The following is a 72089-nucleotide window of genomic DNA, read 5'->3' as shown; positions in this document are numbered from 1 at the left end:
ACTATAAGCTGCCTTGTCTTCACTAAGATTTTGTAGTATGTCAAAATGGTTAAGAACAAATCAATTTTCCTAATAAAGAAGCACCATATATCTGTTTTCCACCTTTTTAGTGGTATACACCAAAGACTTTTTGTACAGGTTTTTGTCCTTTTCATACTACTGAAATAGTATAAATGATCGTAGGGATTTTTTTAAATAGCCTAACCCCTGGTTTTTCAAATTAGTGAGTCTATTAATAAGAGTAGTAATTCCAGCATGTATCTACTATTTACTGAGTTGGGGCACAAGTATATTTAAGTAACATGTATCTTGGTCAAGGGATAAAGAAACCACAAACATTTACCTTGGAGGAATCCTGATGAGCAAAAATGTTTATGTTTTCAGGAAATCAATGTCTTCTCCCCTGCAGTGGAGCCGTCTGGGCTCACATTGCTTGTGCTTTGCTCTTACTTGTGGTTATAAGGTGATTTGGGATCAACACTGTAAAGATCAATTCCTACCACTATCCCAGCAGTGAAACCATGCATTGGTTACTGCTATTTCTGCTTTAAACCATCCACATCATGTTGCTTTGATACGTGGCTACATTGCTGCAATGAAAGGTATTCTGATCAAATATTTTGGGGTTTACTCGTACTCAGCAGCTATTGCTTCCTGGCAGTACAGTGTCAGCAGTATATTTGAAGAGAACAGTGTAACCCACATTGCTACAAGGAACGGGAAATAGAAATTAGTATCTCCTGATTCAGTAGGAAATTGTCTGCCTGCCGGTAATTTTAAACAGCATTCAAAGAGATCCAAATGCAAAATGCATCACTCTGGGACACTTCGTGGTTTTGTGACCTCAATGCCCTTTGTGTCCAAAATTCAGCAAATTATAGTCATCCCTTTGCATTATTTTGAACCATGGAAGGTACAGCATGGCTTTTACTGTGTCATGGCAAGGTGATAAATAAAAATAATTTTCCTCCAAGCCCACCTTTGAAAATGACAGATTCAGGTATGTAAAAGTTCATATGCAGCCAGTACTCTAAGCTTTGTCCTGTGCTGGATTTGGCCAGTCAAAGACACAGTGAGAAACTGTCAGGCCAGGGTAAAGGACACTTAGCTGGAATACTTTTCCTCTGAGCACATGGTGGGACACATCTCCTTTTTGGTACCACAGGAGTTGTGCTGTAGGTAGGAACATGAAATCAGAAATTCAAGTGCTGTGATGATGGGCAGCCTGTATGTGCATGAGATCATTCTATCTGGGGAAAAAAATGAACCTTTTAGACCTGATACTCTCCTGCTTTTGATTATGGAGCTCTCTGTTCCTAAAGGCAGCATCAAGGACTGCAATTAAAGGTGAGTAATAGATCGATGATAGAATCAAGGCAGATCAGATACCCACAGATTGTGGCATGGTCCTGTGAGCTGTTGTGCTGGTTTTGGCTGGGATAGAGGTGGTTTTTTTCATGGTAGCTACTATGGGGCTACAGTCTGGATTTGTGCTGCAAACAGTGCTAGTAATTCAGGGATGTTTTAGTCATTGCTGAGCAGTGGTTACACAAAGCCAAGGCCTTTTCTGCCTCTCACCCCACCCCACCAGCAAGGGGCCGGGGGGGGTGGGGGGTGGGGTGGCACAAGGGGTTGGGAGGGGGCACAGCCGGGACAGCTGCCCCCAGCTGACCAAGGGGATATTCCATACCATAGGATGTCACGCTCAGAATACAAAGCTGCGGGAAGAAGAGGGAAGTGGGGGGAGGGCATTTGGAGTGATGGCTTTGTGTTCCCAACTAACTGTTGCCTGTGATGGAGCCCTGCTTCCCTGGAGATGGTGAACACTTGCCTGCCCATGGGCAGCGGTGAATGAATTCCTGCTTCTGCTTTGCTTGTGTGCATGGCTTTTGCTTTATTTATTGAACTGTCTTTATCTCAGCCCACGGATTCTCTCACTTCTACTCTTCTGATTCTCTCCCTCATCCCACCAGGAGGCAGTGGATGAGCAGCTGCCTGGGGCTTAGTTTCCAGCTGGGGTTAAACCATGACACATGTCCATAATGGTGCCTGTTAAAACTGGCGTTAAGAGCCAATAACTTCAGTCATGGTATTACATTTGGGGGGTTTATTTCAGGAAAAGAAAAGCTGTGAAAAAAACTTACTCTAAGTATTGAAGATCTGACTACATCTTGCTGAATCAGAAAAGAACCTGAAGTAATAACTGCCTTGGACAAGGATAGCATGCATGCGAAGGCATGGGGTTAAGCTCCAATGTTCTCTCCTTGGAGAGGGACCCACTGTCCTTGCATAAGCAGGAGGGAAAATGACCACCTTGTGCCCCATTTGCAGCCTGAGCAAGCAGTTATGTCCAGTCACCAGTGGGAGTATTGTAATGCCACCCCCTTTATGTCTACATGGGCAAAGAAACCCAGGAACCAGGTTTCTTCTGCTACTGGTTTGTTTTTCTGTAAAGTAGAATGTTGGGCCTCAGTTCGAGGATGACATCAATAAGTAGAGACATAAAGTGCTTGGAATGGTCCCATTTTATAATGAGTAATTGGATAGTTATGGTGCTCTTGCTGGATCTTTGATTGCCTAATACTGACTAGACAACAAACAGAAAAGGAGGTTGTAACCCAGTCTCTCCGTGTGTATGTTTTAACCAGTTTCATTTCTGTACAAGGCATCTAGTCCATCTGCCTACCTACCCCTTCACTGCTCAGCCAGCCGGGAGAAAAGGGCTTTTCTGGTGACTTGGCCACCAGAAGCCACCATCAGTGTTGGCACTGCCTGCAGGGGCAGACACAGCAAGTTCACCTTTGTGTGAACCTCTAACGCAGGGGTCCTCAAACTGTTTAACCAGGGGGCCGGCGCGTGGATGGAGTGGCAGGCAGTCATCTGCGGCTGCTTGTTCCCCCCCCAGCCCCCGGGGGTGGGGTGGGGGGCGGCAGGGGGGTCTGTAAATACCGGGGGCCGGATTGAGGACCCTGGGGGCCTGTATCCAGCCTGCGGGCCGTAGTTTGAGGACCCCTGCTCTAACATAACGAAGGCTCTGGCTGTGCACTGGCCAGTGCCAGCACCTGGTGGGGCTGGGACATGCTCCTCTGGGTGACATCACTGTGGAACCATTACCCATTGTGTTTTAAGCAGGGTGAACACAAATGAGGAGAGGAGAAAGGGGGTTGCCTCTCTTGACGTGATCTCAGCTGCCATCCCTGGGAGGAAGGGAGGAGAGGGATGAATATTAAAATGAAGGAAAAAATAATGGGGCAGAGACCAAGGGACTTGTCTGGAGCCACAGCCTTGCCTACATTCTCCCTCTCACTGGCACATGGCAGGACAGGGGCAGGAAAGGCTGGAGGGACCAAGAAGGGAAAGAAATTTTAGTACTCCCATACTGTAGGCTTGATGCATTTTTAATACCCAGCCTGGGGTTTCAAAACCTTTCAGACATCTGGTACCCCAGCATGAAAACCAGACCCCCAAATGAGTTGTCTATAAGTTGTCTGGGCAAATTTAGGCATCTTAGAGTGACAGCAAAAACCCAAGAGCAGGCTAAGCCAGGAGCTACCTTACGTCAGTCAGCATACAGCCACCAGGAGCCAGCCAAAAAAGAAACCCCAAGGAAATTATGTGTCTTAGAGCTCGCCTTTTACTCAGGGCTGCAAGAAATTGTTTTTATGCACTTGATATATACAGCCAGGACCCTCTGGAAGGGAGTTACATGCCACTAAAGAACTAGGCAGGGCTCATGTGTTTCTTTCAAAATGTAGCCAGAACTTGTGCTGTGCCCTTCAGAAGTAGTGACAGCACTTAGGGGAAACAGACTCACTTCTTTCCTTACCTCAAAATCCTTTAATCCTTCTTTTCCTGCTTTCCAGAAGACGGAGATCACCAGGAAGTTACCTAATCCTGATAGGCAGGAGGTAAGAAGGGACCTTTCTCACTGCCTTGGGAAAACAGGGCTGCTGTGCAGAAAATATGAAATACTGACTGAGAAAAGCAGAGCATGACTATACAGTCTAGTGGCCGGGCATACAGCTAGGGAGCACAGTTCTGGTGCCTGTTTCCATGTTCATTCCTGTATTTTATCTATTTCAGCTAAAATGCTGACACTGTCCTGGGAGCAAACACCAGAACTCGGAACTTTTCCTATTGAGCTGAGCCACTTAACCACTGAACGACTGAATCGTGTTTGGCCCCATAAACCTTGAAGTCTTGTCAGTGCAGTGGCATAGTGGTGGACCATACTTCTGCCCGGGTTGGTTTATAGTCTGGTGTCAGGACATTTCCCTCTAAGGGAGGAGGCAGAACTCTGAATCATCTCCTAAAGAAGAAGATCAGTGTAGATACACAAGCTGAGCAACTTTGGAGGAAAAAAATGGGGTTTTTTGGAAAAAAACCTTAACTGCTTATTAACCCCAAGTCTGTCCAGGAGTAGGCAGGTATTTTTAGTGTCATTTTTTGGACTTAAGCTCCAAGATCCCAAATAAAGTGCTTAAGTCCTCTTTTGGAGCTGGCCCAAAGTCATGATTAGATCTGAAAGTAGTATTTATATCAAAAGTCACTGCCTTCTCACCTTAGTTTTGGGTGCAAAGTTCACTGAGTTCATGAACATAGGCCAATGATTGTGACAGTTTCGCAAACACAAGGTAAAATGGTTCAGAGAGCTGGGAATCTGGCAGACCTGGTTTTGGCAATTCATACATCCTCAAAGCAAGAGAAATTATATTTGCCCCCACCAAGCACCAGCCTGAGCAGAGCTCTGTGCAGACAGGTGGGAGGAAAGCAAAGGAGGGAGCACTGAGTCTGACCTGGTAACAGCATGCCCATAAATGCTGTGACACTGAGGAACCCTCTGCTAGCACTGCTTAAAGTGTGGTGTGCACAGGGAGCTGCACTTCAACAAACCTGGGAGCTGCACTTCAACAAACCTGCAAGATGTTTGTGAGCACAGCAAGCAATATCCTGGCACTGCAGCTGATTGCTTACAGGTGGTAAAGGAGACCCTAACACCCATGTCAACAGCACCTCCGCACGGTATTAGTCACTGTGGCACACGGTGCAGACAGGTGACAAAAACACACCTGCAGTATCTGTATCTCTGTGCATTTATGAGGAAGCTGCAAGGCAGAATGATAGAAACTGCGGTTGGAAGGGTTCTTTAGAGATCATCCAGTTGCACCTCCCACCTGAAGCTTGAAACTGCGGGGTTCTCTGCAGTGCCTCAGTCTTGCTGTCTTCTCAGGCCCCTTGCATACTGACAGACTCAAAGATGTGGAATGGAATACCATTTGGGCTGGATGGTGCAAACGCCAAATAAATGCCTAAACGAAAAAAATAAAAGAGAGAGGAACTGAGAGTTCAGGAAGGATCCTCTAGTTTCCAAATGCATGTCGATGTTCTTAGGTAGTCTTCCTGTGACCAAAGCATGTGGAGCTTTTTTTGCTATTAACATCAAGATGAATGGCTTGTTTTAAAGATGGTAAAAATGCCATGAGTGCAGGTGCCTGTATGTGTGGGTAGATTTCTCAGGAGGATGTCAGGGACTGTAGCCACAGCGTTGGTGCTCCCCAGTGCTCTGCACCGTCTGTGGCGTGTGAGGGGGAAGCAGCTGCAGTCCTGCACAGCCCTTTCCCCACGTTCTCCTCTCCATCACCACCATGTTCACCTCCAGACCTCTGTACCTGGAATTGCAAACTGGAGGTTGTTAAACAAAATGCCAACTGAATAGAGCAGAAACTAGTAAATGAGCAATAAAGGAATTTGAACACCAGAGGGCAATTAGAAAAGAAGCTGAAATGGCAATAATTAGATCATATAATTTGAAATGGACACTGAATCTTAGTTAATCCTATTGATTGTTTATGATAAATAGAACAAATGGCTTGTCAAAGTACTGCTAGCTTTTCTGTGGTTTGATAGATAGAGGTTAGTTACTGTTAGAACCACAACATTATGCTTTGTTTCCAACTGATGAAGGAATAAGATTGATTTGAAACATATGGTAAAAAATACTGCAGCTCATTGTTTGCATCTGTTATACTTTTACTTCTTAGTAATTGGTTCACAGTTGCTTTTCTTTTTTTTTCTGTATTTTTTTAATATATTAAGTGAAAACAGAGACTTTTTAGCAGATGCACAAATGAGAGGATAAACATCTCAGAAAGCTTTGAAGCTCTGTTTCGTTTTTTTTTCTCTAGTATTTTTTTGTATCTCTTGGACTACAGACAGGATTTTCTGCTGGTGAACATGGGTGTGAAGCCTTTTTATTGGGTCACCTGGACCTGGTGAGAAAAGGGTCGATATCTGACATCTGTGATAGCATTTTTCAGATAAATAAGGTTTTCAGTGAAACCAAAGTAGAAGCAACTTTTTCTGTGTTTGTCTGTATTTTTAAAAGGGTTGAATTGTATTGTATCAGATGGGTTTTGAAGGAAGTCCCAGAGTGTTTATTTAACTAAAGCCAAGCCATTGTCACATGATTAGTCCTTTTAAAATGCCTTTAAACTGTAAGCAGTGCAATACTTAAAGTTAATTCTTGATGCAATGCAGTGTATTCACATTTTCACATCTTTATTCTCATTAGACCATGAAGAACAGCTAATCATAACCCCATGATCTGTGAGTGTATACCACAGCAAGCCTAAAAGCCAGTGGAAATTACAATGTGTGTGCTTCAGTACAATCAATTTTGTTTGTTATTTTAGTGGCATGATTCCTGTTTACAGCAATCAAGCCATCATGTTACACAGAGTAAATCAATAGGGTGATAATGTAGCTGTTTACTGTACTTACAGACTTGCCTGTGACCATGTCTAGGACACACCATATCCTACAATGCAATGCTCTTCATTTATATTTCCCTTTGGATCAAGGTTGACATAACTCACAGGTACTAGCAAATCCTACCACACTACAAAATGTAACATTTATAAGAGATACATCTGGTACATATTTATAGTGAGCAGAATAAGGACTTGTTTCAATTATGCATGTGGATTAGCTCTTTGAAGAAAAAAAAAAAAAGTAGGTGTTACCTCATGCCCATATAAATCCAGTGGTAAAATGTGCCAAAACCAACCCCCCCTTTACATGCTGTTACTTGTACACGCACATTAACGTGTTTCAGGCACAGCTCCGAACAAGATACACAGACATATGTTGCTATGAATCTTGGAGAACGCACTGTGCTTACATTTTTCAAGCTATGCAACAATTCCTGCAATAGATGTATGTTGTGCCAGAAAGGGACAATATATGGATTTCCTGTGGGCATAGCACAACATATTTTCAATATACAGCAAACATGTATAGGTAGATGAGCAAGTTACTGTTGGCTAAATTAGGAAGTAAACTTGCGGCGTTTCAGCCGTTTGTGGCACAGCATCCCATGCACTTACTATTACCTACTGTATATGCAGTGTATGCAGGGCATCCTGTCAATCTTTTACTGAGATGTAAACAACATCCTCTCTGGTAGAGGACACTGCAGAATCACAGTCCACTGTAACAAGGTAAATGCTTTGCCACAAATTTACTCTGCAGCAGCTAGCTCATTAGAGAAAAATTAACAACAGTAAAATTGGGTCAGCTAATTGCTATGAAGAGTTTGTGCATGTCTATTCCGTTGGATGGAATTGCAGGCTGGAGACCCACATCCATTTTCTGGGAGACACAGGAGGATCAGGGAGAAGCAGGAGCAGGAGGACATCACGCAGAATATCACTTTCTGATTCAGCACTTAATCTAGCTGATAATGGCACTGCTACAGACTCAGATCTTCATGATTTTTGGGTGGATTATGTGCAGCCACTTTCTAGACCATGTTGTGTCTACAGGAGAAAAAAAAAAAAAGAAAAAAGGCACAGTTGAAGCAGCATTATTTTCCTGCAGCATGGGGGCAAAATGGAGATTAATAATGACAAACTTTCTGCTTCACTTGTCTGTAACTAAGTTACATTTGCTTTGTGTATTTCTTGAAATTAATTCATAAGAGGTGGGATCTTGAAGACTCTCCATGTTTTTTGCAGTGTGAGCTATTTTGGAAGTTAGCGACACTAATTCTCTCTTCCTGAATCTCTCCTATTTCAATTATTTCTAGAGCGCAGAACTGCTGCCTCCAGAGTGTGCCCATGGAAAGAAACTGCATCATGTCAGGGTCTGAAAACTTTACATTCCCCAGAGCGTGCTAGGTTCAGCCCTTCTCCCTCTGTCTTCCACAGACTTCCAAATCTTCACTTGAGGGGAGCATTCTTTGGCAATTCCCTAAGTAAACCTTGCTTTGTTTCCTGGGGTTTCTGCCTCCCTTCCTTAGGTTTTGCTCTATATGAATAAATTGTAGTCCTGAGACTCTTGGCAGATGATGGTCCATTCCTACAGATTCCTGTAGGGTCTCTTTCAGGGTCCAGATCATACCAGGTAGCAACATTTTCTTTTGGTTTTGGAACAGCTTTTCCATAGCAACATTTTCTTTTGATTTTGTGATAGCTTTTCCATAATAACTTTGCGTAATAGGTATTTGTAAAATCAGATTTGTGTGTTTAATAAAATGAATACATTTCTTTCCGAAGATTTGTTTTATGGAATTCCATTTATTTGTATTTCAATTAGCTTTGTTAACAATGGCAAAGTTAGTAATGATGTTTGGCAATCAAAACACATTATGAAGTATTTGAACAATACAAGGTTAGTTAAGTTAAAGGAGATGTTGTGCAGAGCATTTCAAATTGAATTTGGATAGTGGCAAGCATCTGTGTGTTTGGAAATCTCTAAGTTTCTGCCTGAAGGGTAAATTGAAGCTTATATAAACAAGAACTTGTGATCTAATGTTTGGGCTTTTACTGACACAGACACAAAGACACATACAGATGCACACACATAAACTTCTATGGGAGGTTACAAAAGATAGGAAAAAAAAGAGAGAGAGAAGAGGTAGAGGAAGAGATGAGACATGTTAGCTGTCTATTTAATGTTTTTCACTCATGTAATGTAGTCTGGCAAGCCTTTTTCCACAGTCCCACCAAGCCAGACCTGTAAAAGCAATTACCTGTCATCATAACGTGAATCAAGCTTGCAACTGCTGTGGTTCTGAAAAAGCGTGACAAAGTTAATTGAAATTTAGGCAGTGAATAGTTTTCACTTCCTGAGATAAGGTGTGTTTTCAGGGGAAGTTTGTTGCTATGTTGGCTTTAGTTAACTATTCTTAAGTCTCTTGTTAAAGGATTTGTGTTATTTCTGTGGGTGGATCATAGTCTCATCCAATTATGACTTCAGTAGAGCCAAACTTTGTGTCATATGCTTTACTAGCCCATACTGGTTTGCACATTCCTCTCACTTCACAAGTAGATTTTTTTAAAAAAATATCTCTCAAGTGATTACAAACAGTACTTTGGAAGTATCAAATTTTACTGAAAGTTCATTTCACTCCAAAAATATAATTTTGGTGGCTTAGTGGTGTATCGGTTTAGTAGCTACAATAAAATCATTTGAAATCTGGCAAAAAAAAGTAATTCTCAGCCCAGAAGCCAAAAGTGAAATATTCCTAGTTTCTTTGACTAGTTATTTTCTGATCTACTGATTGTAGAGCTTTCACCTGGTCTTACACCCTTTTTAAAGTGATCACTCTATTAAAATGGTTTATTGTTAACAATTGACATTCTGAAGGTATCCATGGCGCTGATACTACTGCAAGTAATGTAAGACTATGGCAAAGAAACTGGAACTTTCTGAGTCCCCTGGGTATATTATACACATCATTCTCCTTTTTAGCCCAGTTTTGCATATCATTTCATTGACTTGCAATGGAGCTGTTACAGAGTATAGTATTGTAAGATGCTCAGCATCCTCAACACTTACTGAAAGGCTACAGAAGAAAATTAATTCTTCTCTCCATTGGGGATGGGGGGTGGGCAGGGGTGGGGGAAGGCATTTTGGTGCTTCTTGGTGCCAAATTAGGAGAAATATCAAAATTAGCATTTGATTTTTGGGGAGGTTTTTTTTTTTAGAACTGATTGTTTTGATACATTTGAAAATTCTATTCTTATGTTGGCCCTTAGTTCTTGCTCTTAAGATCTTCTTGTTTTTCACATAGAACAATTTTTTAGTCACTTTGAAGGAAGAAAAAAGTGTTCTGAATAATTGATTCAGTGTTACTAGGAAATATGTTTTGTGAAAGTAGAATTATTGTTTCATTGAGTGTTTCCAGGCAAGATACACTAGCAATATGGATAGAATCTGTAGCTCTGAAGACATTTGCAGAGTTAAGCTCTAAAAAGAAGAGAAAGAGGCCTTAGTCTTTCTGTCAAACTTGCTATAACATAACAGGCAAAAATATCATTACCTTACAGTTGTAGGAAGCTTTCCTCTCAAAAAGACTAAGCCTCTTTATGGCAGCTTCCTGCTGCTCCTACTTCCTCTTCCCTCTGGCCTCCAGCACTCCCCAAGTATCTCTGAGACGAGAGAAACCAAGAGTGAGGATGCAAGAGAGGGGCACACTGGACTCTAATCTAGCAATCTTGAGCAGTTATAAGATTCCCAGGAATACTGCAAGACCTGACTTCACTATATGAGGCTTAAATTTAATCTCACGGAAGTCATTAGGGTCCAAAATGATGCCATGGAAGTCAATCTATATTTTAGGGACAGCAAAAGGGTTTAGACTGTACAGAACAGGCTTTGATGACCTAATAATGTAATCAGAACATGTTTCTGTATTTTAATTATTTTTTTTCAAATGAGCCTGTAGAAGACATACATGGCCCAGATCGACTTGTATTTGTTGGGCATTTGGGGCTAATGCTCTGAACTGAACATCCCCAAATTGATTCTGAGCCTAGGAAACCACTGGAATTGCACCTGAGGAAAAGTAAAGCCGAACATCTAAGCAGGTACCATTGGACAGGGTGAGCATAAGACGAGCATACAGCTAACCCTGCAATGGTAGCATTCTCCTTTCCCACTGCTCTGCCAAATGCACTTATTTGATTATAATAATTCTAATTAAACCCATCATAATGCAATGGAAAATTCCCAGGACAGACTTCACTGCTAGAAATAGGCTAAATGAACCTTACTGGAAGTGTTATTTCCTTGTAAACTAGTTACATTGTCCTCTTCCTTGCTTCTGGTGCAAGCTCTAATTTTGGACATGCACACAGCTTTCCAGCTTCCCCCTATCCTCATTACCCTCTCCGAACTGTTACAGTTTGGAACACTGAAGCAGATGCATTATTTAAGTATTACATTTCTCCTATCTGGCCTGTAGCCATGCCCCCTTAGGCAACGAGCTCACTGGATCTCATAAGCTGTGGCAAGGTTAGGCTAGGTCAGCAAGGACTGGAGAGGATCTCCAAAAAGTTGGGTGCTGTGGGAATCGTGAATGGCAGTTCAATAGGTGGCACCCTTTCCTTTGGAGTTCACCCCGAAACACAGCTGCCAGGCGCCAGACAGATCCACTCATGCAGCCCAAGTTCAAGTTGCCCCCCAGGTCCACAAGTGTCCTGAGCAGAGTGGCGAGTGTCCTTTCTCTTTACCGGGGTCAACATCATGGCTGCTGAGCCCAGTGTGGACACTATTGGTAGTGTGTCCATTATCAAGACATGCCACCATGCAGTCAGTCTCTCTGTGGGAGATACACCATGTTGGCTTGGAAATGACCATGAGCTCCACCGCCTGCTACCCGCCACCTGCCAAACAAAACCTCTGAAGGAGCAGGAGAGGAGAAATCCAGGGAAGCTCTTCCTTAGGGACATTGGGACCTCACAGGAGCTGGGAGGCACGAAGCCAAGATTAAATCTGGCCTAAGTAATGAGATCTGACTGCCCAAAATCTCCCCAAACTGTCAGGCAGATAAAACTTGCATGGCTTCCAGCCCCATCTGAAACTCCTTGGTCATGTTGCTTTGCATACTCTGCAGCCCTGTTTTGTCTTCACTTGCAAAGGCTTAAAGCTTTCTGACTGGTATAGACACTGAGAATGTAAACCAGTGTCCAAAACCCAACCGTTAGCATTTTTTCCCCACAAAAATTAAAGTAAAAGGGCTCCCCAACCCAACGGCTTCCCAGGAGTTTTTGCTCCCGAGACCATTTGCACAACAAGAAAAAAATCACCTTGTGGAGCACTCAGTTCCCTTCCCCAAGATCTGTCAGGTATGGCGTAGCTCCCAAGATGTTTAATTCCCCAGACCACCTGGGAGAGCCCCACAAACCACTGGTGGTCCATAGACCGCAGTCTGAATGCCGCTGTGTTAGGCTACTGGTTAGGGAAAAGGAAATTAAACACAGAAAGCTGTTAAATGACATTGCATGTGAGTCACGGCTCCACATTAAGTAATGCTCTTACAGAGCACTTGTCTTGTCTCCCTGGATGAAAGCTCCACACCTTCTGTCTCTGCTTTCTACCTCTTAGTAATAAATATCGTGTTTTACTATTACAGAAATGAAAGAAATGCTAATGCTTTGTCTGAGAAACAATGAAGTGTTAGAAATAGAAATATAATGAGAGGTGTACGACTGAATACAGCACTTGTATTTCTGCTACCGACATGCAATGAATTCTTTAAATTTCCATTGAAGCCTGTTTAAATGAAATTTGCCAAAGAATACTTCTTTATCACATTCTTTTTCCAAAGTGCACCCTAGTGCAACCAGACTCTGTCTGTTCATTTAATATTGGGCTGTAACAAGCTTGCTTCAACCCTGCCTGCTAACTGGTAGGGTCATGCAGAAAAAGGGTCTAATGGCCACAGGTTTGTGCAGTTTGCTGTCTGACTTTTAAGCCATTTTTTAATGAGCTAATTTTTATGGTTGCAGACACACTTAGGCTTTTAAAAAATGGATTCAGACCTGAGGAAAGGCTGCCATGCAACAGTGGTCCATTACAATTGCAATCTATTATTATTATTTATCTTTCATCATCAGATTACAAATGTTGTCCCCTCAAACCCCAGATCTGAAGATGCACAACACAGAATACAACCCTACAGAAGACAGAAGAAGACGACTTTTTTCCTTGGCATCCTCCCACTTTCAGGCGTTGGACCAGCATGTATGGCTAGTTTGCATGGCTGTTTGTGACAAGGTTGCATCCGTATCTGGATGTCTCGGTTCAGTCCCTGCCTGTCAATGTGCATGGAGTAACCAGAGCTCTGGATCTGGTTGATTCCTTCTGAGAAGCAACAGGGACAAGATCTGGTTCTGCCATGCTTGGGACCTGCGCCCTGAATGGGTGGGGTGATCTTGTGCAACTTGTGGCAAAGGGGAAGGATCAGAACAATAACTGTCTGCTAGCGAGGATATGAAAAAATAGAACTGTCAAAAGTATGGTAGTGATGCACACAGGACTATTGTCAGCCTTTTGAAGAGGTAAAGTGCAAAGCTTATGTTTTCAGCTCAGCACCTCGTCTCTAAGGCTGTTGGTTACCCTTTTTCAATATTGCACTGGAGGTGCAGATAGACAAGGCAGGGCTGCCAAATCCCTTGGTTGCACAAGGCACACGGAGCTTGGCAGACTGGCAAGTAGGCTGGCAAACAGCTGGCTGCGCTACCACAGCAGCGGGACTGTGATCCCTGCCCTTCCCCCCCTCCCCGAGCCCGGATCTTAGTGGCTGCCTGCCAACAGAAAGGCAAGATTTCTAACTTTTGTGCTTCCAGGTATCCTCATGTGAGCTGCCGCTTTTGTGTTATCATTTTGTGAGGACGCGACTTGGTTCACCTTTTATTTTTTAGAAAAGAAAACAGTTTTTTAAGGCATTTACCAGGTAATCAACTGCAATGACAACATTTCAGTAAGACCTGACAGCATAAAGCTGGAAAGAAAGGCAGGAATGATATAAGGACTGTCTAGAAAAGCTCCTGTTATGAATGACTGAATGGCCCAGCTGGTATTTGTTGCCCATCTATCCAGCAAAGGTTACACAGCTCCCAGCTGATTTCAGGTTGGAGACCACCAACACAGTTCATCTGTGGTGTGTGTACAGAGGGCTGAGTCTGGAGAATTTGAGGGAATTTCCAGGAGCTGTTGGCCACTTCTGAATTCTGCTGTCGATGATATGAACTTGGATGGTAGGCCCATGATATCAGCTGTCAATGATAACATATTGCATTAACAGTAATAATAGTAACAGGAATAATTGACAGTAATAATAGAAGGAACAGTATTTTGTTTCTACAGAATTCTTAGAATGACTGTTCAGTGTGACAGAAAATTTCACTATGCCTCCAGGAAAGTGAACAGGGTATATCCTAACCTTCCAGCATTAATGGAAAAACATTTTTGGTAGTAACAAATGCACGTTTTCTTTGGTTACTTTTAGCAGATTTTCATATCAGTGTAATGCAAATGAAATGTCAAACTGCTGTTCACTGCCAGACACTTTACTATTTACACTTGGAGAAAAGATTCAGGAAGTAATTTGTCTTGCATTTCTAATTTTTACTTTGATTAGGTATTTGAGGCTTCTTAGTAATGCTAGAGGCAGTAAACAGGAAATTAGTAAGAAAGCCTGGAAAACCACTTCCAGAGCTTCTGGCATAAAGAGTGGAATTTGTGTCCCTGTCAGGTGGGGCAAAATTAGCACAGAGTCTGGTGGAAGAGTTTTTTCCCTGTGAGCTTGGCTTCTGAATTTGGTTGGCTTCCACACGGAACATCAGCATTAGAGCAGGTGAGTTACCTGAGTGAGATCGTCTGTGAAAGGACAGAGATCTGGCCAGAGCTGCAGAGAATCCACAGAGTATCCTCTCACTGCAACCAGTGCCCAGATTGAACTCAAAGTTGAGGCTGAACGAACAGGGATGCAGACCCAGAGAAGGACCCAAGAACCATGCGCATCTCTCTGTAATCCAGCAGTGTGTGCAGAACAAAAGCAGGAGATGCTCCTGGTTGGAAGTGAAGTCTGGCAATTTTCATGTCCATATGGACGTTCAGGAATGTGGGTAATGGCCAGAACCTGGGGGAAGCCAAATATGCCAAAACACCAGGAGTCAAGCTCCAGAACAAAAGCGTTAGCTAATTGGAGACACGGTAGTGTAAGCAGAAACACTGTTAAATAATTCTGGAGTTTGAGAATGGGTTACAAAGTACATATAGGCATAGCCCCCAGCAAAACTATTTGATGGATATTTAGCACTTTGAAAGTTAGTTCCATCATCTCCCCCATCTTAGTACACGAAACTCTTTGCCCTAGGTATGTTCTGGATTACTGTGGGAGCTAAATGAACCCTTAACCATAATAAATATGGAATGGCACAGTATTCCCTTGTTTGTCTTGTGGAAAACAAGGCATGATAGCACTTAAGACTTCTTTGCTTTTTTGTATGGTTCTGTTCACTCCATGCACCTGGTGCCTTTTGATGATTCATTTTAATGTGTTCAACACATGCTCATACAAAGACTGAGATCACGATAGAGAAGTGCTGCAGTGTGAGTATTCAGGGATCTATGCCCAATCAGTTGTTGACAGTGACAGAGTGACAAATGCTGTCAATATTGTATAATGTGAAAAAAACCTGCTGGAAAATTTGGTCCTGGAAAATTCTGAAAAAACACGGATTTTCCAAAGGTTTGGTGATATAAGCAAAAAGTCACCCAAGCACATATTTCCCTTGAAGAATGTGGATGGTTTCGGTACTTAACGTCAAGCACACGCATATGTTCTGTGATGATCCAAAGCTGTTACCACTGACTGTATACAGCTTTATCTCTGTTCCCCTTCTACTATGATAATTTATGTCAGATTCATGATTTACTGTAGATTTATGACATACACCAGACTGTCATTCTTCATAACTAGATAGCTGAAGTAATCTACGAAATATTTAGCATCATACCTAGAACATGCATTGATGGTACTCAGTAAGTTCTGCTGAAATGTATGTAATTCCTTATAAGGGTGTGCAGTGCCCGGTTCTGAAAAAGGATCCAGGGATGGAAAATTTCTCCCGTTATTCCAAAGTACTAAAGGCTGGCTTTACAGTGCATTTTCAGTCTTGTTTCTTTACCTTTAAAAGCACAGACTACTTTTATTAGATAGGCAGGCAGACAGACAGACAGACAGATAGTTAGTTATGGCTAAAAGTACCACAACAGAAAAACAATGTTTTTCATTTAAATTGTTTTGCTTTTCAGTCAGCTTGTCTTACTCAAAAGCAACAGAAGACCCTTGACTTCATTTATATTTCAAAGCATAGTCACTCTTTGACATCTGTTTTGGTGGAAGTTTAAACTACTTTGCTGACTTTGTTACTTTATATAAATGTTTAAAGACAATTCAATAAAGTGCAATTTCTTTGAGACAGGTACTATCATGTCAGTTTGAGGTAATCATGGCCATGCCTGCTTACATGTTTCTAATGCCATTTGATAGGTGTCACTGACTTTTATGAAAATCTTTGAGGCACTTCCTTATAGACTGTGTTTGGAATTACTGTACATATCTCTTTCCTGGCCTCTGGCTGAATCTTACAATGTAAATAGGTTCATATGGCTGGCACAGAGAGGGATAAGGTGTGTATTACCAGAGCCAATACTTCAAAGGGGTATGCATGGTTTCAACCAAAATTAAGAACAGGAGATCCCTGTGTAGACACTTTTCTTTTTTTCTTTCCCTTTTTTCCCTAGTTCTCTCTTTAAATGAAGTATGTCTGGGGTGAAGTTTTCCAAAGAATTATTTTAAATAATTTTTAAAAAGTTATATGCTTTCCTATTTGGACCTTTTTTTTTTTTCTTTTGAATTTGTTGGTATTGAGACATAACAGCTTAGTAAATTAGGGATGTTAGAACTTCTCAAAATATCTATTTACTGCATTACCAGCATGTTGAGCCAAGAAAAAGACAAATGCCAGTACTTGTTATTAACAAGGAAATAAAATTCTTTAAAAATATGACTACCAATGAAAAATATCAACTGTACAAATACTTTTGAAAACACTGAAAAGCTGTATACAGTAAAACACCAAACCTGTTGTATGTGACTATGCTACTGGAGCAATCAATAGTCATTAATATCTTATTGCCATTTAGAGGTAAGAACTGTAACTGAATTAATGACATGAAGAAGTTCATGTAACATATAATATGACTTTATACACTCTTAATGTTGTTAGAAGAGTGAAAAGAAGTATTCTGTTATTTCATTTCAGGCTGAGAGTGAAAACTATACATCAGCAAATACTTTTTAAAATGCTTTCACTGCAGCTAAGGAGACACAACTGTTTGAAATGAATTGCACTTGATCTTATTAACACTGAGTTTGGTCTGTAAGCACTAGTATAATGGATCTGCCCCAAATGCTATCACAGTTATTTTGTGTTGCAGTCATAAATGGCATCTTCTGCTGTGGCAAGGCAAGAAAAACATTATCTCAGGTTGGAGTGACAGAACTCAAGGCCAGGCTAGAGGAGAACACCATACTGTCTCACAGAAATTACATGAATAACAAAATGTTTAAAACTTTCTTTTGTAGTTCATACTAAATTGCTTGATGCCAGATGTGTATGCATCTGTGTTTTGGACAAAGCAGTCCACTTAAATGCTTTTCCTTTCCCTTTCCTTCCTCCAGTGTGTATTTTGGGTTCTTCTGGGGTTATTGTCACAACATCAACTTACATTTTAAAGGAGGAAAAAAAAAGGAACGATTTTACTTCTGAAGCCCAGTGGTTATGGTGGAAAAGCACAGATATAACCAGTTTAAGAGTGTTCAGATGGAGAACAGCAGCCCTATAACAGCTTTTGTCCTGTATAAAGACAGGGTGTTGACAATCCTAAATGGGACTTTACAACCAAGTTTTGTGTGACCACTCAATTTCAGCTACAACACCACAGCAGACGAAGAATATGCACTACCATCCAGACAGTAACACCCCTTGTCTAAAAGCAATTTGTTGGACACAAATATTGCAACACTATTTTTATCTCACTGATAACATATCCTCTCATTCCTACTACATGTAAACAAAACAAAGAAACAGCAAACTGCTTTTCCTTAACAGAATTATGTGTGAGATGTGAAACCAAGTGAATAATGATTATGAAGTGACAAGAAAAGCAATGTTATGCTTATATTTATAGAAGACGAAAATCATAAAATACCAGCTGCAAATTTTGCATCATGCAGCGTTAAAAAATTATCTGAATATTTTGCCAGCTGAAAGCAAATGCTGCTTTGATCTTCTGTATGCTGCGGAGGAAAAATCATCTGCAGTTACATCCTGTAGGTATGATCTATAGCCTATTGAGTCTATAGAAATCATTATGCTATTTCAGTGAAGAGCTGGATCAGGCGCAATACTAGGTACTTCAGCAGAGCTGTGAAGATGGGATTTGATGGTGTATTTAAGTGAGAAAGTCACAAGGACCTGACATACAGCATAGTAAAGAAACATAAGTCTTCCTAATGGGAGGAAAAAACAATGTAAGAAACATCTGTCAGGACAAATTGGAAAGATGCTATTTCTGGAAACACTGGGCAACATAACAGACCTGAAGAAATAGTGTGGACAACCACTCACACTAAAAGCAGGTGCTGAACTTAAGCCTGAGTATCTTTGAATCATTAGAAATTGTTTTTCACAAGAAAGGTAAGAATCAGATTATTTGAAAAAGTAAAATGTATCCATACTTCCTTTCTATTCCAGACACTAAATCTAAAATTTGGTACATTAGATTCTGTTGCAGAAATTTATATGTAAATTTTACATGCAATATGGACAACGCTGAAATAAAGAAGGCCCAGAATGATTAACATTATTGTGTTTTCTATCTCTTAGAGTTCTAATTACATCATGGATTTCTTTAATTAAATTTTGGCCTTTCAACTGTGTGCATCAGTGTTCCCATTAGCTCTCAGCACTCCTGTGTTCCTTCATTCCTCAGTAACAAAGCAGTTTGCTGCTGTTTTGAGTTAAACTTTGAATTGTATTTTGTGTTCCCCAAGTTGGCTTTTGTTCTTGACAGTGCTGTACATTTTTCTCCTGCACCGTAGGTCCTGTTTTTTCTTCATGTTGTGTGCAGAGACCAATAACTTTCTTCCTTCCAATAGCCTAATTAATTCTTTAGGTAACCTGTGTCAGGATACATGCACAGATACAGGATTGCATCCCAGGTGGCCTAAATCTGAAGGTCCTGAAGAGCTGGAGTAGCTTCTTGGTGGGCTGAGAGTGCTAGACTTTGCACTTGCATAGTGCAGAACTGAATTTTTGGTGAGCTATCTCCTGCCCTTTGATGAAGTCTCTTCCCAAACAAGTACACCTCATGCTCAATTTAACACACCAATACAAGATCAGTAAGACTTGTCTGATGCTTAATAGTTTCTACTACTTAATTTAGTTACTTTAATTTATTTGGTCTTAATTAAAAACATCACTAACCACTTGCATTCAAACCACTGCAAACCCTCGACATGAAGGAGCTGTCCTCATTGGAACCCAACCTGCTCTCCGAGCAGCCAGGACAGAGCTGAAAATGGACCAGCCCCAGCCGCCTGCCCTGTGCACAGGGCTCACCGGTGTCAGTCACTGCCCTGAGCTCTGTGGTTCTGTGAAGCGGTCCCAGCTGCAGTTTGATTTTTGTCATCTTTCCACAGCCTGTGGACCTCCCCCCATTACCACAAGCACTGCAGCCCCCCACTGCAGCCTTCCTTAAAGTCCCCAGTCAGCTGTGTGCATCGCCTCTGATGTCAGTGTGAATGCCCTGAGTTAAAAGATAAATCCTGTCAGGTATCACCCTGGAGGAATTACTCAGTGTTTATCATCCTTACACTTACAAGACCAGTGGACCAGTTTAGCCAGCCTGATGGGGGGGGGGGGGGGGCGGGTGTGTAGGAGAGATGCTTCACAATTTTTTAGTTGAAAATAACAACTTAGGAGTGAAAAAAACAACATAGACCTGAGAGAATATTCCAGCTTGTTCAGTATGCTTCAGTATAATGAAGCAAGCAAACACAATCCAGAAGGCATTTATTCAGCATTCACTTCTGATTGTTGGCTCTCAGGGACATGTGACTGATTTTTCTGTTACATATTTTTGTTTTCCAGCACATAGCATCCAAGAAAAATGAACTGTTAAGTGACTATGTAGCTAAAATACCTGTTTTCACATTCATTAATTAACATGATAGTGCATCTTTTGGCCAGCTTTCTTTATACAACTGTGCAGCACAATATTGCATTAGATTGGACTAGCTTCTTTTTTCCTCATACTTGGAAGAAGTGCGTAATAAGAACTATATATAGGAATATTTTGCTATATGTAACTAGCTAAAAGTAGCAGAATTCCCACCCTAGTCAAAGCAAGCCAGTAACTGCAGCATTAACTTTGGCACAGTAAAGAAGACATGTAAGAGTTTTTTTAAAAAAATCATTCTTTGACAAGCATTTTTAACAGTAATTTTAAGAGTTGTTTCCATCATGCTTCTGTAATAGATAAAATGTCCCTGGACTTTGTTCCTAGAGCCAGACCTTTCAAACTTTTCATTCAGGAATGCAGAGATTTTTCCTGTATTTCAAGTGACTGGGTATCTTATGTCACCATTACAGAGGTGCAGGTTGACATGTGTATTTCAGCCCATGGGGTACTGTTGATGTCAGGAGGAAAAGGCAGGTGTTTTGCACTCTTTTACTGAAACTGCTCTTAGTAAATTGGTCCAGTTACAAATTTCCTTCAATGCCTGTTTTATTAATACCAAGGATTCAGTACTGAGCATAATTTGGTTTGTGTTGCCTGCATACATGAGAGGAATCCCAGGCAACATAATTTGGTCCTCAGGTTTTCTCTGGTAAGTTTCTTGGCTTATACTTCTTCACAAAAATAAATAAACAAACATCAGTTTGCCTTCCAGCCCTTTCTAGGTCTCTGTTTTGCACATAGGTTCATCTCTTTAATTGCTACCTCAGGGTGCAACTTACATTCTTATTGTGGGGGCCAGAAAAATACCTGTTGGTAATAATTCCCACCCCCAGCCTATGTGAACTGCAATGAAATGCAAGAAGTCTGTGCCATACAGATCTGTTCATCTTTGATTTGAGAAGCTATGTCAGTGATTCAGTGCTGAAATGATGTCTTACAGCACTCATACAATTGCATGCTGGAGGCACCATATCTCATCTGGACAAGATGCAACACAGAGATCTGATCTACTTTGAAGTCATTAAAGATCGGTCTTTGAAAGAGAATCAAATGTTGGGCATTAAGCCCAATGTCTCGGTTAACTCGTAACTCTGGTACTTCCAGAGGCACACGCACACATATAAACATACACACTTTAGAGTTCACGTTTAAATGCTTCTTTAAAAACACACAGAAAACCATAAGTGCTAAATATGACGGTTGCTATGATTAATAAAAAAAATCTGATATTCTCCCAGATAAAAGGTTTATACAGAAATGTAAAATTTTCACTTTTTTCTTTCGTAGTACTTAGGGTCCAACGGTGACCATTAGATCATCTAGATTCATTCCCTGTATGTCACAGACCATTGAACTTCCTTCAGTTACCCTTGTATTAAGCCAAATAACTTGTGTCTGAGTAAATCACAACCTGCGTATGGCTCCAGCCAGGCATTTCCACCTGGCTCTTGTGAAAAGCCCCTTCCTCAGTCCCCTGTGACCCCACATTTCCTACAGAAGTCTTCTTGCTGTTCCTGTTTCTCTCCACAGAGCTGGTACTAGTTGCCCACTCCACTTTTTTTTTTTTTTTTTTTTTTTTGATTTTGTCTCTTTTACACATTCTGGTCCTATGTCCAGGTCTTTAACCTCTACTCATGACAAACATACGCATTTGCCATATCTTTGGATCACACTGTGCTTCAAGGTAATTTTACAGTGACCTCCTTTTCTCTGACCTCTTTTCTGGCCTATTCATTGAATATTTGTTTTTGTGGCTTTGAGATATGTAGGGCAGCGTAGGCGGTAGACACCCGTGTGCTTCATGTCTGTGAAAACAAACCCTTGGTAATTAGTGGTTTGGTATTGAGCTGGTGATCCAGTGAAATCCATATTGCAGCATTTGTTAGGACTCTGCCGACAGTGTTTGGGTTACCAAACCGAGGGACTTGCTGCCCACTGTAAGGCGTGGAGAGGGGATGGGTGGCCCTTGTGTTGCATCATGCCCACTTCTGTTCTCCTTTTCCTGTTCCATGAGTTCCTCCTTACAATATGTGCCCATTACTTTATTAACTCACAAGGGACAGCATAATTAAAAGCTTCCTCTTCTGGAATCATTACGAGGTATACCCCCCAGACAAGCCAAAGACTGATGACCTGACTGGATCTGCTGTCCTTTTTGATAGTTACAGCAGCTTGTGTATGTATCTGTCAAAGAGCCACCACAAAAACAGTGAGTGTTTCCTTTCTTTCCGTATCGGTCGACTAGTTAATGACATCTACATGTATAAAGAACCCTGAAGCCACACTGCAAAATCAATATAAAGCAAACGCAATTTAGAAAGCTAAATGAAATACTCAGGGTCTGATTTTAGCATTTAAGGGAACGATAGGTCAGATTCAATTATCTGCTTTCCAGATGGTAATTTCCATTTTACTAAATGTGTCTCTATTAAAGCTGGCAAAAGCTCCTCTGTTAGTGGGTAAGAGAGGGAAGAAAGGAAAGCAAGAGTAGCAGGGAGGTATGACCTTATTTTACCTTTTCTGACAAAAGCAGATAACATTGCTAGATTGGAGAGAGGATCCTGCAGGTCACCAAAGGCTCTTTCCTGAGATTAGATGCAGCTTTTCTCTTTCTGAACAACTCTTACTTCTGAAAACTTAACTTTTATTATCATGTCAATGCCCTCTGTGCTTATAGTTACTTCAGAGATTGAGAAATTTCACTGTGATACGAGTTAGCATGAGGTCACCTGCTTCTTCTAAATAAGAAGCTATGCTGAAGAGCGGCTGTAAGAAGAGTGACTGTGAAGAGGTGCTTCGTCTGATTGGTGCTACACCTGTGTGTGAGGCAGGGGTCAATCACACCAGCACAGCACAGCCTAGCACAGTCCCATTTTTGCCTGCATAAGGCAATAAGACAGTGCTGAAACCACTTAGGACCACCCTGAAGCCTCCCTCGGTCCTAGCTTAGGTTAAACTGTTGTCCCTTCCATTTGTGTGCTTTACTAGCACATCACCAGCTTATAAATGGTTCAGAAAGTAACCACATCAGATGTAGGTTTTAAGTAATTAATATGTAGATGCTTCTTGTGGAAGGACAAAAGCTCTGTGAAAAGGTGGGGATGCTGTATGATACCTGGTATCCAGAAAGCAGTTACCAGCGATGCTTCATCTCCCTTTCTTCTTCTTTTGCAGACACAGGGGTGATTTTGAATTGTCACCACTCAGCAACTTTTCATGGCAATGAGAATACAAAGAGATCTGATGTCAGCTGCAAAATGTCAAAACTTTAGCTTGATGCTTATGCTAAAATAGTCACCTATGTAATCACAACCCCCCAGTCTCTTAATTTTCTGCAGACTCCAGCAGACATATGTGCTTAATGGTTATTTCAGAAGATTTTGCCCTTAGTAGGGGAAGGCAATTGTTTTAAATGAATCCACAGATTACAGTTCATAAAGCTGTGACAATTTAAAGGACTCTATAATTACATTACAATTTATACAGCCATGGAATTACTGGAAACATATTTATACCACCTGTTTCAATGCAGACAGCCATGATTTTGTATTCCCAACTGCACTATTAGTTCCTCTTATCATATTACCTGGTCAGAACACTCAGGGTATCATTGCTGAACAAAGCAATAGGTGGGATCGATCATGCAAATTTAAAAGGCAATTTATTGTGTTGTCTTTCTCCAACTACTTTCAAGATTCCTTTGAAAAAAACCCAAAAAACAAAATTGTTCTGTTCCTTTTGGCACGTCTACCTCTGAGTGCCAGCCAGCATCAGAATCTGGCAGGGTGCTCTTGAGCCACTCTCCAAAATAAATATAGCAGATGTCAGTCAGGTGTTTTTCTACCCATGTCCAACCACTCACCAAGAAATACGTTTTTATTTAGGCCCATATCCTAATAATCTAATGAATTTGTCAAAAAACCTGGGAGTTATATGTAAATAGGGGGAATCATGAAATACCTGCCTTCAGCATCTCCTTTGGTGAATCTGGCTCTGTTTCTGAGCTCCCTGTATTCTGGCCAAACCTAATCAGTCATTACCTTCTCATGGTGAAGTGCTGAACTCTCTAAAGCCCATTTAAGTGACTCAGTTCCAGCATTTGCCGTGTCAGACCCATTATTCTCCAAAAGCACTTGCAGACACCACACTGGATGGCAGGCCTGGCCTTACCCTTGCAGAGCTCGGCAAGGTCTGATGGTGTCAGCCCATGGGGTTACCCCATCCACCATGCCGGACACCCGCAGCAGAGCAGCCTCCTCCCTGGGGGTTACAGTGAGCAACCCCAGGAAAGGTGAGCAGAGTGGCCTCTTACAGAGGTCTCTGGCTACTAGTCAAAGCAATGTGTTAATCTGCTTGTGTTGCTGCTTCCTTACGGTGATCAAAATGTTACTTCACACACACAAAGGCACCAGAGATGAAAATAAGAGAGACTAATGAATTATACTTATGGATTGCCCTGTGTGGTGTGTACATTGTAGTGGGTTTGCGTGGCAAGGTTTTGGTATCAGGGGGTCTACAGGGATGGCTTCTGTGAGGAGATGCCAGAAGCTTCCCCTGGTCCAGTGCCAGCCAGCTCCAAGACAGACCCACTGCTGGCCAAGGCCGAGCTAATCAGCGATAGTGGTAGCATCTCTGATAGCGTACTAAGAAGGGAAGAAAGAAACCATCTGCAGCAGCAGAAGAGAGGAGTGAGACTATGTGAGAGCATCACCTCTGCAGACCCCAAGGTCAGTGCAGAAGGAGCAGGAGGAGGTGCTCCAGGTGCCGGAGCAGAGATCCTCCTGCAGCCCATGGTGAAGACCATGGTGAGGCAGGCTGTCCCCCCGCAGCCCACGGAGGTCCAAAGGGGAGCAGATATCCACCTGCAGCCCATGGAGCACCCCACACCCAAGCAGGTGGATGCCCAAAGGAGGCTGTGACCCATGGGAAGCCCATGCTGGAGCAGGCTCCTGGCAGGACCCTTAGAGAGAGAAGCCAACACTGGAGCAGGTTTGCTGGCAGGACTTGCGACCCCACTGGGGACCCACACTGGAGCAGCCTGTTCCTGAAGGACTGCAGCCCGTGGGAGGGACCCACGCTGGAGCAGTTCATGAAGAGCTGCAGCCTATGGGAAGGACTCACACTGGAGAACTGTGCCCCATGGGAGGGACACCATGCTGGAGCAGGGGAAGAGTGTGAGGAGAAAGGAGCAGCAGAAACGATGTGTGATGAACTGACTGCAACCCCCATTCCCTGTCCTCCTGCACCGCCGAGGGGGAGGAGGTAGAAAAATCAGGAATTAAGTAATTAAGTCAAGCCCTGAAAGAAGGAAGGTGTGGGGTGAAGATGTTTTTCTGATTTGAATGGTGATAAATTAAACTAATTTCCCCATGTTGAGTCTGTTTTGTCCGTGATGGTAGCTGATGAGTGGTCTCTCCCTGTCCTTATCTCCACCCATGAGACTTTCATTATATTTTCTCTCCCTTGTCCAGTTGAGGAGGGGAGTGATAGAGCAACTTTAGTGGGCACCAGTTGTTCAGCCAGTGTCAAGCCACCACATCTATACACCAAATGGAGTTTTTGCCTGGTACTATGGAGCTACTCCTGCTTGCTTTTTGCAACAAGTAAGCTTGGCCACTTCAGTTCAACTTGCTGCTATCCCAAGTTTCTGACTGTGCAAATGTAGCTGAATCGGCACTACACAGACAGACCTCCTCCATTTTTTAACAGATGTATGATGATCAGCTTTTCCCAGGCATTGCATACTTTCTTATCTTTATATGCTGCATTGTGTACCAACAAACTATTGTATGCTAATTTTCACCATACTTCATAAAAAGATGTAGATATACAACAGCCCTCGTTCAAGCACGTTACACAACATTTCAATATGACGTTTTTCAGTTTCTAAATATACTTCTTTACTGCATCTTTTGCACTGAGGGGGATAGTATTTCCGTGGCATGTTCTTCTCAATTTATTAGCCAAGATTGCTGAGACACTGGTTGTATGACCCTGAGACACACAGTACTCAGAAACATTTGGGCCAGAGCCACCTTATCATACCCTCTGCGAGACTCACTTGACCTGCAGCAGCTCCATTGACACTTCTGCCTGGGAGCCTTCCAGGCACTAAAACCAACAAGCACCAAGTGGCTCCAGACTATGTCTTTGCCTCCAAAACAGGTTGGCTGCATGAGGACTGCCTCTTGGAAACAGTCCCCAGATCACTGAAGCCCCAAATTGTGCCTTGGAATTGTTCAGGAGAGCGTGAGGTGGATAGGCCAGGTTCATGACCTGGACTTCTGTGTCCATGTCCTGGTGTCTGGGAATGTTTTGAAGCTTGTGCAGATTTACCACGCTAGCACAGCCACCAGGTCTGGCTGCAACACTGCTCCCAGAGTGATGTGACGTTGCCATTTAGGTCACCTGTAGTTTGACCTGATGCCTGTAAAAGCCAATGGCTCCATGTTCATTGACTCTAGTGGACTTTGGCCCAAACACACAGCTCTCTGGGATTTCCAGTGTCTCTGATTTGCAGGTGCATGCAGGCTGGCAATGTCAAAAAGTTACATTTTCTCCTGATGGAAATCATCAAGAAAGAAAGCCCCTGCAATGGAAGCTGTTCACTCATCTACGTATTTGATATGCCAGCACAGCGTAGTAGTTAAACATTCAAAAGAAACATGTTTGTGACATAACTTACTTTAGTACAACTTTGCTTTTACTACAGAGACTTGGTTCTGTAATTTACAAGTACAAGTAAAAGGATGAGTTTAAAAATGTAGCACTAGAGTTTTATGTTTTATTTTTAATATATTTTAAATGCCAAATCAAAATTATCATGTTTAATTTACTTTATTCTCAGTGGTTTTGCTTAGTTTTATGAATTACCTTGGATTAATTGCTATATAGCATTCTGGTTTTATAGTGTAATTGGGTGTGTCTAAGTGCATTCCATTTTATGACTTGCTTTAGGGTGTATTTTGGATGAACTATATAATATAAAATACATTTGGTGTTATGTTTTATATAATGCCAGAGAAAGCACAAAAAGTGCATTTAAGTTTCTAGGTTTATGGGTTCCATGTCTGGAAAACTTTGGAGGACAAATCTTATTTTTCAGTTTTTCTCAATTTTTTCTTAGTCTTTTCCATCTCAGTTTTTCACAATAACCTTTGAATTATTGAACCTTTGTGTCAGTAATTATTTTCAGTCAGTCCACCCTTAATGACAGTCTAAATACTGGTATCACACTTTCTAACACCTCCATTGAAAAAGTCAAATCAGAGCAAAATCTAGCCAGAGCGAAATAAATATCCTCTGCTCTGTTGTACAATCCACAGGTGACTGACACCCTGTGTTAGACTTTTCTCTTTTCTGGTCTTTGGAGAGATCAGAGTGAAATACTTTGCATTAGCTGGCACACTGCAATTATTAACACCTGGAACTTCTGTTTAATAAAGTCCAAATTATAAGGCAGATGCTGCTGTATGGATTGCCATGAACTGCTATTGACTGCATTTAGTACTTCTGATATACTTACACCAAAATTATACAACCTTGTCGACCTTCTGGCACTTTCCCTGACTACTTTTGAGCCTTTTAAGTCCACGAGGTACCTCCTCTCTTTCACTGCATTTGTGTTGATGTGTCTTTCCCTTCCTCTATTCTGCACTGACAGAAAGAGAAGCAGCTTCATGCAGTCAGAGTGAAGAAAATTGAACCAAAAAGACCTCTGAAGGTTAGAAACTTGCATTTTCTTTTTATTGCCTTTATGACTCCCTGCTCTGCCTTTCTTGATGTTACAGCTTCTATGTTTTAATAAATATGTGGGACTGTAGTCAAAATGCTACTCCAATAAACCACTTTCCAGGCATCTAAATAAAAAGCTGCTTCCTTAATGCTGCTGAGCCTTCTCATCTGCCCCAATTTCAAATGGGTTGGTAAACGGTGGGTTTCCTTCCAACACAACATCAGACATTCATGTTGGAATATAACAACCACTGTCTGGGAAGACAGAGAGCAGCTTAGAAAAAAAAAATTACCAGGTAAGAAGAATACCATTCATGAATTCCTGACAAACAGACTTAAAACTGAAAAAACAAATGAGTCACTAATGTTACATTACATGTAAATGGGAGTGTACTGAACTGTTTGAGCTACTGTACCAACAAAGAACAGAAGTTTTCCATACAAATGTTACAAGATTGGCTTCAGCATCAGAAGTCTGACTAATGAATCACTAATGTGACATAACAGTGGTTGATACCTTGCCTCATAACAAAGCACTAGAGAAGTATTCATTTCTCAGAACTGACTCAAAGTATGAAGTATGAATCACTCTTAACAAAGAAATAAGATCCAAAATTTTATTAATTAAAGGACATGTAAAACAACTCAAGGTATGTTTTGTAGGTCAAAGGTAAAAAGCTAGCTAATGATTTCCTTACTTATTTTGGAAACTGGAATCATTATAATATCATTCTACAGCTTGATATCAATACTACAATACAATACAATACAAATAATGCAATTTAACAGAAGTCTATGTTTAGTGTTAAGTAAATACAATAATGACACACTGTATTTGCTGTGTTACTCCTCTTTCCTTTTGGAAAAAAATGAATGCATAAATGAACTGAATCGCACAATGCATGGAAGTGCACGATGAACCTGGCTGCCAGGGCAGTGAACCAGACTGAGCATTTATGTGACTCTCAGTCCTGCGTTGCTAATGTCCCCCCATTCTGGCTCATGCTGGAGTCCCCGTAAGAGCAGTCAGGCTGAGTCAGATAGGCCAGGGAATGGCAAATACCTAAAAATGCATGTGCAGCATAATGGGACTCAGTATCTAATGGGAGTTGGACCCTAAACTGGCTTTGGAGGTTTTGACAATTATAAGTGTCTAAAAGCCTTTGAAAATTGTGTTTTAAGCAATTTGTCCATACACATCCACGAATTTGTAGCAGGATCTGGACATGTCTAAACAACAGCAGTAGCACCTCAAAGGCATATGGATACCTGCAACAACCGGTTAGTTGGGACAAAAAGCCACAAAACGTAACGCTATTAAAAATAAAGTATCTATGAGATGCCAGAATACTGGAATATAAAAACTTAAAGCATCTGCCTGCTATTGAAGTTGTGCTCCCAGTCTAAGACATTCGCATTTAACATTTGTAAGGTGTCAATTGTTTTCAGAATATAATCTTCATTACCCAGTCTTTATGTAGCCATTTGGTCTTAAATGTTGCGTGTACATTGGTCATATATCTACGCAACATGCAAGAATGAACATCTGTATAAAGCTGTTAGGCAAAGAAGATTAAATGCTAACTTTATCTGTGAGCTTTTGTAACTCCTACCAAGTCAGCTGCCCACAAACCACAGGAGTTCACCACATAAGCAGATAGAAATGTTGTTTGGAAAGGACAGGATAATTTCCAGTTCATAAGATATTTATCCCAAGACACATTCATTCATCTGTTGCACATTTAAATGTCTGCTTTTAGCCACTTGCAGGAGCGATGCTAAATGAAAAGAGCGTCTCTTTCTAATAACAGCTTCATTCCACACTGACTTACAAGCAGTCATGGTGTAATATAAAGCAGTAGAAACAAAGTGTGAGTTCAGGAAGTCCAAGCCACAACGAAGGAGATTCTGCACCAAAGATGCAATGGAGCCAAAATCCTGCAGGAGGAAAGGAAGATAAAAGGCCAGGTAAGGTACTCCTCTTCTCAAGGAGTGTCTGTCTGCAAACCTGCCTACTGGCTGTTGAGGACTGAGGTTCATGTGTTTCTTTAGCACATCACCAGACAGCTTTCACTCAAGGCTTGGGATGTAATCCTAGACAGGTTCAGTGATAGGTGAGTTCTGGTTATTTTTAAGAAGCAGATGAATGGGAAGAATATGAAGTATCTTTGCGAGGTTTGTGGACTGATTCAGCTAATGCACTATGAGAAATCTTTTAATTATAACCATTACAAAATCAATTAAATTTAATTACAATTTTTAAAATGTTATGTGGGCATTTAAATCAAAGAATACTTGGAAATAATTTCTCTCAGTTTCAATGTTTTCAAACTACTTTCAGGCATTTGTTAGCCACCAATAGCCTTTTTTAAGCGGTATGTACAGTCATGCATGAACAATTATATTCTGCAGTCTTTAATTTGATGGAATTTATGCACAGAGATCCTTCCTAGGATGGAATGTGTTCCTGGAACCGTTTATGGTTTGATCTAAACACCGTCAGTTTGGGTTCAGATTGATCACTTTCAATAAGTAGTTCAGGAACAAGTTCCTGAAAAGAGAATGCTTCACTCTCAGAGACCGCTGTTCCAAATCAGTGCTTTCTGCTGCAGCCGCTGTGAAGGATGTGACTGTTTAATTGGATTGTGATGGGTACTGAAGGTGCTTGCTTGCTTGATACTGTAAGTGATTTCTTAGGAGACTAGTCCATGGCTAGATGATTTGTTTTGACTTGAATATTCATGTTTCTCAAGCAATTGTTTTGTTGACCACAGCATATACTCCTGAGCAATGATTTGATGTCAGTATTTCTGTTTAGCAGTCTCATTAAGCCCTGAATTGGACCGTAAATTGCCTTTGTCTAAGAAACAAATAAGAAAAGATCTCCCTTACCTAGTAACAACAGGTCAATAAAGTATTTCATATTTTACTTACCCCTGATAAACTTAATTTCTCAGAGTATTTCTTACTCTGTCAGTTTCCTATCTGTTGGTTGTTGGTTTATTCTTTTTTTAGATGCATCTGATCTTATCATATAAAACTAAATCAGTACTGTAATTTGAAAATCATTCTGATGATGTTTTCTGTCCAGTGATCTGTGGTACTGACCTTTAAACTAAAGAAATTTTGCAGTATTTCAAGGGCTTTACCTGTATTTCTCTGCTAATGCCTTTATGTGAGTTTTGTTTGTGTGTGAAACTGGCAGGGACCTTTGGGGAAAATCTTATATTCCTCAGCAAACAAAAAAATCACCATTCCAAATGATTGTCACAATCACATAAGCATTTTCTTATGCAAAATCATATTCAACATGTATACTTTCTGTTGTCTTAGCTGCCAAAATCATTGTCATACGTACCACTTTGGTTGTCTGGAATAAACATTAACTGCAGCTAGGCATATTGGTAATCCCCTTGTGCAAAATCAATGTAAGATCTTTGCCAACATATTCTATCCCACAAAGTTGGCTTTGACATGTTTTCACCATTACCAGGAAGTCTTGATTGCCTCATTAGAATAATCTGGCTGCCAAAAGAACATTTTGTCAAGTGCTTTTACATCTCCCTGTCATGTATGTAGTCAGGTAGGTACATTGTCTACCTTTACGTCACAACCTACAGGCTGTTGGTGCTGTGCTCCCAAGCAATGGAAACAGATTGCTCTGATCGTCCTGTGTGGTGAGATTCCTGTCATCATCTATGTCACTTTTTAATTGCTTTAGAAAAGCTGCTGGAGCTCCCATCCTTGATCAAGGCCCATTAGGTTAGGCAGTACTTAAAATCTGATCTTCTGACTCCCTGCTCATTGCCTGAATTTAGGTATTTTACTTCCTTGTCTGTAGTCTGGGCTTCTTTCCTTCATCTGGCATGTATACTGAGATACTAGTAGATGCCAGACATTTCTTATACACATAGCTAAATCCACTGGTCTTTCAAGAATTTGCAGTGATATATATGTATCTGAGTCTGCATGAGGAAGTTTGGCTATCAGTCTTTAAAGCATGTTACTTCAGTTTTCATATTTTCTACCAGCTTGTTCTGGAAATAAAAGTATTAAGAATTAAAATAATTTGTTTTCAGAGTGAGGCACATGGATTTCACTTACCATTCTTCAAGTCATTGTCAAAAAAACATTAGTTAAACACATCACAAAAGCCTTCCCACATGAGCCTTGGAAGATCTCTTTTTTTCCAAATTGAAAGGATGCATTTTCCTTTTTGATGATCTCCAAAAAACAAAAACAAACCCACCCACCCCCCACCCCCCTAAACTACTTCCTAGGTCCTATTGCTTACCTGCTATCTCTCAGCTATGGTTTTTTTTGCTTCCAAAGAACCTGGCTCAAATAATCTCATCTTTATTGCCAGAGGTTTTCTTAATTATGTCTCAAAAAATCTTGATCAGGTATATGTTATTTAAATTGGTTGAGGCCAAAGCTGCAAAGAAGCAATGTATTAGATGGTTGTCAACAAAGATTTATCATTCAATGCTAACTCCATTGCTCTGTGGGTCCATATTTTGTTTGGCAAAGAAACTGTAATGAAGATCAGAATGATAAATACAAAACGTTATTAGGAGTTCCTTAGATTTCCAAAGAAACAGAACTGGGCTCAGCATCTTGGGAAGTACATATTGGTTCATGGGAATAAATGTAGGTTGTACACTAGATACCTTTACTGATAATCCAGAGGAGATTCCATCTCCAGGCAGACCTCCAGCAACAGATATGCCACAAAAGGAGAGGAACAGTTCTGCCTTCAAAGCATGCATTGGTACTGTTCTTATCTGTACTTTGTTCCAAAAAAAAAGGTTAAAACGCATCCCACAGTCAGTTTTCATTGCCAAGACACTTTCAACAGTGGATTCAAAAGCTGCACAATGTACAATGTTGGAAAACCTTGTTTACCTTCAATAAGTGCTCCCCCAGGAGCACATCAGCAACAAGGACACAGCAATATTTCTTTCCCTTTTCCAAGTTTTTTCACTTTTCAAATCTAATCTCCAAACTGCTTTCATTCTGAAGATACATCTTTGATGTAGATTATTTTTTAAAAACTCACAAACTGCCAAAATAGAAACAGCCAACCTTCTTTCTTAGAAAGAAAGCAGAAACTGAGGCATCGCTCCTGTGTACCAGGATAAGCTGTTTTAAGCAGGGAGGAAGATAAGGGAAAAGCTACCACCTTCCCTGTCTTTATGGTCCCTTCCTGCACACTGTGTGTCCTACTGTTCTGTTTAGAGATTATCAGTAAATAAGGACAGGCTCAAGGAGTTGCCCCCTGCCCCTTCCTTAATGATGCTTGATTTTCCCTTACTCTGTCTCATCACGGTTTATTGATCATGAGTGCCTTGGGGCCAGGTGTGTGTGTGGATATATGCTTAGAAAGGCCCAAGCACACACCAAGCATACCAGAATCCAACTGTTATAGTCATTTTTTACGTTTGTGATTAGCATTGTAGACTGGGAATGATCAGGCCATTCTGTATTTGGCTGGAAGTTCAGGAGGGGATAGGCTGGGGAATGGCAGGTGATCCCCCAGCCTAACCTTCTCCTAGGAGTCTGAGCCCTCAGCCTGCTGTCTGTGGGACCAGAACAGCTCTGCTTTGACTGCGGTGCTGTTTGAGGTATGTAGAAAACTTCTGTTCTGAGGCAAACTACAGTTTGGGGATTTTCAAAAAATGTCATGGTATTCCACCTTGAAATGTATTTCACCCAGATTTGCAGAACTGTCTTGTGCAATGCTGCTGGTATTTTCATCAGCTTAGCTATGGATTTTCATCTGGGTTCTCCAGCAAAGTCTGGAAGCAGGTGTCCTGACAGCTGAACACTCCCAGAAATTTTGCCTGGGTATGCATTATTTCATTTTATTTGGTGTTTTAAACTATTGAGCACTGTATTACTGCTCTACTCCTGAATAATCACCATAGTCTAGTCAGAATACAGATGCATGAAAAGCCTTCTAAGCAGTCTGGAAGGGGATGGATTGGGGATCTGAAATTATATTTAGACTCTTAGGACATGTATCCTGTGCCTAAGACTTGATCTTTCTTCAATTAAAGTAACATACACCAGGGATTATAGGACTTGGTTGCCTTCGGTCTCAGGGTGACTGTGGATTCAGCAGGCAGAAAGGGTCCTTCTCTTCTGAAGATCTTATGAAGGCCATGGCCAAATTCCTGTTCAGCAGTCACAAAAACATGTAACTTGCAAACAATTATTAAAGTTTTATGGTATACAGTGTGTTAGGAATAAATTTGTGCTGTTAGACTGCAAGGAGAACAAAAAGCATCCAGTCACATGAGGGCTTCTCTCATATCAGGTCTTTGTCTCCTACATTTGGCCCACCTGCCTCAGAGGCAGAAAGAAATCCCCAAAGGGGTACAGGGGCAGAGCACGGCAACCTGAAGGACAGGGACAAAGGAGGAATGAGGAAGGGTGTGCAGGCTTCCCTGGTAGTCCAGGAAACCTCCAGCTTCATGTAAGCACCATTTATCCAAGTACATCCCTTCTTCAGAAGCTGTGTTCAATATGGACTGTGCTTTATGTGGGCACACACCTCATATTTTGTATTGATCTCATTTGATCTGTTTACCCATTCTTATGTATTTAAACTGCTGATTTGAAAGCTTAGCATTTGGTTAGGAACATTCTCTGAAATATAACAAGGTTTTACTTTTCTAAAAACCATAAAACTACATGAATGTCCTGGCCTATATTCCCGTTTCTTGTAACTTTTTGCATACTGTTACATTCCTAGAGCTTCAATCTCTTAAATACAGACTGCTTACACTAGTACTAGTGCTAGTGTGACTACTGACTAGCAACAATCTGCATCAATTCTGCATTTAGCACTATTCCCTAATAATGAGGCAAATGTTCATCTACAAATAGTTGTGTGCCCATCCCTGCTTTACAGAAGGAAGTACAGAGGAATTTTTAAGTGTCAAGGTTCATTTTAGGGGGAAAGATCTCAGCTTTTAGTAATCACCTTGGCCGTGAAAAGTAATGCTGTTGTGATCTGCAGGACAGTAAGAAAAGAAACCAAAACACACAACATGGGACAAAGATTATCTGTAACAAAAGGTTTTAAATTGCATTGCACTTCGTGTGCTGCTCAAGGGAGAAAGCTGCCAGAACGAAGCGGGACCAGTGTGGTGCAGTGAAGGTGCATGGTGGCTGACTGCCCTGGCACCCGGCCAGCTTGTCATGGAGCACCAGCCTGCGCTGAACGGCAAAGAGCACTTCGCACTTTTCTCCCAGCATGTAACTCCACAAAGCTCAGAGGTTTCTCACTGGTTCAGTTTCATATCAGACAAATCCAGCAGGTTTTGGCTGACGTGACTTTGAGCAAACACAGAAACTGAAATGAAACTCAGAGACTAGAAAGAGAATGTTTATGTCAAGCCTCCTCAAAGCAAAACATGGCAATCTTCAACAACTGTCTGTGAAATTGTTACTGAGAACACAACATCAATTAAAAAGATAATTTTTTTACAGCCTATTAATATATACATGATTCACAGTTGCCTTGTAGATGTGCACAGAAGCCAAATTCCCTATAGAACAGTAATGTGTTGGCTATTATATTTCTGGTTTATGTCTTTTTACCCTGCAGGACAAAACCAGTTATTTGCAAGGAGGGCAACTTCCAGCAATAACAAGTGGAATAGAAAGGTCTCAGCCTGACTTACATTTCTGTGGGCCTTTGCATCTATTTTTTGTAGTACTCCACACGGTTTAGTTTAGTGAAACCCATTTTTCAGGAAATACCATGTTTTCTATATCCAAGCACAGAAGGCATTGCGAAATGCCTTGTTTACCATGTTCAAGTGTACTGGGACTGTCCAAGCTTCATCAAATATATATTGTGGTTAAAACCAAGAAATTTTTTGTAGGCAGAAAACTTGTGAAAGTGTAAGAAAGGAAGTGAAGAGGTTGGGGCAGGGGGCACAGGATGAGCGAGGCTGAAATGTGTTGTGTGTAAGCACATTTCCCAGATCTGCCAAACTAACCCTGTGTTGCTGTGTTCAATAACTTTTTGCTTTTTAACACTGCACTGTTTGCTAGTTTGCAATCTTGAAGAAGAATTGGCAGAAGAAAAATGATGCATACACAGAAGTTTAAGAAACTTGCATCAGGTTTCAGTGAGGGTATTTCACATAATGTACTGGAACCTTTAATTCTCAGTTGATTTTACGAAGATTCACAGTGGTTCTGGGCTCTGATAAACTTGCTTTTACTTTGGATTTTGAATTAAATAGCTGAGAAGAGAGAGGCAGCATTAATAATAAGTCTAAGACACTTGTGTCCTCCCATGATCTCTGGGACTGTTGAGACGGGTTTATTATGCAGTGTAACTTTGGGCTTCTCTGAGTGCTGCTGTTTTCCAACCAGCTTTTTATGCTGTCTGAGGATCACTGGGGTGCAGTGCTCCCCAGCCATAACCTGTCATGCCCTGGCTGGCTGACAGACTGTGTGTTACTTGAACCAATAGGAGTGAAATCATTGCATCATTAACTTCAGGATGTGTTACACACTCAAGCTAGCACAGAAGGTCCCAGACAGGTTTGCATAGCCTAAGCTAAAGTTTGTGTCAGCACACCTTCGCTGCTTACCAGATTAATTTAGGTTTGGTTCCATATGTATGTTTACAGCCTCCACATCCTGACTGCAATACAAACTTACTCGTAAGTCAAGAAAGATTGATTTTGTCTGCTTGCCATCTCCCATAACCAAGGACGACCTTGTGATATCTCTAATCTAACCAGTCTATCTAATCTAAACAAGTTTTTCCCCATCCACCTCAAACAATCATTAAAAGGAATAACGTAACATATATGTGAGGGGGAAACATACCATCATAATTAAGATTTAGCCCAGTGGTTATGTTTGCTGGTATTCAGAGTAGAGATACATGAAATGTTCTACTTCTGCTTTGAAAAAGGCCTCCCAAAATTTTGTATCAGACCTGTCATAACTCATGCTTGGCCTTGCAGATCAACAACATGGATCTACCTTTGTCCATCTGTGTTCAGGTCTTAATGACCATCCCATACTACGCTGGTTCTATGGTACCACCTCTGGAGCATAACATATGGTATGGTAGCACAGAGCTACTAGGAAATCTTGTGCTTAAAAGCAAGTTTAAAGTGCTTCATATTTTCTACTGTCTGCCTGGGACATGGGTAACTCTTGAGTTGACTACTTCTGGTTCCAGTTATGCTATTATTTTCAGTAAATGGCAGGTTCTTTGCTATTCTTTGCATGACTGTGAATAATAGGTTTCTTCTGTCAAGCAAATATGGTTTTTTTTGGCAATAATATTATTCCAGAGCTGGTGCTTTATTGCTTATTGGTGTTTTTTTTTTCTTGTTAATACTGCTTCTATCATTACCATCATTATTATCAGCCCTGTTATTATCACTATGTTGTTATTATTACTTATTATAGTATTCTTCAATAATAACACATCAAGGCTAAGACAGTCACTGTAGAGAGATGACTGTGGTGCAGATCCCACTTCTTGGTTGGTAGGGAAGTCTCTAACAATCAATTCATAGGAAACCTGTCACTGGTCATAAGAAGAAAGCAGGGAATAAAAGGCACAACTCTTATTCAGCCTACATGTGGAGGCAGTTAGAGGAAACATGGCAGAAGTCTCTGATCAGAAGAATTTGTTGATCACTAGATACTGTTACAGTTGTATTTATCTGTAAACAAAGATGTCAGGAAAAATATTTTAACCTGCATTGGCCAGGCAGTGACGTTGTGCAGGATCTCCACTTGCTACCTTGAAGCAAGCTGAGTTTGGTTTTATTTTTTGTTGAACAGTGCATTTTGGGCAGGACTTCAGACAACCACTGCTATTTGTTTGACAGAGGGCTTGAATTAGGGACTAGTATTCCAGTTCTGGAGAGTAAGACCTTTGCACAGGCCAGTTAGTGGCTGAGTCAGAAGCTCTGTATGAGCACCTAAATCATATATGGACCCTACTGGAAAGAGAATAGCAAGTTTATCCCCTTGACATAAGACTGACTAAGAAAGGTTAAGAAACCTACCTGCCCAAAGTGGGGAGACTGTTATTAATGTGCATTGGGCACAACCTGCTCCTAAATTCTTTGATTCAGACAAATGCAGTGAAACAGCACTCTCATAAACCAGTGTGCACTTTTCAATCATTACTGTAAAAAAGAGAAGAAAAAAAATTGCTAGCTGTCTCCCAGTCATCTTCTTAAACCATCATCAACAGATTCAGTTCGTACTGCTGCTATGACAGAAGTTGTTAGAGCAGGAGAAATTCAGAACAGGTAATAGTGGCTCTGTGCATATCTGGTAAGACAAATTCCATTTCCACTTGGTCACATGAGCCTTCTGTCAAGGTTTAAATGCCTTTATACTCATAGTTTCCAAACCATCTTCTACCATGTCTGCAATCACATCAAACAGTAAAAACTATCAAACCAACAATTTTGTCTGGCTGTCGCTTAGAAAAGTCAGAATCATTGGGCAAATGTATTGAGGTCCCTTTTCGGTACCTGTGGTAAAAAACAGTTGTGCTCTACAAGAAATGCTTATCATGAACCTTCACCATTAGTCTATAATGTTTGGGAATCTCTTTTTTCTTCTAAGAACAAACACACCTCCTTTTGAAATGCAATATCAATTTCCTTTGCTTTTTAAAGCTCAAATTCTGCAAATACGTTAATGTATATTGATGTTTATTAATGTATATATTTAAATACACAGATTTAAATATGTGTATATATGTATACTGTATATACATTTTATGAGTGTGTATATATATATAAACATTTATACATATGTACATGTATATACAAATATATAGCTGTGAGTAGCTCCTTAGGAGTCAATAGAATTACTCACAAAGTTAAAGACAGTCAAGAGCTGAAGTATTTTGATAAATCAGATCCTTAGCCTGATCCAGATGATGAAAGTATGGGGGCCAGAATTATTTAGAGCTGAAAGTTCAGCTGGAGCAGAAAGGTTCAATTTTTCTATCCATTTATCTTATAAGCACTTTTGTTCTGGAGTTTGAACTTCCCAACGAAAGCATAATAATAATGAAGACATATACCATCATTTATAGTTATATTTCCCAGCAGACCATATGTTCCATATATACGTTTCTATTTGTTTAGAAAAATACACTACTATCTCTATAAGTGGAACAGAGAATGAGATGACACTGAAGCCAAGTGTGAACATGTTTTATGGCAACTTGGGTATTAAGTTCTCTAGACACATTTTTATGGGAATCAACTTATGCTATCCTCCATCTTTGTTTGTTATACTCTGTGTTACCAGAATAGCAAGCTGCCACGTGGTATTTTATAGTGTCCTGAGATAACGTGAATTTAGAAGGGTGTTCTATAATAAAGTTCCCACAAGTATTTAACAGTCAGTTTAGATGACCATTCAGCTTCTCCTCACAGGTTACACTGGAACTAATAAAACCAGAATGGCGAAGAGTCATGTGTAGGTCCTGTGTAAACAGAATACTATATAAACTCCTGCAGAATTAACAGCATTCGGAAACACCATTTAACAAATTCTCTACCACTACAACAATATTCTGTGACCACCAGCCGTTTTAGGCAATTCCTTTAATGATGGAGTTTTCAAAACTGTTAATCCTAACTGGCGTTTCTGAAAGACCTTTTTGTTTCTTCAGGTACCAAAATACCTTTGAAAATCTGACTCTGAGGAATCGATTAAAAAAAACAACAACAAAACCAAAAACTTTGATACTTTCCCACCAAGTTAGGCACTCAAGTATAATACGCATGTATCACAGGAGGCTTCAAAGTCCCAGGGCAGGTGCCTAATCACCTAGTGGGGCTATGACCAGCTGTAAAACTTCTGATGTCTCTGGGCTACCTGAACCCTGCCTCAACCCAGCATTAAAAATGTTCTCCCTCATTCCCTTTATGCAGGGCCCAGCTGACAGCTACATTCAGAGTACATGGATGGGATCGTCCTAACGCAAAAGGCAGCCAGGAGCAAGACTTTCTACCTGGCTGATATGGTTGAACACTTTAATGTAGTTACCTTAATTGCATTCCATATGAATGCGGAAGACTAATTCTTAAATCCTTTCTTCTTCATTTGGGAGGCAGGGCTTGAATAAGACTCCAAGGAAGTATCTGATGATCTGCTACAGTCGGTCTTCATCTCCCCTCCTGCTCTGTTTAAAGCTCAGCGCAGTGTTGTCCTACTCCAACAAACCCTTTAAGCTTCCTTCTTTATGCTCGGTTTATGTCCTGGTGGGGAATACAGCCCATACAGGTTTTGCTCCAGGGGACAAGCACAGCAGAAACACAGGGGCCAGACACAGCCCAGGTGGGAGACACCAACCATATACGTGCCTGTCCCCCCGTGCCACATCCAGGAGCATACATCGGACAGCCAGTACAGATCAGGGAAAGCCAAACTACCAGAAACAGGCTTCAAAGAGGTAAACATCTGCTGAGGTTGGGTCTGCCAGCAGGAGATGGTAAATATGTTTCCTGTGACTAGGACACCCCTATTCCCATTGTGACCATCTTCCCCAAAACTTGTTCTCCCAGACAGGTGCTTTCATCCGATCTCTCAAGGTGCTGGTGATGGCAACCATATTCACACAAGACCTTAGTCACTTGATCTAAACTGCAAATCACTTGGAAGGAAATAGTTGTCTTCACAAAGCTGTTGTTTGCTAAGCAGACTTGAAAGGGGTCTAAGACAAAGTCAGACAGCAAGGTGGAGCACAAGAAAAAGCATGTTTCGGCAGCCCAGTGCCTGGGAGAGTCACAGGTTTTGACCTCTGCTCCCAGGACTATTTCTGTACTTGCCGTTAAATGATCATTAGGTTTGGTGCCGACGGGGAAAGGCCCAAGTGCTGAGTGAAAGCAGAGACAGCTGACAAGGACAGAAATGGGAAGAATGAAACAATGCAGGGCTCGTGTGTGCATGTGTGTGTGCATACGGGGGGGATATTACCTGTGCTGGGACTGGTGTGATGCTGTTGGAAAGCCAAGGCGGAATGGAGGGGCTTTGTGTCTTTGAACAATGGCTCAGCAGGGAGAGCTGGCTGTGTAATCTAAACTAACTTAAAACATGGGGGCGGGGGGCAGGGTGTCCTACTATTGACTTGGTGAGTTGTTAGGTGGTCAGCTAGTGTGGAAGTGCAGAAGAGGGGGAAGGGGAGGGGTAATGCAAGACCTTACAGCCTTGAGTGGAGCTTAATATTGCATATGCCTCTCACTCAAAAGGTGAACAGCAGACCAGATTAGATCAGGGAATGTTAGCCACATCCAGTGCAAAATATGTTTTGTTTTGTTTGCTTTCTTTTAAAACAGGGAGTGGGAGCATAAGTTCAGGGAGGTAAGTGAAAGTTCAGTGAGATTTCTTCACATTCATGAAACCTGAGTTCATAGTTGAGCTGTTGAGTCACAGACAGATGATCTTGCCTGGTCAGTTGAAAAAAAAATTAAAAAAAAGAGAAAAAACCTGAAAAAACCCAGCCTCTTTCCCCTGTAAGTTCCTTGATGTTCATTAGGTGTGGTTGGGTGAAGAAAAGCCAGACCAATACCAACAGCTGCATGGAATCTTTCCACAACTGGAAGGTGAATAATTAACTCTCTTATAACTGCAGCCCCTCAGGGAAAGGTGAGTCACTAGCCCAATTTAGAGTTATGTTATCTTGTAATGAACAATAAGAGGGAAATCTATGCATGTCCTGACAGTTCTAGTGAGACATCAATGATCTGTGCCCCAAAAACCTCAGGAAGGGAGTTGATCAGAATGCACCTCTAAGAAAATAACTGATTTTGTACATACAACTTATCAGTGTTTCAAGAAGATAATTTTTTTTCTAGGCATGTGAAATTTCCTGAGCATGATGCTGAGGCTCAGACAAGAAGGAAAAGAATGTGTTGGTTTTCACTGACAGCATTGTGCCAGTACCTAAAATCAGATACAATCAGGGAGGGAATTAACTTATTTTTCTGCATCCAGTCATGCTTATACTGTTGCCTCTGGACTCTTGGGATGGAGGGAGGGGTCCAAAAAAGGCAGATATGAAAAACAAGCCTTCTGTTAGGTGACTCAAAAACCTATTAATCGATTTTTTGCTAAGAGTTTGAATGTCCACTGGGAAATCTGCAGGAGTCTGCAAATTCAGAAAGCTTAAAGGCTGGTCTAAACTTGACAAATCTTTGCATTTATTAACTGTGCCCATGTGAGAAAGGCAATATATATTGTTCTTCCTTATATGTAGGTAAAGAAGACTGGAGCCCTTGGCTCCTGCTCCTGCACAAAGCAGTGCCCTTGCCACTTCTTCTGGTGCTGCAGCCTCTTCGTTAAGGTTTTTAGGGATCTGAAGATAACTCAAGTTCAGAAAGTGGCTGGTAGATGATACCTGTAGGTTTTCCTTACTAAACCTTGCAAAAGACAAATGACTGTACCTTCTCCTCCCTCCAACTAAACTGTTGATAGATCTGATATAACTATTCCCATTTTGGGGGTTCAGGACTAAATAGCTCCACAGCATGACAGCCATACAGGGAGATCAGTCTGATTTGTCATGTCATTATATCATGCAGTCATATTCTGATGGAAGGAGCACCTCTTGGGTTTTTGTCTTTCCTCCAACCAGTTTAGAAGTAGCATTGAGTGGCTTAACAGTGAGCTGTGTTTATGTGTTCTCTGCAAGAAATTAAGGCAGCTCCCTGTGCAAGGGGAGCAAGTGACTCGAGTGAATGAGGAGTTTCTTAGAGTCTGGCAAGGGGTTAAAAGAAGAACAAAACTTGCAAAGACTGGTTTAAACTGTGCTGATCTCCAGGGAGCCATGCCCCCTCCATTATCTCAGTAAAGAGTGTTCGCAACTAGTACACTATGAAATACATAATTCCACAGGAAAATGAAAAAAGTAAGGGAAATAAAAGAACATAAACAGCAATGGTCTGAATCAAAGCCACTCATCAGATTCTTAATCCTCATTAGTAGGTATTAATTTTTATGAATATCTCTGACCAATGAACAAATATAAAAGAGAAAACTCTCCCACATGCTCCATGATGCTGAATCTAAGGTCACCAGACTGTCACCAGGCATGTTTTAATCATTGCTTTGTCATTGTTGTATCTTCAGTTCATTACTGCAGACGGTCTAGAACTGCTGCAGAAATCCTGTGATCACTTGTAATGTGTTTTTTTTCCCAAGAAGAGTAGCCACTGCCTAGAAATGGAAACCAAGGTGCTAGACAGTGGTTCAAGAAAAAACAAAACCTTTCCATTTTGGAGTTGAGTAGATCAAGGTGCAGAGGATAATTATGCATTTTAACAGGTTTAAGAAGAGTAAAGAAAGACACCTCTAAGCAGCTTTTGCTGGTTTTTTTTTTTTCTATGAGGAGGAGCAAAAGAAGGAAGGAAGGAAACAAACTTGCTGGGAGATCACAGAGAACCCATCAAAGCCAAGCCAAGTCCTACCATTGTATAACATGAAGCTCTAAGCCTTGAATGTAGATTTGTTCTATTTGGTCATAAACATATAGTGAAAAGCAACACATGTTGTTGCTCTGAAGGCTCTGCAGAGCAATGAAATACTAATTTCAGTTTATTCATTTATAAAAATGCCTCTAAATGGGGCTGCCAAGCAAGGTCTTTGTTTAGAATTGTCCCACTTACTTGTCCAAGCTGGAGTTCAGCCCCTGAGGAAGTCCAGCCATGCTGCTTGTAACACGCTCTTACTTCAACTGATATTTCAGTGACTTGTTTTCTTCCTACAGTTCAGACAGTATTTTTTTTAGCCTTGACAGAATGGCTAGACTAGGTAATCCACACAAACAGCTGCTCCATGCAATGTGATCTTTTCCCCAAATCTTTTTAACAAGGACTTCTGAACTGTTCCTTGGTTTTGGAAATGTTGGAAATATCCAGAAGCTAAAATCTCTCAATATGAATGTAATTGACATATCAACTGTCTGACCATACTGCTTTTAGCTTGAGAAGTGTCCCAAGAAGATTAGCAAGAGCTGCATGTTCATAAAACCACTTCTTAATCAGAAAGCATTAGTCAGAAAAATACCTCTGCTTCAAACCAATTTCACAGAGGATTTGCTTCTTGGATATCAGTGTTCTTGTATGTAGTGAGAAGAAAGATGTTACTGATTTTTGTAGCGTGAGCTTTACAAACTTTCAATCTTCATCAAAGATAACATAATTAGGATTTTTCATTGTGATTAATTTTATAACTTGAAATTATTTTGGGTTTTGTCGATCACAGGCATTTCTGGAACCCTTATATAAGCCCAGGAAATATTAAAGTAAGTGTTGCAAATATTGAAGATATCAAGTAACATTAATGGATTCGGGGAGATTTGAAAAATTAACAGGAGAAAAGAAATACAGGGTCAGTCTTTAAAGAGGCCTATGAATATAAGGGAAAACACATTCAAAGGAAGGGAGGAATTTGGAAAACAGTCATTTTAAAGGAGGCAAGAGGTGAGAGTGGATAGGAAGTTAGACATGCATTAGGAACATGATATAGCATCCAAAAGGGTGTTGCTGTGAATTGCATAGGCAAGGATAACAACCTCAGTGAGCAGGATGGCAAAAGTCCTTTCCTGAGCATTGCAGGTATTATTCCATTCACAACAGACCACTATGTTTTAGGAACTTATGTACTGAAAAAAAAAAATATCAGTGTATTGGAGAGCATTGAAGGAACAATAAAAAAGAGCAGGGGTGTGGAGAATTCATTTTAATAGGTAAGATTAAGTATTAAATCTGTCAAATTTGGCTAACTGGAAAAAAAAAAAAGATCACATGGGTAAATATTTAAAAGGTGTCTAATAGAAAAGAAATTATTTTAGGACAACCAAAATGCTAAGAAAAGGAAAGGAGGATGAAAGTGAGAATGAGGTGTATCAGACTGTGAAATGATCCCCTGAGGGATGAGAGAAAAACCATTCTCCCAGTGAGAACAACTTTAAACAAATTGGATATTATCTTAGTGACCAAAGGGACAGCTGGGAATATCGACTATTTTTGAGATTTTGTAGGCAAGGATCCAAACAAAATAATTTTATGAAGGCCTTATTTTTTGCTGAGCCACACACCCTTTCTTTTTCTCAATAAGATCTGTCAGCTAGTAGAATCTCTTTCAGTGCTCTGCTATTGCTGGCCATATTGTGAGCTGATTAGGGAGGAGGTGTATGGCTGAATGCTTTGCCCCCTAAAACTGCCTGCCCAGTATCCCTAAATGAAAGTAATGAGGACTACTGTTGCATGGCGATAGCATTACTTTGTATTTCCACATCCTGTGGTCTCCCAGGCAGTCTGCCTGCTGCAAGTACAACCCCCCAAGGAAACCGGAGAGTCAGAACCACCTAGGTAATGCCAGTAAACTAAACCTTTAGGCATTTCTTTGCTTTGATCCAGAGAAATGCATGTGCTGGGCTGTTTGTACCCTCAGAACAAATGGCAGTCTTGGGAACTTACATGGATATTTAGAGATGGTATTTAAATAACATTACTTGGGAAATTCCCACTGCTTAAGAAAAGACCAACTAAAACAAGCGTTTTCTTTCCCGGAAGGCTAAGACAGGTATAATGAGGATTAGCAGGCATAATTGATATCATTTCTGTATCCTAGAGGATCATATGAGTCATCCTCCTAGTCACGTCCTCCCTGTTCTTAGTACCGATGAGAGTGAAAACGTTGCTGTGAAGTGTAAAGAGGCAATATAAACATGCTGTGTGATACAAGCAACTGATTGTAAACAAATAACTTCATTAAGCCATGTTCGTAATAATTCCTCACTTTTATACAGCACTTTTCATCTGCAGATCTCAAAGTGCTGTACAAATAGAAAAACTCAGGAGGTAAAGTGACTTGTTTGAGGTCATTCAGGTAGACAATGGCAGCTCTGGGAGCAAACCATGCTGCACTGCCTCGCTTTGCATTATAAATGCCCCTCCTGTGCAGTTCTGGAAAGGATGACGGCAGCAAGCTTTTGGAGAGGGAGAGTTTGTAGCTGGAGCAGAAATAAGCCTGAGACTGATCATAAGACCACTGTGAATTAAAAAGGCCAAATTCCACCCTAATGTGCAATCTCTCTTAAAATCAACTGGAGATTTATATTTAAGTATTTCCAAGGTTTTCCTTCCCATGGTGTCTGAGTACCAGCAAAATTACATCACACTAAAACAATCTCTGAGGATGATTCCTTACTACTTTTTCTTATTAGCCTCAAGAGCAACTATAGGTTGTTTTATTTTTATCAGTTCTTTTTTTAAAATTGCACATAAACACTGGTTCTCATCCACTATTCAGGGTGGAAAATGGAGGAAAGGATTATTTACTACCTAAAACTACAGTAGTGCAGTGATACCTCAGGCCTAGTAAGCAAAAAAAACAACCCAGCAAGAAAACTTCAGTCTTGACTATGTATACAATTTTAAAAGTGCAGAAAAAAATTTTGCAGGCATCTGGCATCCCCAGTTCATGATAAGAGAAGTTAGGCAGGCAATATGCACAAACACTTCATGGAATTAAAAAAATAAAGGGCAGAATATGAGAGGAATCAAAACACAATATATCATAAATTCTAAAATCATAAATCCCATTATGTCTGAAATTTGGAAGGTAGAATACATCCTACAGATTCCTGGAAGGGAAGAAAAGGCACTGGTCCTGAAGCCACAAGTCTTGAGTTCCTTGCTGGCTTGGCTGCAGGCTCTCTCTGTAATCTTGGGCATATTGCTTTACTTCTGTTTCCTCTCCCACATTGTGGGTGTGCCTACATTACAGTCAAAGTGGGATATTAAAGCTTGTCAACCCAACTGAACTGGCTTTAACTGAGTTAGCTTATGTAGTTAGCAATGCAGTCGTAGTGTAGAGTTGGGTACAGGCTAAAGCCTTAAGGGTGGATAATGAAATTTTGGAAGAACAGAATCCAAACACTATCAGAGGAATCCCATTCATCTAGATTTCACATTATTCTTTATTTTCTGAAAGGATAATATTTTTTAAAAATAATATATATATTATTTTTTTCTGATTAACAGTAGGAGCTGAGCCAGGGGGGAAAAATATTAAAAAAAATAAAAAGGAAAATAAATATGATGGTTGAAGTTTTCAGAGTCATTCAAGGGATTTAGCCACATGCTTCACATTAATGTGAGAGCGCTGCTCTGGGATACAGATCTTAAGAATGGGAATCTGTTCCTGAACTCCATCCAAATTGTATTGGAACATGGAAATATGGAATGAGATGAGTTAGTCTTCCACAGGGGTAACACCAGCTGAGAAAAAGTGTGTTTCGAAACTGTGAAGACATTTTAAAGGAAAGTTGCTTATTGATATGCCAAAGTCTGGCCAGTTGGTAAATATAATTGTATTAGGCTGTAATTATTTACATTTTAAGAAAACACTCATGTATCGTGGAGGAAAAAAATTACCCACTTCTTTTTTTATGAAAGCATACCAGCAACATAACTTAAAGCTGTAGATCAGTGTCAAAAGCAATAACACAAACTGGTATGGTACTTCCCCTCGCCCTCAGCTAAATGACTCTTATGTACTCTTAAAAATGGCATGATAGTAAAAATACAAATGATGGGTATTATATGGAAATGATAGTTGCTAAGTACAAACACATGTAAGAGAGTTGCTTTAGAAAGTATAGTGAGAGACAGAGTAAAAGGAAAAACTTTATTACTGTCAGAAAGATACAGTGAAATAATTTAGTGCACACATGTCTGGGATAAGAGTTGGGATGAGGAGCCAGATTCTCAGCTGCTGAATGTTGATGCAGCTCTGTTTAAATCAGTGGACTATGCTGATTTACATGATCTACGTATTTTGCAGCTGGTTACGACATGAATACAAACTGAAAGTTATCCGGACTTACCTGCCCTCTAGTCTCTCTGGAAACAAGGCTGGAAGTCTGATGGGATAAGGATTCTCAGGGAGATCTCTTGCATTTCTGTGGGCTAGAAACATGGTGAAGACAAGTATTATTGTGGTTAGGACAGTATTGCTACATTTTCCTAGCCCCGCGGGAAATCAAAACGCACAGTAAAAGTGAATAATTAACCTAACTTTGTAAGCCTTCAAGAAGCATTCATTCTTGTATGATTCAAGCCGTATTTTATATGAATCAGTGTTCCCCTCCCTACTTAAATGCAGACACGTTATTTCTGTGGTCTGAAAGCTGAGATCAGATTTCACCCATAATGATTTTAGCTGCCACGCAGCTCATCAAAATTACAATTATAAATACCAGTGTTTTTCTTTTTCTGGAGTGTAGACTGCATCATATAAGATCCTGCCAAAAGATGCAAAATTAGCACTGTGATGGACATACTTTTGCAACTTCCAGGGAAGGACAATTAGGGAAAGAGGAGTAAGAGAAGAGTGGGAGTTGTCAGTGCCCAAATGACCAAACGTCTAAATCCTCTTTATATCCATCTGTGCACTGAGGGCTTTTGATTCTGCAAAGCCTTTGTGCAGAGAAACCATGTGTCAACCTTTAAAAAGTGCTACCAGTTTGCACATAGCAAGTTTTGAGTTGATGAACAATTGCCTCGTAATGTTCACTGGTATAATAAGCACAGTGACAAAACTGCTAGATTTTGCTTCTCTCTTTTTGTTTCTTCCTTACAGTGTGTTACTAGTGCGTCCCTGCAGAGCTTTGGCACAGAGTGGATGAGGCTAGAGTTAAGACAGCTATCTAAATTCACTTGGAGGCTGTCTGTCAACAAGAAGCAGTTGTAATGTTTCTCTCCTGTTTACATTCTACCTGTGCTGGCTTGTATTAGAATTAAGTCTCCACTGAATCTATGACAGGTGTAGCAAACATACTGTAAATAATACCAGACTCCTTAGCACTCTCACTGCAGATGGAGGAGAGATAGGGGAAGCATGAGCAGATCAGACAGACATACCTGGAAGTTCAGTGCTATTGATCCTGCCTCCAGCTTAGGGCTGGTCCAGGGACAGCTCAGTTCCTCATTCCATTCTGTGTGGAAATCAAATAGACATCTCCCATCTGTTCTTTTTGAAGGAGTAGCTTTACTTTGACAGTGCTTTGAACCGTCTCCCAGTCTGCATGAAAAATTCTTCAGTGTGCTCTGTCTAATCATGCTCAGAGATTTTTGGGAAATAGCTCTGATTAGTTCCAATATCATTAGGAATGGTAGGGCTATGCTGTTACATGTAGAATATATAACTTTTCCAGATGCACAGACTTTGATAAAATGACCAGCTACAACATCAACAGAGAAGGCAAAAGAACAGAGGAGAATGTTTACAAAGATTTTAACCTCTAGAAAAATAAAGATGTCTGTGAGTCCTCAACTCAGCTGCTCAGTTTCCAGCCCAGATGGGAGACAGACTTACAGGACACGGTTCCGGAAATTTTTAGCAGTAGGTGAAAGCCTGTAAGGACTTTGATTTACTCACACTGTAGCTAATGGAAATCAGAGGCATGGGACACACTTTGTTGCATTTTAGGAAGAACAAGTCTGAAGTACAATTTGTCTGAAGACTACAGAATCTCACTGAAAGTATTTGTGTAATGTCTGGCTAGCCAAATAGTTTCAGATGTTAATTGAATTCAGCAGCTCTATTAATGTAATCAGAAGGTAAAATAGTACAGATGCAAGGGTTCAAATATATTCTATAATCTCAGTAAACCAGAGGACTCAAGTTATTGAATATGAAATGAAGTTATGTCTATCACTACAATTTCACTCCTTGCTTCTTCATGATGACTGTACCAGCCTGACTGTGGAAATTGAACCACCAGTTCCATTACCTGAATTTTGCCTACACCGCAGAAGGTTTTGTTTGTTTTTTGTTTTAAATAATTGCATGCTATTAAGTTGGTTGTAAAAAAACATGGTAATTTGTCTATTAAAAGTCACTGAACATTTTTTCCCTCCAAATCAAAATAATTATAGGAAAATGTTAATATTTTGCATGTCTGACTGCTTTCCTTTCACAAGCAATTGTTTAAAACATAGAAGCTCTATGTGGTAATTCTGGTAGATGTTTGATATGCTGCTACATAAACTTATGATTGAGAAAACAAGTAACTGTGGCCTACGCAGATTGAAATGGGTTAACTGATAAGCATTAATCTATAATTGTAATCAGAGAATCACTTCCTTCTGAAATCACCGTAGTCTGTTCTTTGCTCCTCTCTCATTACACATCTTCTATCATTAACCTGAAGTGAAACATAAAATCCCTACCATTAAATTTATAGTCCATGCAAATATTGGAGCACTGATAAATGACAGAAAGGAATAAGTAATTGGTGCAAATAAATTCTGAATTATTTGGTGCTGCTTGGGCTAGAAAACTGTATGTATACAGCCAAATACAAAATCGTGTATGTAGAAGAAAAGAACATAGGCCATATTTAAAGGAGATGGAGACTCCAGCTTGGTAAGGAACAACTTTAAAAAGCTACTGTGTGATCTTGGAAGAAAATCAGCTGTTGGGATAGACAGCAACATCCAAGTTACCTGCCTGGGCAGGCTGCATACCTTTTGCGAATGACAGAAAAGAACCGCTACTGCAGCAGCCTGACCTGCCAAGCGGTGGGGACGGGCGCACGCGTGCACAGCAGGTAGCTGAGACAGGCAGACACGAGAAGCTGGAGTCCAGGGGAGCACTGGGCAGCTGTGAACACAGCAGAGCATGTCAGGCTCCTCCGGTGGCTCCCTGGCTGAGCCCTGGTTGTGTGCCCCGTACCAAATGGCTGCCCGGCTTCAGGGCCACCTGGAGAGGTGGAACAGGGAACACGCTGCCCTCCTGCCAGTGCAACTTGCCCAGCCTACAATTAGCTCTGAAATCACTCCAGAGAAAGCAACGGAGGGCCACGAACTGAAGCAATCCCACAGGGTTGCAAACACCCCACAAACCATGGGCTGAGCTCCCCCGCAATACGAAAAGTAGTAATTTAACCCTTCCATGTATTACTAAAGCAATCTCCAGCTGGAACTTATTTTATTTCTTCCGAAATGAGTGCGCCTGGTTTTTAGAGTATGAAGTAGGACTCATCACCTAACTTAGGTCATCCATACAGAATTCTTCACCTTGGGTTTACTTACAGTAATGAGTGAGAAATAGGCACTTCTGTGGTGTGATTCATTTAGGGCAGACTTCTGAAATCTATCCAATTAATTCCACCCCGAAAGTGATTGTTTCTCTTCAGTGATATATAGGCCCTCGAGTGAGTAGTTCACATTTGGTCAGTTTGCTCCCACTCACTGTGTCTTTTCTAATGTAGTCTTACTCAGTGTACACAATTCTGAAAAAAGATAGATATTTCACAACAGACTGCAGGAAGAACCATGAGAAGGAATAGGTAATTGGGAAACTACAGTGAGGGAGTGTAGGATGTCACCCTGTTCTGCCTAGCCAAAAGAAAATTAAGAGTCAATCTGATCATATTCTCTCAATCCATAACACACCACCAGCCATTAGCTCTTCAGTTTAACAGACAGCAGTGTAAGAGGTTGCATTTAAAACAGAAGAAATTCAGAACAAAGTAACACACTGTTGCCAGTGAAGCTAATTAAAATGGCAAAAATTTAGCAAAATTAATCAAATATTAACATCACTCTTTCTGTGTCACACAAAACATGGAAGACAACAGGAAAAAGACACAAATTAAATAAGAGCAAAGTGCTGCATTATATATCACCACCTGGGAAATTCTAAGTCAAATCTCAATGATCTCAGCTCACAATTTTTTGGAAGTTTACCTACTGGACTTCTTTTCTAATACTGAAAGAGCAATTTTACTGTTCTGGAAAGAAAAACCTTGTCTAGAGGTGTGAGCCCAAGTCAATGAGCCAGAAACACTTTTGTGTCTAATCCAGTTTTGTCTCTAACTCTTTCTGTTGCCTTGGGCAAGTCACTTAAACGCTAAGCTAAGAACATTAAAAATTTAAGAGCTATACTCATGCAAAGGATTTTTATTTTCAAAAACCTAATCTGTCAAAAGCCATCAGTGCAAGTAGTAAAGAGAAGCAGTTCAGCCTTGCAAGACCCCTAAGAAATTTTGAGAAGTCACAAGCAATGGCAAAGCCAGTGTATGAATTGAAAAAAGGGGTTTTGAATCAGTCTAAGCAGGTCGGGACTTATACTTTAACTCATTAAGTTTTACTCACCTGATACAAGATCAGATATTCTCAGCAGAGCACACAGTGAAGGTTTGTGTAATGAGGGGAAAAATCCTGCAGCATGTGGTTGTCATTCCACTTGGATGAAACATAAAAATTATAAACCTGCCATGGGTACACCAAAAAAATGGAACAAAGACTGACTCTTGAAAGCTTTAATATCCTCCCGCCAGGAAAGAATTAGTAAGAGTTGAGATAGATCAAGCATAATAATCTAAATTCTGCTCCTGATTACATGCATGTAAATCTGAACTAACATGGCTTAAAGACTTATTTGCGACTTAAATCGGTACTCTGTAAGCCTGAATTTTGGCCAGCTTTTATTTCAGCTGGGAAGAAGAAAACATCTCTATGAAATCTGAGCAGCCTACAGTTTATCTGTCTTTAAAAAGACACACACTGTGTGCAAGCCACTAACAGGCTTCCAGCTGTACCAAGATGCTGCATTGTACTGAATAATGTATATTGACAACAGCATATAGTCTGCTAGCTGGAAAAGAACTTGTTATGTTCTCTGTCTCTGTATCAGTGCCAATTCAAAGGCATCTGGGCAAGCTGATAATATGTATAAATTGTGCTGAGTTTTATGAAAGGACGTATTTCTCTTAGAAAGCAGCTAGCAGAAGCAGCTAGGTTAGCAATACGTAACTAGGAAGGTGCACTGTTTTCATGGCCTGCTTCAAGCATCTTGCCTGATGGTGGGCAAATAACCGAGATTCACTTTCATCCAACTCATAGCAGTTAACAGAGCCTTCCCTGGAGTCCAGCTGCCCTACAGCCCTCAGAGGACTAGAGAGACAGGCTGTTCTGGGTGGTCATAAAACTGAGGTACACCTCAAGCACTTTCTGGCAAAGCCTGAGTTTCCCTCATGAGTACAGGCCACCCTCACAAGGGCTGAGTTTCTGACTTAGGTGCTATAAATGGCATAAAAGCAGGGTAAATCCTCCCTGGGTTGCTGGCTGATTTGATTGCTCAGCTGTAGAATGGAAATAATAGGATCTGACAAGGGAAATGTGAAGATACAACAAAGACTGTGAGGAGCTCAGATCTTATAATAGATGTTGTACATGACATTAAAGTAGATAAATATGAAACGAATTATTCACATATCTTTCAGTAGTCCATCACAGAACCATTCTGATTCCAACACAGCTGCAATGACCTACACATTTTTCAGCTGGTCCCTCTCCTTTTTTTTTTCTTCTTTTTATCTTCTCTTTGCATGTAACTTGTTTTCAAGGATAACTTTTCACCGAAGGTGTATTATTCAAAAGTAATAAATAAAACCTGTGTACTAAATAAAAAACTTTTCTTTCCAATGACCCCCAGGAAATGTTCAGGTTTCCCTTTCCCTGTTTTAAAACCTCCACCCTAGGAGTATATACAATATACAGCACATGTGAAGAACGTCTGGATAATGAGTAATTCTGAGTCACGAATAATGCTTCCAGATTTGCCATTTTGGCAGCTGGGAGTAGGATTCCCTATTGGTACTGTGTCCAGTCCTTTCCTTCAGCTTTTCCCCCTCAGAGGCCCTGATTTTGTAGACATACTTAGCAAGCAGGTCCTTTTGTCTACATGAAGCTTTACTGGTATCAGAGGATCCCCCCAGGGAAGCCAGGCAACCTGCTCATCACTGCAAGATAAGAAGCTTTTGCCTTTTTCAATATTTCAGCTGCTAAAACACAAATAGATGCTTAAGTGCCTAATTCCTACTGAAACCAATGAGGGAGAAGTGCTTAGGCAAGTAGGTAGGTGCCTAAATGGTGTGAAAAAAGAACGTTTACATTCCCCGAGATGTGACCTCCTGTACCTTTCCATGCCCCACTGAGGCTGCCTCTGCCTTGCACATGCCATGGGGTGCCAGCTGCTATCAAGCAGCTGGCAGTGGCCTTGTACAGCAGCAGCAGTCCAGACAGCCACAGGCACTGATGGCTCAGTGGCTTGGCAGCAGCATTTCCATCAATGCATTCACTCAGGCTTCTGCAGATTTTGGATGATGAATACAAATCATTGCTGCTTTTTATGAAATAAATTGGCAATTCAGCCCACTTTACATACGACCATACTACAAACCCATTTGCTGTTATGGTGAGAATACACCCTTTTCAGTCACGTCATTATGATTCACACAGCTAGTTGTGTTCTTGTTGGCAGTTTCAGCAGAAATGCCACACAACAGACTCATGGCAGGCATGGGGTGAATGAAGTAACCCCTAAATCCAGCTCCTTCAAGTCAAGGCTTACACATACGGTGAGGAAAGTATAGAAAGATTTGCAGTGCTACAGTCTGTAAGTGTGTGAATGCACAGAAAATGTACTTTCCATCAAGTGTCCAGAGCAGCAGCCATAAGCCCATTGTCAGTCAGCTAAAGACTGCATAGCTGCAAATATCAGCATTGATTTTGGTGAGGTATATCTTCACCCAGGGAAAGGCAGCTGTACCGCCTTTCATGGTCACTGTATATGTGTATTCGGCCTTTGCTAAATGAAAAGTCCATAATCCTACAGGCGTGGGCAGTTTTTGCTCCAAAAGAAATGTTATGTGCAACTCATTGATGCTAAGAGCATATGTTTTCCCCCATATGAGTCCAGTTGTCTGACAAGACCAGTTTCCCCTGCTCCCATCCGTGTGCTGCCTGATGGTGCAGGATGCCTTTGCCTGCCACCATAACTTTCATGTGGGCAGGAGGCAACACAGCAGGGACCTGATGCCCTTGGTCTCTCCACACAGTGTGCCTAATTCCAACACAAAAGAAACCACAACAGTCCACATAACAAACCGAAAGAAAAATGGCAGCCAGTCAGTGACTGCTCCTCTGGTGTCCCTTTCAGTCAACGGTAGGGAAAAATCATATACAGGTAGTGAAAGAAGGATCCCTCACTACTAATTATAATACTATAATTGTATTCCTCTGTTGAAGTAGAATACTTGATGGCTGCTAAGTACTGGAAATCTGGGCAAAATAATACAGTAAGTAGATACATTTTGTGTGTATTGTAGTTATTACTTAGCTAGTTCTTTCAGACTGGGAACTGTAGGGTCAATGCAAGGTCAGGCTACAGCTGAGTCAGTCTGTTCGTGTGACACAGCAGCCTGGGTATCTGCTGAAGAAGGTAGCCAGGAAAAGGGGCTCAGACTTCATTCCTTATTCACTGGCAACAGGCATTTAAAATATGCAATACCTATCTGTGTCAGTGAGAGCTGCATCACACAGCGTGGACACACAGGAATATTTTGCCCTAATTAAGAATTTCCCAGATCCAAATCTGGAGGCTGGATGATCATATCTGGGTGTTCTCCATAAGGGAGTTCACGTTCCAGGGAGGATCAAAGACAGCACACAGTATGACAACGCAACATGTTGCGTGCCATACAGCGCAGGGAATGACTCTCACCGTCAGACCTGTTGTGATGTTGTGCCCATCACTCAGTTACCACCCTTACTTCCAATAGAGGTGTTGGAAAAGCTGTCATTTGAAGCATATGCACTGTAGCTTTTAAGCTCATCATAAAATAGCACTGCTAAACTCAGCTGAGGGATTTCCACCTGTTATCTTCATTAAGAAAATAAAGCAATAAATAATAATGTAAATTATTTGGAAAATTATCATAAACCAATGCTAAACTGGAAACCAGATTTTTGAAAGGTACCATTGAAAAACTGCCATTTGTGAGTTAGTGATAGCGATGCAATGTGTCACACCAAAAACCCCACAAAAGTAGTGTTTGCTCCCAGATCTACTAATGTGTTAGCACTGGGCAGGTTTCAGTGATAAGTGCTCAGCTTAGGAACTGCCTTGCATCTTAGTCACCCAGTTCCAGGAGGGTTGAGCCTGTCTTTCTAAATTAACTGCCTACATTCCCATAAAATCAATGGGGAAAAGTTGGGGTCTTGAAGGCGTATTGGAAGGGATTCAGTGCAACTAAATTGTCTGTGTCTTCACTGACCCTGTAGAGACCCTAAATGTGATCTCATAGGAGCTGTTCCCAGCCAAAGGGAGGACCATCAGGAAGGTCCTAGGCCTCTGTCAGTCTGACAGGTTTGAGTCACAGCTCCCATGGCTCAGGCAAGTCACTTACCCAGCAGGTTCTGGCATGCACTCCCCACCTTTCAAATAATGCAAAAGTACATGGGCTAAAAGGATAAAGGGCTTTCCCCTCAGAAGGGAGACTGGGTATGTACAGAAATAAAACAGAAGAATCCAGCTAGGAGTAAATATCAAAATCCTTGGTCTGTTCTGAAGTTTGAATTAGAGCCTTACACCCTGATCTTCTTCTGGCCCCATATGTGTGCATTTTCAATTTGACAAAAAAAAAATTGCAATTTACTACGTGTTCAACTGGTTCACATCTTCTCAGGATCAGCAGACCACGAGAACAACATTCTGAGCAAGAAGTCACTTTATGAAGATACTTTTTGAGATCAACCACAAAGCCCTGAAAAATTACCAGACTTCTTTGGTTACTTAGGAAAAATGTAGGCAGCCTCCCCACTGGAGCCTATACAGCAGTGGAGTTAGAGCAGGACATGGACACATATGTCCTTAGTATACCTCTGAGAAATGTGCACAACTGAAGTTAGGCACCTAGAAAACTTGCAGGCCAGTCAGGTAGAAGTTTATTAGATTAATGCACCTCAACAGTGATGGAAAAACACAGTGATTGTTGTATTATCTGCAACATAGGCAGATTTTATATATGTCCCAGTTTTAATGGGATTATGAAAATAACATTTAATTAACCTATTTACTTCTATTAATGAATTGCATTTCCAGCCACATCAGAGATGAAGATATTCTCTTGGTAAACATTGCACAAATAGCATTATCTATTTTGGGGTAATTTTTTTTGGTTAATTTTAGGGTGAATTATTCTTAAATTATTTTAGAATTTCAAACATTTTATTTATTTTTCTACAGATAAGGTCTTCAGCATGAGCTGCTTAAGACAGACACATTGGAAGTTTATAGTATTTCATACTTCTTACACTTTCTTGAATTAAATGGTGGCTTTTTCCTCTCCAATGGCATCTAATATTGTGTCCATATATCTCTAGAGTTATATGAACTAGGTCTGTATCATATTACTGTTTTCAGTGCTCAGGGCTGATTCTTTTGCCATTACTCTTGTTGGATACCACCTTACTCCATGACAAATAGAGATCCTTTAGGAGTGATGCACAACTAAATATGAAAAACAGCAAAATTCTACCCTAAAATTTTTGAAGTAACATGAAAACCAAAGTTACCATGAAATTACCTGAGGACCATACAACAGTACTAAGTAAGGATAGATTAGACCATGAATATTCAAAGACCTTGACACCTCCTGGTGTGACTTAGATAGAAACCATGTTTTAAATTATCACACCAAATCAAGTTGTGCAGTTGTGATTTTCTTGTTAAAACAACTGGACATGTAAAATGTGAACAAAACCTGCAGGCAACAAGGATATACTTTTCTGAACTACAAGCACAGAATTCAGAGGAGCTCTACCACAAAATTCACAAAGCCTTTTAAATCAGTTCCCCTGATCATTCTCCATTCTAGGTAAAACCTAGAAACTGTCTTGTGAGTCAGTCATATGGCTTTTAATAAAGAAATGTTAATAAAATTCAACATTTATTGCACACTAGGCTTTTGCTGTAACTCAATACTTGTAAAATACAAGTTAAAATGTTTAGACCAATCTGTCATGAAGTGAAAAACTGGCAGATTTATCAGTGTTCTAACCAGAAGTGTTGATGATGGAAGAAATAGCAGGTTATTTATGTCTCATCACTAAAGTGGCTCTCTAAATTGTCTGCCATCATTTGATTCTGTTTGTCTTACGTATTGTGATGACTGATGCATATTTTATCGAGATAGGTGTATTAAATGGATAACTAAACAATCATGGTACCATGGATGCCCAGTGATAGTAGAATTCCTGATCGTTTATTTGGGGTGTGTCTCTTAATTTTAGATAAAAATCTTTGATAGTGGTCAGAACACAAAAGGTGAGGTGGGGGAAATAGAGTCAGGAAGCAGCTTTAACAGTAGAAAAAAAAAACAAAAAACAGATAGCACAACTGAACTCTTGTTCCATGCCTTACACTGTGTTACGCTCTGTAGAACTGGATTGGGTATGTTGCTTGGAGTTTGCTAAGGTAACACACAAATATTTTCCATGTTGTTCTTTCAGTTGTTTTTCAGAAAGAAGAAATAGGATAAAGTTTGGATGAAGGAAGAACAAATGAAAAAAAAAAAGGTTCTTCTTATTATAGCCTTCTTAGAGCACTCTGTTTATTTTTGTTTTCTTTGTATAGAAAGGCTGGCTAGGTATTTTAAAGAGCAGTGTTAATTCCTTTAAATCCCTGAGATCTTTAGGAATTTTCTGTGTTTTGAGACACTGAGATCCATCTCCTGTACGGGAGGAATTAGGGTGAAGTTATAATAACAAACAGATTTTTGAAAAGCCTTTTCTGTTTTATTACAGGACCATCAGAAAACGAAACAAAAAAAAAAGCTTGAACAGCGTTGATTTGGTTTTGGCCTGAACAAACATTCCAGAATTGTTAAAGCAAAAGTAAACAGACTTAATTCAAAAAATTACATAGGCCAGTGTCCCAGCTCAAGGGATAAAGACATTCTCAGAACTATTCCATCTGCAGGGAGAGTTCATTAAGATTCCTACTGAACTTGTGCAATTGAATTCTACATAGTGATAGCCAAATCATATTGCAGTTGGAGGAAAGCATCACAAATAAATGTGTGTGTTCGGGAAGAGAAAGAAGGAAAGCAGCTTCAGTAAAGCTTCAAGGATGCTCCACACAGAGTCCTTGAAAAAGAATGTGTATATTTTCATAAATAACACTTAATTACTTAGCTGTTTTCAAATATACTTTTAAGTCTTAATAATCAATAAAAATGTCATCTTATTGGGAAGGATTTTTTGTTGAACGTGATTGCTGATTAACATATAACATGAATTTTATTTTTAATTTAAAGCATGGGTGTCACATTCAGTCTATTCTGTGTCACAGCTAAACTTTTTGCATTTCACATTCTGACCTCTTTTTTACTGGTTATAACTACAACATACATTAGAAAAATTAGAAAAAGACAAGTAGATCAATAGGTCTGTATTTCCACAGATGGAAAGCACTAATGTCCTGCATCCTGGCCAGGGTCCTCCTACAAAAATTATTTGTCCACACATACAGGAGAAAATGTGTTTTCTACACCTACTGAAAACTTACTTCTTTGTAGCATACATATAGGTAAAATTTATTTATCTTCAATTATCTTCTGTCTTTCACCAGTACAAATCCAGAAGAACTGCAGGAAGTAAACCATGCAGAGCTATAACTGGAAACTCAGCTGTTCTGGTTCTGCCAAAAAGCCTTTGTTTCTAAGTGCGTGGCAGAAGGCAGCTCACCCCTCAGCACCCCAACCATGCCTTATTATACAGATGAGTTTCTAGCCAACAGGATGTCTCTAGTGCAGGCATGTAGGTGTGATTTGGTCTGATGAATTTAGGCTCAGGAATATGGTGTTCCCTTTGCTGTTTCTCACTCTTTTGTTCCTTCCTCCTCTGCCCATATGGTGTTTTTGCCCTTTCTTAAACATGTTTCCCAGAGGTGCCACCAGCTTGGCTGATGGGCATGGGGCAGCCCCTGGTTTCCTTCCACACAGGCCACCCTGCAGCCCCCAGCTGACAACACCTGGCCAGCTACAGCCAATACAATACCTTACTGACATGGGAAATGATGAAATAAAACAGCACAAAGCTACGTTTATTGGTAATCTCACATCTCATTGACTGATCAAGCAATCGACTGAACAAGAAACAGTTGTGTCCATTAACCCATGTCTCGGGTAACAAGAACAAGTAAAATGTGACCTTTAACTCAGAGATAGTGTTTCCTGTTCACCTGATGCCACCAAATTCCTTTTCTGAGGACTGCTCTGAGGAAACCAGTAGGGTGAAAATGGTTAATATATATATATATTATATATATATATATAATATGTATATATAGATAATAAATTAAACTATGCTGCAGTTTTACGGCAGGCTATGTAGCTGATATGTGTTGCAGGATAATCCAGTCCTCCTTTTGCACAGGTTTAGTATTACAGTGAAGGTTGAGTGAGATGACATTGATGCTGTTAACAGGCTTTCTCATATAGGGCAAACAGACGAAGCAATTATAGACCTCTTTAGTGTAAGGCACATAAGACAGCTGAAGCAAATGAGTCACTACCCAAAACTCTGGCCATATGCAAGCTGAATCAGAAGCTGAGCTAAATGGTGAAGGACTTTACCTGGCAGATGCCTATAAATTCATCTAAACTACGTACAGATCGGTAAAAGCATGTGTGTTTATGGGCAGAGGCAGCCAGATGCAAACAAATACACCAAACAGCCAGCAAGATGAATACTTGGGAGTTTGAAAGAAAGCCAAGTCATGGAACTTGGGGAACAGAGAACTCTGTTCTCCAAGCCCAGCTCTGAGTCTGATGGGACAGTGAACAGACTCAACAGCTGCTTAGGTTTTAAAACATCAGCTGAAAAAGTGCTTGTATCTGTGAGCAAAGAAAATACTTTCTCTTACTCAACCTTTATTCAGTTCCTGGAATCTGAATGTTACTTTCTACACCTTGTAAATAAACAGATTCACACTGAAAATACACGGCTATATTATATATCTTCTGTCATAATGGAAACAATCTGCCAAACTATGAATGTTGGCTGCCCATGCCACAAAAACAGTAACAATGGTGTTAGTAGTGAGATCTTTTTTGAAGAGGGAAACCAAAGATTTCCCCAGGGGAAGAAATTGTGAGCTGAGATTCCTGTTGAACATCCTAATGTTCAAGATAGCCAAAGACACTTTCCAGTCAGAGACTGAACCTTCACAAAAGGAATTAAAACATCATCTGGAAACTTACCAGGAAGGACTTTGAGAAAAACTCAAAAGGAGGGAAAAACCTTCAGTCTGTCAGTGACAAATTGTCTGAATTCATTAGGAAGAGCATAACAACACTCCCATCATGGAGTAGCAAAAAGAAATCAGAAAGGTGACCAGCAATGTAGGTGACATGGATGAGAGGATTTCCTGGTAAATAAAGGAGGCTGAGAAAGGTGTATCCAACTTTGAACTTGCTAAAAAAGCTGAGTTGCAGCAAGGACTTAAGGAGCAAATGCTTCACACTGAGAGGAAAATCAAAAGATCACAGACCTCACTGGCAGGCAGCCACCCCAAATGGCACTGAGCCAGCCAGAGAACTGTAGTAAGACAGTGTGATCACAATATATCTCTAGTACATCTGCAGTCCTTGGAGGGGAGAATTTGGATTGTCAGATGCTTCTATTTGCCTTAACTTCCCACACCTCATCACAAACTGTAAAGGTGATCTTTGGATACTACATTATGATGACCCTCTCTACTTAACTGGTTTAAAAGGTGCCCAATGAGAAATTAAGAAGATACAATAGTAGCAAAATTCCTAAAAAGGGACCAGATCTAGGTTTTAAAAGTATTACCTGGCAATCCAGGTATTATTGTTTTTCTAATTCCAACTAAGCAGGTTTTTGAAGAGTCAAGGGACCAATAAAATGCCCCAAGCCCAGCTCTGAGTCTGATGGGACAGTGAACAGACTCAACAGCTGCTTAGGTTTTAAAACATCAGCAATGGGGCAAGTCCCAGCACATCCATTCCTTGGTGGTTTATTAGCACCACATTCCATCAGGGCACAAAACATACCCTAACACTTCCAAATCTCAGTTATAAGCTAAGGAACAGCTGAAATAGAAACTGCTGAAGTGGAAAAATGACAATCAGACATTTGTATTGTTCAGAAATGTACAATCTCCAATTTTAAAAAGTTTACAGCATTTGCTAAATACAAAGTAGGGACAAACGAAGAAAATTAATGAGACGAGAGCAAGATACAAGGTCATGTAAAGGAGTTATAAAACCAGGCCACCTGGCCTGTTCCCCTGGGGCAGCGGAGGGGGTGTTAGAACCCAAGCTAAGTAAGTATTAGGTTTATGTAATCCTGCCCAGAAGGGTAGTAGCAAGCATATAGCCAGATCCCATTAGTCCTTCAAATATTGCATATCCAGGCACTACAGTTGCTCAGAAGTCCATAGGCAAAGTGGGCATCAGGATCAGGAGGCGCTGGGGGAGCTACTGGTGGCTTCAGGCAGCGAGCACCATTGTAGACCTCAAACAACACGTGCACAATCCAGTCCAAGGACAGAATCTAACATTACCTACAAAACTGTGTAAGAAAGGAGCAAGAAGAGAATAATTCACCAGGACCACAATCTAAACCCAGAGATTAATACAAGACACAAAATTAAATGCTCTATGTTTGCAAAGCCTCAGGACAACATATTTGTAAATCTATCAAATAAAATAAATAAAAAAAAGGGGGGGGGGGGTGACAGTACTGAAGAAACTACAGTATTTTGTAAAATTTCTGAAAATCACTGAAAGCAAACAGCCCAATTCTCTTCATGCTTACTCCGGTAAAAGTCTTAAGCAGTGGTTACACAGAAGTAAAATATGTAAGAGTGTGAGAGGGACATTAAGTCCAGAAGGCACAACTTTGAAATAACTTTTCTTACAGCATTTCCTTAGCTTTTATACAATAAGTGGTTGAATAAAAGACATAGTAAATCAAAAATAAACTCTCAGTTCCTTCCTGCCAGCACCCACAGTGAAGCAGGATTTCATTTTTCAGGACATTTGGCTGGTTGGTTTTTTTAGGGCAAAGTTCTTTCTAGGTGACAAAATTTCTTGTAAAATAGACAGTCCAGTTGCTGCAGTGTTCCAATGTTGTCATGTTTATGTTACCATTTCTGATGGGCCCTAAGAAGTCTGTTTTTGAGGGCTATTTGCTAGAAGGGACATTGTTTGGAAATAGTTTTGGTAACATACTGTCCATGAAATCATGTAGAAGCATTGAACTGCAATTGCCTTGCCCTGGTATTGTAACACAGTATTTGAAAAATACTGTATTTTCAAATTTTTCACAGTATTTTTACATTTTGAAAGCTAAATTGTTACATTTAAAAGCTAAAATATGAATAAGTAATTTATGGATCACTTAAGTCTCCATAAAGATTGACTTGCTTCATTTAATACAATATAAAATACTGCAGCACATCAATAGGAAAGGACATATAAAGCAGAAACATCAGAACAATCTTCTTTCCTGTGGAATGTCTTTATTCCAATTTACCTTTGCCCATGTAAACACTGCAAAAAGAAAGGGGAAAAGGAAAAAATAATCTGAGAAGAGAAAGAAATCATAACAGATTAGAATGTAAAAAATGTGAGTAAGGTTTATTGAGGTGTGATTTTTTTTTTTTAATTTTTACTTTTTTAAGCATTTAAAAGTGCATTCAAAGGATTTTCCAAAGCATCAAAGCATGTAAGCCCAACTGATACTTAGATATGGGTGCCACATAAGTCCTGGATATTATTGAAAGAATAGAATAGAACACTGGAGTAAATATGGGTTCATTTAGTACTCACATCCAGTGCTCACCACCCCATACACTTGTCCAACATTATACCAAAGAATTTCATCATTCTGTGGTTCTGTACAAGGCACAGCCAAAGACAGAAAGTGCTTTGCAGGTATTCTGAGCATGGATAAATTATGTGCCTGGATCACCTAAAGATTTTAGGTGAAAGAAATTACATAACACTTTGTGAGCAGAAATAATACATGATAGAATGCAGATCAAGTCCTGGATCACCATGAGCTCCCAATAACTACCAATCAGGACTGTTGCCATTATTAGTCAGAGAATTTTTTTCCTATCTCACATGAACAACATTTGTTTCTTAAAAAGCACCTAATTCTCCATGTTTTACTCCTCATAATAGAAGCTGCCTGGCAGAACAACATGAGAATGATGGCCAGGTTTCTAGATGGGCTGTGTTCACAGTCCTTTCAAGTGAGACAGTCTGCAAAGTCTAGACTTCCTGCACCTTTGAAATCCAGGACTAAAGGCCAAGGTAAACAAAGAAAGTTTTTCTCCTCTTCACTCTTTGATGAGCTGGATACACCCTTTTAAATGTACCAAACCAGTCATTCCACCGCCTGGTAGGGTTCCCACCCTGCCACCCCTCCTCCCCACCCCCATCCCCCACTCCCCCCACCTTCTTACTACATAACCCAAATATGTAGTTAGCAAAAGGGTATAAAATGATGTCCACATAGTATGTAAACAAACTTGTCCAATATTTATTAAATAATTAATTCAAATTCCTACCCACTTGGTTGCAGAAATAAGAAGCAGAACAACCATCATGAACATCTTCAAATATCAATGGACGTGAAAACCAAACATGCAGTGATTAAGCTGAATTATGTACTGACATTGTGATGTACTAGGTTTTGGAATAGTTCCCCTGGGGAAGTGGTTAGGCTTCTCAGAGAGTTTCAATACTGGAGTGAACTAAACCCCAGTTACTTCTCCTGGTTTCGGCTGGGATAGTTCATTTTCTTCTCAGTAGCTGGTGCAGTGCTGTGTTTTGAATTTGGTGTGATAATAATGTTGATAACACTTTGAAGCTTTTAGCTATTACTAAGTAATGTTTATACTAAATCAAGAATTTTCAGTTTCTCAAGCCCTGCCAGAGAAGGCTGGAGGGGCACAAGAAACGGCGGAGGGATGGACAGACAAGACTGGACACAACCACAGAGGGGGACGGACAATGACAACGGACGGGACACAACAGCCAGAACAGCTGACCTGAACTAGCCAAAGGGTTATTTTATACTACAGAACATCATTCTGAATATATAAACTGGGGGCTTGGCCAGGGCCTGCCAATCACTGCTGAGGGACTGGCTGGGCATCACTCTAGTGGGTAGTGAGCAATTGTATTGTGAATCACTTTTTTTTTTTCTTTGGATTTTACTCCTTTCCTTCTCTCTCTCTCCACTTTTTATTACAATTGTTATTATTATTATATTTTAATTTATTTCAATTATTAAATTGTTCTTATCTCAACCCTCGAGTTTAACCTTTTCTCCAATCCTCCTCCCCATTCTGCTGGGGTCAGGGGGGCAGTGAGCGAGCGGCTGTGTGGTGCTTGGTTGCCAGCTGGGGTTAAACCACAACACTAAAGTAGGAAAAAACCTGACAAGGTAATAGGCCTTTCTCATATCTAAATTGTACCTTTTTGTGAAAATACATTTTTAGGCATGTTATTTCTGTGTTGAAGTGGTATGATGAAGTGAGAGGGGGAAAAAATGTGGATCATATGACAACAGTATTTCAACCAGCAAACAAGTGGGTCACTAAAAGTTTCAGTTACAGAGTTTGGGGGTTTTGAAGAGGAAGCCTGCCTGGGGTTTTTTTGTTGGGTTTTTTTTTTAAATAAATAAATAAAAATCTCCATTCTACACATTGACTTAAAATATGGGCTACATCTGCATTAATGAGTGACAAGGAATTTGAGAAATCTGTTGCAGATGTGGCTTGGCAGGTGCTTTATATTGAAAGGCACATGAGGTTTTGTCAAATTGTGTAGAGCTGCTCTAATCATAACCTCTGAGCATCAGACATTGTTTACCTTAATGCTATCATAAGCACATCTGGGTAACTCCTTAAAATAATGGTAAAGGTAATTAGTCATGAACTGAGTTGGAAATCTGATAAAGTACTTATGACATCCATATTGGTACCAAATGAATTCATCATGGTTAACATTTTTACAAAAACACCAAAGGAATTAATAACAATTTGTACCAGCATTTGAATGTGTTGTTAACATGAGACCAAGTATAATGATTGCCTTTTTTTTAAAAAAAAAAGAAAAAAAGGTATTACAGAGGTATTTAGACAGCCCTGCAAAACTTAATGTCTGAATTTCGTTATTGATAAAGCACATAACTCTTTTTCATGTATTACCATCCTTGGGGGAAAGGACAAGCAAGTTAATTTTGTGCATCTTGCCCAGTGAGTTTTCAGGATAACTCTTCGAGACTGCATTACAAGAACTGAACACTGCAAGAGCTCATAGTTGGAGGCAGCTTATGCAGTGTCCTACCACATAAATATATAAATGTATAGTTACAGTGGGTCTGATTCTTTCCTGTTTTGACTTGACTTGACTAGCTGAAGTTGGTGAACAAATAGTTCACAGCCCCCAAGAAGCTGTCACTATGTGGCTGTGGAAGTGTCACTACCCACTACCATATGAAGCTGGGGAAAGGCTACCACTGTAAAGTAGGCTTCATACTTTAAACAAAGTCAGAGATTTTAAGCAAGAATAGCCTGGTTTATTCATGCTAAATGACTACAGCTTTCTGCATTGGCTGCATCAAAAGTATTAGCAAATAGTTTCATCATTCTGCACTAATGAAGGTTGTTTAGCACCACGGTGGAAAATTTCTGACACAGAGGAAGAAGCCTTGTTATAAACCTACTTAAGAACAGGAGGAAAGAAATACCCTGTTCCTTAGCATGTGTATGTGCATGTAATGTACATACAATGTATATATGCAGTACTGTCCTACTGTTTCTATTTTCAATTGTATCAATACTCAGTAGATTTTTAACTTGCTACTTGGGAACTCTGTTCCCCAAAGGAATTGCAGGACTTGCCACATCAGTAAAAGCACAGAGTAGAAAATGACACAGACATCATGCTTTATCGGTGGGAGGGTGGCCCGTCCCACAGCTCCTCTTCCAGTTATTCAGGCACCTCCTTCCCTGGTTTCCCAGCATTTCCACTTCTGCCCACTGCCATGCTGGTATCTCCCTGACTATTTCCTAGTTATCATCTCAAACGCAGCCTGCCTTTGTTTTCCATCCACTGCTTTCACGCTTCCCAGTAGTTTAATCAGTATCTTATTTTTCCCTCTCTCTTGGATTCTCAGGCAGGATCCCAAGCCTTCAGTAAGTTTATACCTTTGTAGCTCTGCTCATATCTGCATAAGAAGTTTCATGTTCTCTGTGTGTCTACCTGAATTCCTTTCATAGCCGAAGTCCTGAAAAATCCTATTGTTTTTCCTTTGTGTTCTTCCAGCATTTATCCTTTCTTTCTCATTTCTGCCACTAAAGCCTTACTTGTGCCTTAGTCACTCTTTATACCAACTTCCACAATCTTTCTCTCTTACCCTCTTTCTCTTTGTTCTCATTTTGCCCAGACTTGTTTCCTATTCTCACTATTCAAGAACGCAGTGCTCATCCCTTTGAATTCCTCACTACCCCTTCTGTGCCAGGTTGCAGTCAGCCCTTCAGAGTTTGCACAACAGAGCTGTGGTTACACCTCTGTCCTAAAATCCACTGACTCTCTCCCTGTGCTTTCTGCCCTGCCCAGACTCCTCAGACTGCTTTGCCGCCATCTCCAACTGCCTGGAAGTACATCCCACACTGGAGCCGCTTGCTTAGGCTGATGAAGCAACTTCGCCTTTGTAAATATGAACTCACCCTAGTGGCTCTCCAATCTATTTTTGCCTTTTTTCACCCATCCCTTCCTCCAGCACACCTGCAACAACTGTCAGTCTCATGACTGGTTCAAGTCTATATTCATGCCAGGCATATTGCAAGCTTCCTCTGTAATGCCTCTGCCTGCATCAGGCTGGGAGCTCTGTGAAATAAAAAGATGCCTCATTCTGTGTCTGTGTAGATTCACACTGGTGCTCAGTACTTAAGCAGAGTGATTTTTTTATCCCATTTATATTTTCTAGACTTAAAGAGATGTTTTCTCACTTGGAATGTATTTTATCGTCTGATTTGATACTGTTATGTAATCATAACAGTGTGTTTGTGATAGCATAGTATATTTCATGGCAACAAACTGTGATGTCATAAATGCAGGATTTATATCTTTTCTGCAAAAATCAAGCTGAAGAAGCAGATGGGTGTAAAAAAACCTCATTAAAATACCAACAGTTTCTAAAAATTGCAGTAAAAATATCAGTGGAAATCCAGACAAACATTGTTTAATAGATTTCTTTTTACACATGTTTCCTGATTTTTAAAAGCCTGCTTCTTTGAATAAGCCTCTCTTTTGGGGGTGGAAATATATTTTAAAATGACTGCAAAAAATAAGTGTTTGGATTTGAGGCTCTAAAATTCAAAACAATTGCCTCAGACAAATTAAATAGAATGGAAAGAAAAGGGCCACAATGGTGAGAAAATACATATAAAAATTTCTGGGCTCCATTTCTCAAAGCTGAACTGCCATTTATTCATTAGCAGGCCTATGACGTATTAAGGATGTACTTGCGTAGATTATTTACAAGAACTAAGAAGTGATTAATAAGAGGATGGAACTGAAAACATCCTCTGTGATGTTCTTGCTAACAAGTGGGCCCAGCTTTGTAATCAGACGTCATCAGATAAAGCAGCACATCCCAAAATGGTATGAATCATTTTTTATTCCCTCCCCTCCCTCACTGAAAGCATAGACAAAGAAAAATAAAAATTTCTGAAGATAATACCAGTTAAAGAAATATGTTCCATAAAATCATATCTTCTACTTGAAACTGAAAGACAAAACGTGTTTCTAAACTGATGTCGCTAAATAACTGGGATATTTCAAATGTAGTAATAACACAAGATCATGATTTACACTTCAAATGATTTATAATAGAGATTTTTTTTGCAGAAGATCTCAAAAGATGTTGCAGTTAATGTTAAGTTAAATAATAGAAGACTGTTTCCTGTAGAGGTCTGTAAGTTTTGCCTCGAAACTGATTTTAACAAAATTGTTGAATAGAATGTAAACTATATCCTTCCAGGTTTCCTGGTCTTCCTACCCACTCTGTTATAATCAGATAAATGAGGAAGTTACCCTTCCCTTCAACTTCAGAGAAGGTTTAACATTTGCCATTAGATGCATTTTCGTTCTAAGGGTAAAAATATTTGAAGGAGAAAGAAGCAAGATGGAAGACAGTGTTAATATCTGGACATATCAAGATTTGAGATCTATTTAGCATCACTAAGAAACATTTGTCACAGTTGTTGACCTGATTTGAATGGCCCTCCCTTTCTTGGTGTGCAACTTGCATGGACTACCATGGTCCTCCTGGGCTGAGGCACTGTTGATGGAGAGCCTTTCTACTGGTGATCACCATCTGAGACTCCAGTCAGTCAAGGCTGCAGTCAAAAGCCTCTTTCTATGGAGAGGCTTTTTAAGCACCTTTTTGTTCTCATGCACCTACTTTCTCTGGCTTCTCCTTTCTAACAACATGGGTTTTTTTCATGTAGAGTTCCTCATACAGTGTGATATTTTGCAGTACAGTCATTGACTCCTACAAACTCATAATAATGCCTCAGGTTTAGACTATTAATTTTTCAGGAAGTTAATATTAGTACCCAGTCTAGGGATAAGGATAATCAAGACAACCCAAACTGACAAGAAAATTATTACTGTTGAGCCTGGCATGTACCCAGGGAGTGGATTACAAGTAGATAGCAGCTGTACTTCTAAATAAAAAATGTCTGGTTTAGATATTCATTTGGTAGGTTCAGCAAGTCTGACCTCTGCCAAAAAGTCAGATATGTGACTTAAAATAAAAAAATACTGTTTGTGCTCAGAAGGAACTCCTTTCTCTGAAACATAATAATGTTGTATAGCAATGTTTTCAGGACTCTGAGCATGCTTTTCAATGTGAATCCACATGCATGCTGTGGATGAGGATACAACGGTGTCACCCACAAGAGCTGTAAGAGCCAATTCAAAGGCCTCAAGAAGTGCTGCATAGGTAACTGCACAGCTCCCACCAACCAGCTCTATAGCACTTGCATTTTGCCCTACAGTTTCACTTGTTTCCATGGAATAACATTCAGTGTAAAATGATGTTCAACGGGGGGTGAATTAATTAATTTTTTTAAACATTTTGACTTGTGATTTGAGAGGTTCCAAAGAAAGACCTTTCAAAGTTTTGCAAAATCGTGCCCAGCGCATCCTTAACTTTTGATGTTCCCCTCGACACAAATCTCTGTTTGCTTACTAGTTCAGATGAGCGCTCTCGCAATCCTCCGCCGGATTAACAGAGAATGCTACACAGTCAGCTAAAAGCCAAACCTCAGAAAAGATTGCCTATGCTTGTGACAACACCATAAACGATTGCAGCGGGCTGATGACAAGCAGTCCAGATGAGATCCAACTGGTCTGATGACAAAGTAATCCTCGATGGCTTTCAGAAGATGTCTTTCTGTAACTCTCTGATGACTACAAAGAAATCAACACCACAGTCAGTCAGACTGAGGTATAATGTGCTTAACATACTGCTGGCATACAACCCATTCAGCAATGTAAAAAGTGGCCATACATCTTTATGTTACAAACATTTCCTACCTACATTTATACAGATATAAAACTGTTAGTAAAATGGAAGCTATTTGAGGCTTGTAAAAGAAAGCAGACCATATTATCTGGATTATTTCCATTTTGGACATATTTTTTTACTTAGTCTAGTATGAATGGTTTATATTAAAACATTTAAATATTGAAAGAAGTTTTGGATTACAGACTGATAGTAGTTCCATAAAAACAAATTATTTTTCCATTTCTACAAAATCTAATTAAACATGTGAAAACAAATGTGTTGTGTAATATTATAGTTATTCTTCCTTGCCTTCAATAATAATGCAGGACCCTGGTAACTCACCATGGACAGATTATTTTTTTTCATGGCTATGTTGCTGGTAGTTTATTTCTTACTCCTTTCTGAAATATTTCTCTATATTTTCCTTCCTGTCTCCCCCACACACCCCTTCTGCTGATTTCAGTTTAAAATATTTTCCAGCATTTATGAATTTGTGAAGTGAAATATTGTCTTTCTGTCATTTCTAATTAATTAGAGATTCAACATCTATGACATGAATGCATAAAATTAACTCAATCATTACAGTGAAACTAAAGTACGAGACAGATTTGAACATCCCGATCTGCCTTAAATAAAGCATGATGGGCATATGCACGATCTCGTCTTCTCCATAAATGACAGGCAGATGCACAATCCCAAGTTTTGTCCATGCCTTCTCCATGCAGAACTGAGACCTTGACCCTAATCTATTGCCATTGCCATTAACCATAATCTCTCATTTAGTTTGACTGAAAAGAGAATGTAGTGATGAGATCCCTGATGTAGAACGTCAGTTTGGCATTGTCACAAATACTTCCTACTCATGTTTAAGCAAGATGAATCTGGGCCCCTGAGTACAACCTGAGACCCAGCAGCTTGGGATCAAGGTAAACGCATGCATGGAAGGAAATTTGAAGTCTCAAAGACTGTTCCTCCTCAGACCCCAATTCACACCATACACCTTTTCTTCAGTATGTTTTGTTATAGGGGCAAAACATCACAGTAATTTCCCTCTTTGCTATTCTTTTAGAAACATTGTCTTCAGCTGTACTTTGTTCCTTCTGGATGTCTCTCTGCCTTCGCTCTTTGCTGGCTCAATAAGATGTTTGTAATATGCATCTCTTGCCCTCATATCACCTGGCTTTTTGAACTATAACATCTTCACTTCTTTTTTGTCCAGTTTTCTCTAAACAGTAATTGTTGTTTGAATGTCTTGTGTTTTGTCAATAGTGCACCAGAAGAAAAAAAATATCATTCTCTCCTCCCTATAAAATCCTATTGACCGCAGAATCACTTCATTCCTGTCTTTCTTCATTTCATCCTGTTTGTTCACACACCATTGGCAAAACACCTGCCAACATCTTCTACAACTGCTGTAATTGCTGGGACACCAGATAATCCAAGCTCTATCTTATATTCAACTCATAGTTCACAGCCTAATTTGAACATCTCACACACAGCATCGGGACTTCATATCCCTTCCATTCCCCATAGAAAAAGCTTCTCTCCTCCCTTCTCTCCTGTTTCAGTGTCAATACTGACAACATTTCTTTCCTAATTGTCTTTGGATTCTCTTTTCAGTTTTGCCTGCAGCCTTTCTTCCATGAAAGTCTTATATCTGAACTCTGTCTGCCTCCCTCTCGAAGCATTCATAGCATGCTTATCATCTCTGAGGTCAGGTGTCTGCTTCCTAGCTTTATTACT

This window comes from Falco rusticolus, chromosome Z, assembly GCF_015220075.1.
Source record: "Falco rusticolus isolate bFalRus1 chromosome Z, bFalRus1.pri, whole genome shotgun sequence".
Lineage (NCBI taxonomy): Eukaryota > Metazoa > Chordata > Aves > Falconiformes > Falconidae > Falco > Falco rusticolus.
The sequence above is the reverse complement of the archived record's forward strand: the minus strand, read 5'-3'. Positions refer to the sequence as shown.